Below are 72,089 nucleotides of genomic sequence, written 5' to 3' on the forward strand. Positions count from 1 at the left end.
TACTTTTCTAGCTTATTTTAACTAGTTTGCATATTGAGTTAACGTTCCATACAATGTTATCACATAACACATAAGTCTAACACATAATTATCACATAATTATTGTTTTGATATTTTTCTTTTATTCACCAATGGTTTGCGTCAATTCGTTTGCGTTTCGGTGCAATTCCCGAAAGACTACACATGTAGTAGTTGTCAAGCGTCATTTAAAACCTTAGTTTAAATGTAATGAGATGTGCGTTATAGATCCAGTGATCTTAAGTTTGAATTGACGGAGTTTGAGTTAACGGAGTTAACCTGAAATTGATGAGTGTCACATCATTCCCATGTTTAAGAATTTTCGTCCCGAAAATTTGAGTCAAGTCGTGATGAGTGTCTGAAAAAGTAAGAAAAATTTTCAGTTTGTCATATCATCCCCTAGTAGAAAGAAATTTCGTCCCGAAATTTAATTCATACCTCCGGTGATTTCTGACGGTTTGTCGGGTTTCGCGGTTTTTCTGTGTTTGGTCAGCCCTTCAAAAAGGTGAGGATACTTTTTCATCATTTGATCCTCGCGTTCTCACGTGAACTCCGGTCCACGTATCGGGTTCCAACGAACCTTAACGATTGGAATCTTGCTGTGCTTGAGTGTTTTGGTTTCCCAATCCAAAACATCGACTGGTTCTTCAATGAAGCGTAACTGTTCATCAACTTGCAATTCGTCCAAAGGAACTGCTTGGGTTTCATCGGAAAGGCATTTCTTCAAATTTGATACGTGGAATACATTGTGTACACTGCTGAGTTCCGTTGGTAAGTCCAGTCGGTACGCCACCGGACCAATGCGCTCAGTAATTCGGTAAGGACCAACGTATCGTGGATTGAGTTTGTTTCGCTTCCCAAAGCGAACCACACCTTTCCAAGGTGAGACTTTGAGTAATACTTCGTCGTTCACTTGAAATTCGAGAGGCTTTCGGCGCTTGTCGGCGTAACTCTTTTGGCGATCTCGTGCTGCTGCCATGCGGTTTCGGATTTGAACAATATTTTCAGAGGTTTCAAGTACCAATTCTGGACCAGTGATTTGGCTGTCACCCACCTCTGCCCAGCAGAGAGGTGATCGACACTTCCATCCGTACAACGCTTCAAACGGCGCTGCTTTAATGCTTGCGTGGTAGCTGTTATTATACGAAAACTCTATCAAAGGCAGATGAGGTTCCCAACTTTTTCCGAAATCCAACACGCATGCACGCAACATGTCCTCCAAGGTCTGAATAGTGCGCTCACTTTGTCCATCCGTCTGAGGATGGTATGCTGTGCTCATATCCAGACGGGTGCCTAGTGCGCTCTGTAGTGAATTCCAAAAGTGCGAAGTGAAACGGGAATCTCGATCAGAAATGATTGAGGCAGGCACTCCGTGTCTACACACTACTTCCTTCATGTAGACGCGAGTCAGTCTTTCCATTTTGTCGGATTCCTTAATCGCTAAGAAGTGTGCAGACTTAGTCAATCGGTCAACGATCACCCAGATGGTATCGCATCCCGTCGGTGTTTTTGATAGTCCCGTGATGAAATCCATTGAAATGTGTTCCCATTTCCACATTGGAAGTTCTGGTTGCTGTAGCAGGCCAGATGGTTTCTGATATTCTATTTTGACTCTTGCACAAGTCAAGCATTTGCTCACGTAGGTGGCAATGTCGGCTTTCATGTTTGGCCACCAGTAAAGTGCCTTTAAGTCATGGTACATTTTATCTGAACTAGGGTGGATAGAATATCGGGACTTGTGTGCTTCGTCCATCACTAGAGTTCTCAACTCTCCGTATCGTGGAACCCAAATCCGGTTCTCAAAATATCGGACCCCGTCCGATTTGGTTTCGAGTTGCTTGTTCATGCCCCGCATGAGTTCTGATGGAAGATTATCATCTTTCAAGGCTTCGAGTTGCGCATCGCGAATCTGATTGGGTAAGTTGGCATGAATCGTAGGTTGCAATGCTTGCACTCGCCTGGCTTTATCGTTTTCTTTTCTGCTGAGAGCGTCGGCCACTACATTGCCTTTTCCAGGGTGGTACTTGATGGCACAATCATAATCCTTAAGCAGCTCGACCCAACGACGCTGTCGCATGTTCAGCTCCTTCTGATCGTAGATATGTTGGAGACTCTTCTGGTCGGTGTAAATGGTAAACTTGGTACCGTACAACTAATGCCTCCATATCTTAAGGGCAAACACCACAGCTCTGAGTTCCAAGTCATGGGTCGTGTAGTTCTTCTCGTGAATCCATAGTTGTCGAGAGGCATAGGCTATAACCTTCTCGAGTTGCATCAATACGCAACCGAGACCTTGTATCGATGCGTCACAATGTACCTCAAAATTTTCTGTTCCCTCGGGGAGGGCTAGAATAGGGGCGCTACAGAGTTTGGTTTTCAACAGTTGAAAAGCGGATTCTTGCACGTCACCCCAATTGTACTTAGTACCCTTGTGAGTCAAAGCGGTGAGGGGTTGAGCAATCTTTGAAAATCCCTCAATAAAACTCCGGTAGTAGCCAGCCAGTCCTAGGAATTACGGCACCTCAGTCGGAGTCTTAGGTGCTTCCCAGTTTTTGATAGCCTCTACCTTACCGGGATCGACATGGATACCGTTCTCGTTGATCACATGTCCTAAAAAGTGAACCTCGCGAAGCCAAAATTCGCATTTCGAGAGTTTAGCGTATAGTTGTTCCTTCTTCAGCAAATCCAGAATTAACCTCAAATGTTCTTCGTGGTCAGCCTTGTCCTTGGATTAGACGAGAATATCATCAATAAAAACAATCACAAACTTGTCGAGGTACGCCTTGCATACTCGATTCATGAGATCCATAAATACGGCTGGTGCGTTGGTCAAGCCAAAAGGCATAACTGAAAACTCGAAGTGACCATACCGAGTTCTGAAAGCCTTCTTTGAAATATCTTCTTCGCGCACTCTTAATTGATGGTAACCAGATCTCAGATCGATCTTCGAGTAATAACTCGATCCTTGAAGTTGGTCAAACAGATCATCAATTCGGGGTAACGGATAACGGTTCTTGATCGTCACCTTGTTCAGTTCTCTGTAGTCGATGCACATGCGGAAAGTCCCGTCCTTCTTTAGAACAAATAAGACAGGGGCTCCCCATGGTGATGAGCTAGGTCGGATAAAACCTTTATCCAACAAATCTTGCAGTTGAGTGGACAACTCTTGAAGCTCTGCCGGTGCGAGTCGATACGGGGCTCGGGCTATGGGTGCTGCACTGGGGGTCAACTCGATTTGGAACTCGACTTGTCGAATAGGAGGGAGTCCAGGCAAATCCTCCGGGAAGACTTCCGGAAAATCTCGCACAATCGGTATATCCTCGATTCGCTTCTTCTCTGCGGGTTTCTCGACAATATGCACTAAAATTGCCGGATGACTCTTTCGTAGATACTTCTGCGCCTTCATGAGGGTGATGACGTTGGTGGTCATGCCGCGCTTCTCGCCCTGAACCGAATTGTTCTCGCCGGAAGGGGTAGTGATGTGAACTATCTTGTCGTGACATATAATCTCCCCTCGGTTCTCGGATAACCAGTCCATGCCGACAACGATATCGAAACTACCAAGCGTAAAAGGTATAAGGTCGATATCAAAAATGTGACCTGACAGTTTCAACTTACATCCCGCAAGAACATGAGTTGTTTCTATAGACTTACCATCAGCTAATTCAACAGGAAACTTAGCATCTAACGGGGTTGGAGTTAATTCTAAGAGTTTACTAAAGGCTTTCGACACAAAACTCCTATCAGCTCCAGTGTCAAACAAAACAGAAGCAAAACAGTCGTTCACAGGAAACTTACCGGTCACCATATACGGATCGTTGCGGGCTTGACCCGACCCAATGACGAAAGCTCTTCCTTTACCATTGCTTCCGCCACCGCTGCTGCCTCCATTACTCTCGTTCTGCTTTAGTTTGGGGCAATCCTTCCTGAAATGACCCTCTTGACCGCACTCGAAACACCCTTTAGTCGTCATAGGTGGTTTAGGAGCACCCTTTGCCACTAGGTCTCCCCTACATTCCTTGGCCTGATGACCCATTTTTCCGCATCTCAAACACTTGACGCGATCACACGGGCCATCATGATGATAGTTGCACCTGTTGCATTTCGGGTGTTTCCCAGCATAGCCGCTTGAACCCTGCCCGCTACTGTTGTTATTGTTGTGACCCTGATTATTGAAGCTCCGAGTGAGTTCGGGCTTACGGTAGTGTTGTTGCTGTGGGGGGTTCAAGGATGAGGACCTGACGTTGTCTAACTTTCTCTTTCCATTACTCGGGTTGTTGTTCCTGTTGTTGTCAGTGCGCGGGTTGTCACGGGCTTTAGTGGTTGAACCTCTAGGTGGTAACGCACCTTGGGTCACTGCTTGATCCGTCAGTTTGTGAGCTAACCGGATCGCTTGTTGAATCGTAGTCGGTCTGGATGACGTCACCATGCCCTGAATTTGCGGTGCTAACCCATCAATAAACATCTCGATCCTCTTACTCGACGGGTCTACCATCCGTGGACACATCACAGCTAACTCGTGAGAACGGGTGGTGTAGGCTTCAATTTCGGAACCCACCATCTTCAACGACCAAAACTCGAATTCCAACTTTGCAATCTCCTATCGAGGACAATACTCTTCACGCATCATATTCTTGAACTCCTCCCAGTTCATAGCGTTAGCCAGTTCCAACCCAAGAATCTGCACATTTGAATTCCACCAAGTGAGAGCAGAATCTTCAAGTGTCCCAGCAGCAAATTTGAGCCTACTGGCAGGTGGACAGTTACACATCTCAAACGCTGATTCGGCCTTCTTAGCCCAACGCAGGAAGCCTATAGCTCCCTCAGTGCCCTTAAACGAACTGGGCTTGCAATCCAGGTAGTTCTTGAAAGTACACGTTCCAGTTGGACCTCCAGCTTGATTCTGAACATGTGCGGCTAGAGCGGCCGCCGCGTGGTCGTTCAGCAGAGTTTGGACTTCTGCTGCAGTCAAGTTGATGTTACCACGACCGTGTCCAGCGTTTCTTCCTGCCATTTCCTAGAATCACAGCATAAGATGTCAGACATGAATTCTCGGTTTCATATGCAACACACCATACATGTAATAAAAAGATAGGTAAGAAAGAAATAAAAGGAACAAACATCACATCACAACTATATATTAATCCAAATAATAATTCATGATTAAAACCATTGTATTCGCTACAAAGTATTTAAAACCAATCCTTAAAATCATAGAAAATAATAGTTTGGATGGAGACAACCCCTCCATCTAGGTGTTATCATCCTTAGATGTCATCGTCTGAGGACACCTCTGAGTGTCCCTCTAGCTCAGCCGGTTCTTCCTCCGGTTCCTCTTCGGGTTCCTCCTCGGGATCTTCCTCGGGTTCCTCCTCAGGTTCCTCTTCAGGTTCCTCTTCGGGATCTTCCTCAGGTTCTGCCTCAGGTTCCGCTGCGTTCTGAGCAATTTGCATTTGTAAGACATCGCAACGCTCTAGGGCTATCTCTGTCCGGGTCCTTGCCACTTGGAGTTGCTCTTGCAAGTCTATCATCTCGGCTTGCATTTTTCTCATAATCTTCATCTGTTGATCACTAGCCTCTTGCATTTCCTTCATAGCCGCTGTCAGGCGGGAAACTTCCTCCTTAGTTTCGGTTCCATCTTTTAACAGTCCTGAAACGTTCGATCTCGTATAGCGCATAAAACCAACGTCACGCTCCAAACTAGAAACAAAAGCTGCGAGAACACGCTCTACAGGTTTGGTTATGGGTGGTAGAGTGTTGGGGTAAGCAGGACGACTCGGGTGAGGTAGTAATGGAACTTGTTCGCGATAAACCATACGGCTGATCATATTCGGGTACCAATCCCAGCTAACTTCGTCTTCGTACATACCTTCGGATAAGCGATACCTCTTCGGTGCGGGGGCTTCTAGCTCCGGGACTACTCGGGGGTGGCGATGAGGTAGGTAACTGCAGTTCCATCCCATGAGCATGAGTCATCTGTTCGGATGATGATGATGGCAGCGTCGACATCCCTACAGGTAAGCCGTGTATGCGTGCGTATGAGTGAATGAGATAAAGAGATAAGGTAGCGAGAGACTAAACGAAATACATATGCAGTGCGTATAATTATAACTAATGGGTCGTTGCGGTTATAGTCTAGTATGCATGCAATTTCTAGTTCGCTATAACCAATGGATTTGATACCAATCTGTCACACCCTCAAAATCCACTAACGGAGTTTTACCGTCAGAGGGTGTGAACTAACAGGATCGGAAACATTAGTTATAGTCAAACCGTAAATAAAGCTTTCAAACCACGAAAACAGTTAAGTGTAAATAAGTGCGGAAGCGTAAAAACCATAAGACAAAAGTTGCGTCACGCAGGACGACTTAAAACTCAGTTGATAACATTTTAAGACAAGTTTGCATGATCAATAACGATCAAAACAATGCATGATCCAATACCGCGCGCCCGCCTCGGCTACCTGAGAATAACATACTAAAAGTGTCAACACGAGGTTGGTGAGTTCACAAGTTTATATAAAATAAAGCGTTTAGCGTTTTGCGTTCAGCGTTTTGCGTTTAGCGTTTTGCATTACCAGATAGTGTTAAATCAATTATATATCGATAGGTAGCTAGCCTATACAACAAGTATTACTAAGTGTTCGACACGAAGCTGACTGTTTATCATGTGCCTTGCCACCAGGTCTATCCCGACCATGGTAATGTGTTTAGCCAAGATTACACCCACTCGACCTCCAGTCGAGCTTAGCGTTGGGTGGGGTTTGTCAAACCCAGTAGTACTACTCAACAATGACTCGCTATTTTACAATACTAAACGGTTCGAGGTGTGAAGGACTTCAATTATTTCGTTTGCCACTTAGCCTTTACAAGTGATATATAATCTACTAACAAAATCTAAAAGCGTTTTCGGAGTATGTTATCTCCCCCTAGTGAAAAGCGTTTAAAGAGTTTAAAAGGGGAAAGTGAAACTCACTGTTTGCGAAGAATTCCCAAAAACAAGTCACCCAAGTGATGCGCGTCGCAGAAAACTCTCACTAGCGTTCTATAACAACAAGGAGATTTTCTAAGAGTCGGAACTATTATCGAGTTTCTAGACCCGCCACATAATTCCTATGCACAAGATACGTTTCGTGTTTCGTTTGTGACTCGTGTGACTTAACAAGCACATTAGTGATACGTTACGTGTGTGAACATCTATTTACGTGTCAACTTTTAATGGTGTACACTACTAGCAATTACTCCCCGCAGGGGCAAATTGGTCGAAACATAACAATTACCTAGCAATTAGCACGTTTCATGTATTTTCACAAAGTTCAGCAGCTAGTTTCATCAAAACAGAATTCTACTTGAGAGATTACTCTATTCAACAGATCATAGCATCTCAATTAATTCACCAAATCGTCACAAAAGCATACATGAATTAGGTTTCTAGAACATATTTTATTGTATTTTTATTCTACATATATTTCTCACAATGATCAAAACATTACAGCAAGCTCACAGCAATCAAAATCATGCGCAACAGAATGTTATTTGTTATTCCCGTTAAATGAAAAATCCAACTAATGCAAGACCAATTGGGTTAGGTTCTTAACTCAACATGTTAACTTCCAGAAGTGGAACCAACCCATTTGGTCTTGTAGTTCATGAGATATGCTAATTACAAAACAACTTAACAGCTGGTCTCACAACTCAGATTTGCACTTCAGTTTTGTAAAATCATAAAGATTAACTATTACTAGTACAAAAATTACAAACTTGAAATTTATAGAAACTAGACTCAACATAGCACCCTGTAGTGTTAACAACCTCAACCAATTTCCATATTAACAATTAGTTACAGTTGTCTAAACATAACTTACAATCTGTCCAGTACCAGTTTTGACCTTTAATCACATTTAAATCATTTGACCAACCAAAACACCTCCAAATTAGGCGTGGTTGGACTTTCTGAAAACTAGACTCAGAGTACTACCTTGTAGACTCATAATTAGCTCAGTTTGCTTTTATATTCAACAAGTTGCATATCGTTCAAGTTTAACAATCACTGCTGTCAAAACTCAGCAAGCACAAACAATCGTCTAACATGCATCCTAAGCATACGACATATCTCAAAATATGTAACGAGCATGATTAATCACAAAAATCAGTAATAACCCTCTAGGGTTTACAAACAATCAATGATTCAATAATCTTTCACCGTTCAAAATCACATACGATCATCAACATCAATAGCTAACACATAATCAATCATCCTTTAGCAACAATCAATCATAAGAACACTTATTCATAATTTTCGTGACCTAGGGTTTTAGATTAACCCATTCAAAATCAAAATTAAACATAAAGGATGCATAGAATAGTTGTTTATACCTACCTAGCACCTTAATCTTCAACAAACTTGAACAATTCTTGTATGTATGTGTGTGTGTGACTGACGGCAGCCAAGAGCAAGGGGAGGGGGGGGGGGGGGCGATCGGGTAGAGAGAGAGAGAGGGAGTGTTAGGGTTTAGATTAATATTGTTATTAATAATAACATGTTACATCTAGGTCCCTCAACTTCTAATTTGTACTTTTCTAGCTTATTTTAACTAGTTTGCATATTGAGTTAACGTTCCATACAATGTTATCACATAACACATAAGTCTAACACATAATTATCACATAATTATTGTTTTTGATGTTTTTCGTTTATTCACCAATGGTTTGCGTCAATTCGTTTGCGTTTCGGTGCAATTCCCGAAAGACTACACATGTAGTAGTTGTCAAGCGTCATTTAAAACCTTAGTTTAAATGTAATGAGATGTGCGTTATAGATCCAGTGATCTTAAGTTTGAATTGACAGAGTTTGAGTTAACGGAGGTTAACCTGAAATTGACGAGTGTCACAACATCGCATAACTTCGCCTTTGAACTTCACCTGATACTTCACCCATCTTTAACTTCACCAGCTGATAACTTCACCCTTCATTAACTTCGCCTGGCATTAACTTCACCCTCTTTAACTTCGCATGGCTATAACTTCGTCTGGCTTTAACTTCACCACCCACTAACTTCGCCAAAACCCTAAAATTCGATCGACAACTTCGTCAAAACCCTGTAACTTCGCCGTTTCCTTCTTCCCCAACTAAAATCAGACCTGAAACAAACGAATAAACACAAACATACACACGAATGAAATAAACGAATCTACAGATCCTTTATATAATTCTCAAAACGCATTACATACCTAACGAGAAAACAAAACACGGCCAACCCGAGGTGAGCTCTACCTCGGGTCTGCCCACACGACTCTCTCTTTCTGTTTCTCTCTATGCAACTAAACAATTGAACAATTGAACTACTAACTTTTTCTGGATGCCAAACCCTAAACATGACACACGTATATATAGATACACAAACTCGCGGGCTTGTGCTTGGGCCTATGGTGAAGTTGTCCTAACTTCACCAACAGGTGAAGTTGTTCCTAACTTCACCAACACGTGAAGTTGTATTAACTTCACCAACACGTGAAGTTGTTCTAACTTTACCAACACGTGAAGTTGGCTCCCTCCACAACTTCACCCAACTAGTCGGAATTGCATAGCGATGGTCATAAAATTCACCAATAGTTACAATTACTTAGAAGTATGATATTGTTAGAAATAGTGAATTCATACTTGAAATTGTTATACAGTTAGCCGTGCGCAGCTAAAAAGGGATATTACTATAAACTCAAAAAAAAAAAGGATCCAGGTGAGTTTCTAGCCCCACTTCGTTGTTATGTTTTCGAGGCTGTGTGCATACTCAATTAATACACTTAACTTAAATACTAAGTGTATGCTATGATGATTGATGTGATAGTATGTATGAATTTTATGAATGAATGCCTGTCGGTGCGTGAACGATCTTCGGATATTGCACGTATCGTCAGGGAGGGTATTATGTAGTATGATTAGTATGAAATATGTATGTATGAAAGTACATAATGAAATGAGTATGCAAGAAAGTATGTTTATGTAAAGAAATTTATGCATGGTTTTAGGATGGATGGAATGTATGGTTAAAAAAGGAACAAACCCTAATAATATTTGCGAATGAAGGGAACATACCCTAATAATATATGCGAATGTAGGGAATAGACTCTAATAATATCTGCGAATGTAGGGAACATACCTTAATAATATTTGCGAATGTAGGGAACATACCCTAATTATATCTCCGAATGTAGGGAATAGACCCTAATAATACCTGCGATGATTATAGGGCGGAACGCTCTTTAAAACGTATATGTATGAATGAAAGTATGTATGTATGTATGTAATAATGTAAAGAAAGATGAAAATATGTATCTTCGGATACGTATTTATGTAAGTATGTGAATGCAATATATGTTTCCTGATTAACTAGAACTAACTCAGCGTAGCTGACTTTTAGTATGCACGCAGGTGAATAGGTTGAGCCAGCTCGCTTGAATAAGGACACTTGGCATTAGAATGAAGATACTGGCATCTCAAGGATAATGTTATGATGTTATTATGTTTTATGTTTATTTTGAATGAGGAAGGATGTTTAATTTGGAAAGATTTGAATTATTTTGTAATATATGTTTGAAGTTTATAATTCCACGAAAAGTTTTAATTAACTGTGATCTTTAGAACTGTGTTAATGAGTAAATCCACCGTCCAATGTAAGGAACTGGGGACGGATTCTTAAAATAATCATGATTCAATTCCATGTTAAACGCGAGGATTTAGATTCAATAAATCAAAATGGGTTTACAGGGCCGAATAAAGGTCAACGGGTATGGGTTTGGTAAACGGGTCATGATATTATAATATCCAGGTGCTGCACTTTTGGTCCTTGAAGATTAGGGGATGGGTTCATTTATGGGTAATAGTTTAATTTAGGGTAAAATTTGAAATATCTTGAAAGTTGTTTATATAAATTAAATAAATAATTTAAAAAATATTAATAAAATTATAATAATCTGATAAACACGATATTTTCGTGGTAAAATTTTCAAAACATAAAAAACGGGTTGGTTAATGGTTAATAAAATAATAATTTAAAATCCGAGTTGTTATAGTCTCCCCTACTTTAGGGATTTTCGTCCAGAAATTAAAGGAAACTATAACAAAACCATTAAATTTGAGGAAACGAAAATATTAAAATACAATTTGAAAAATTATCATAACACAAAACTTTGAATAGCTAAAACAACGCTCCAAATGAAAATCCGATAAGGGCACTTATATATAGGATGTACCAACGGCGTATCCGCCATGTCCTTATCATCTTTACATTTCACCATTAACCCAACTACTTTCGATTCTATATTATGACACACACTCGTACGCATTATGATTTCCATGCGAGGACTTTGATAATTATGTTCCAGACCATAATTATTTTCATCATCTGATGGTCCATCTAATTAGTCCAATCATGTGGGTTACAAAACATTTGAAAGACATGATTTTTAGAAAAACAAGAATCTTAATACGTTTTGATTATAAATAGAAGATAGTTATTGTGTAAAATATTGCTAAAAATGAATTGAATTTTTGAGATGTTTTAATAAAATATTAAAATTTCTAAAACATCTTTTTGATATAAGCGTATATGTAACATCCCGAAATTTCAAAGGTAATATTAATTATATTACTTATTAATAGATGGGAAGTTTACTCGGGTTATCAGGAAATAAATAAAAGAATAGGAGTTGGTATGGGTCGGGCTAGTGTCGGGTAATGGAAGTGGGTTATGGACTTGGGTTAATTGAGATAGGTTAAATGAGAATGGGATTTCAGGGATATAAATACCCCCAAAATCCCAAAATATCTCATTTCTCACCAAACTCCCTAACACACACTCCTTACACCCTCAAAACACACACATTCTAACCGATCTAGATTCGAAGCCGAGACCCGAGATTTGTTGATAGATCTGAGTTGGTAAGGTAAGAACTAATCTAACAAAGCTATTATTACTGAAAATGGTTAGGATTGGATGGGTTAACCGGACCCGAAACCCAACTGCCCAAATCGGACCCCTAAAACGTCGATTTTAGGCCGATTTGATGGTTGGGGTTTGTAGGCGCCGATCATACGGTTCCGTGGGTACCAAAATCGAGTTATTTGGCTAAGAAACGAAGGAGTTATGGGCAAACAGATCTGCAGCGCGACAACTTCGCCTGCAAGATTAAGTTCGCCTGATGAACTTCGCCTTCAAGCGTAACTTCGCCTTTAAGCGTAACTTCGCCTTCAAGCGTAACTTCGCCTAAGGATAACTTCGCCTGAAGCCAAGTTCGCCTAAGGATAACTTCGCCTGAAGCCAAGTTCGCCTAAGGTTTAACTTCGCCTGAAGCCAAGTTCGCCTAAGGTTTAACTTCGCCTGAAGCCAAGTTCGCCTAAGGTTTAACTTCGCCTGAAGCCAAGTTCGCCTAAGGTTTAACTTCGCCTGAAGCCAAGTTCGCCTAAGGTTTAACTTCGCCTGAAGCCAAGTTCGCCTAAGGTTTAACTTCGCCTGAAGCCAAGTTCGCCTAAGGTATAACTTCGCCTGAAGCCAAGTTCGCCTAAGGTTTAACTTCGCCTGAAGCGAAGTTCGTTTATAAAATAAATTAAAAACCTAATGGAAAATGTGTTAAGGCAGTTATCGAAAATAAAATTTTTCCAAGCTGACCTGGCAGCTTAACCCCAGCCAGGGGCTCTGCCCCTTGGACCCTGCTAGGGGCTGCCGCCCCTAGAACCCCGCTGCCAGGGGCGCTGCCCCCGGACCCCCGTTCGTTGTGGGTCATATAAAGATAGAAACGCAACATAAGTAGTAGTAGCTAATTGATGCGTGTAAATATTATACAGTTAGCCGTGCACAGCTCAAGAGGGGAATAACTATTAACGGAGAGCGTAACAGTATTCAGGTGAGTTTCTAGCCCCATTCCTTGTTATGTTTTCGGGGCTGTGTGCATACTTGATGTGTTGTTAATACATTTATCCTAAGTGATAAGTGTATGCCATATGTGATATATGTGATATGTATGAAGGATTGCTTGATGGTACGTGAACGATCTTCGGATATTGCACGTACTGTCAGGTTGTAACGTTATAATTATGGTAAGTATGATATGTATGAATGATTGCTTGATGGCACGTGAACGATCTTCGGATATTGCACGTACTGTCAGGTTGTAACGTTATAAATATGGTAAGTATGATATGTATGTTTACGTGTATGAACGTAATAAAGTTGATAAAAGAAGGAAGCGATGGTTGTATGGTTGTATGGTTACGAAAAGGGTATCGAGCCCTAATAATACTCGAGGTATGATGTATGGTTGTATGGTAACGAAGAGGGAATCGAACCCTACTAATATTCGAAAACAAGGGACCAGACCCTTATAATATCTGTGATGTTGGGGACCAGACCCTTATAATATCTGTGATGTTGGGGACCAGACCCTTATAATATCTGTGATGTTAGGGACCAGACCCTTATAATATCTGTGATGTTAGGGACCAGACCCTTATAATATCTGTGATGTTGGGGACCAGACCCTTATAATATCTGTGATGTTGGGGACCAGACCCTTATAATATCTGTGATGTTTGGGACCAGACCCTTATAATATCTGTGATGTTAGGGACCAGACCCTTATAATATCTGTGATGTTGGGGACCAGACCCTTATAATATCTGTGATGTTGGGGACCAGACCCTTATAATATCTGTGATGTTAGGGACCAGACCCTTATAATATCTGTGAGGTTATAGGGCGAAAGGCTCTTTAAAACGTATGATTATGAATGTAAAGAAAGTATGTAAGTAAGAAAGAAAGTATGTAAGTAAGAATGAAGGTATGAGTACTTATGTGTGTATGAAAGAAAGTTATGAGGTTAAGTACGTATGTATGTAATAAGGTATTGTATGGTATTGTATGATTAACTAGAACTCACTCAGCGTAGCTGACTTTTAGTATGCACGCAGGTGAGTAGATTGAGACAGCTGGCTTGAGTGGAGGACACATGGCAGAAGACTAAAGCCTGGCATCTGAAGTTCTGATATGTTTATTAAGTTATGTTTTGATTTTGAAAGACAAGAGGAACGTTTTAAGACATGTTTATGAATCGATATGTAATGTTTTATGAAAGTTTTATATTCCGCAGAAAGTTTTTAATCAACTCTGATATTTAGAACTGTGTTTATGAGTAAATCCGACGCTAAAGTAGGGTTACCGGGTTCGGGGCCTTACAGTATAGATCTTAAGAGTTAGAAAAGAAAGGATTCCTTAAAGTGGATATTGAGATGGGTTAAGATTGAACGAGGATAAATAACTTTAACAAGAATTACGGTATCGTAAGCGATTGTCTTTGGGAAGTAGGATTAATTTTATTGTCTGAGATAAAACACTTAAAATTGATGGGTTATCCAAATTGTATTGTTTCAAAACCAAAATTAAAAAAAAAGTTGCTATAGTGTATGATTTATTAGACAAAAGTATGTTTAGATAAAAATGATGAAAACAATAAAAGTCTTCCTTGAGAAAACTTATTATGATTGATTTGGATTTATCTTGATTTAAAACACGTTGATTAATTTAATTTATAAAAATTTGAATAATTGGGGTTAATTTGTTTGAGATTTTTTTATCAGGTTGAACTTGTATGTGTTGCAAAAGCGGTGTTTGGTTTGAGTTGGTTTGATAAACTTGAGCTCGATGAATATGAATAAGTCAAAGACACACGTGGCGTAGATGATTAGGGTTTCCATAATTGTAGCAAGCATGTGTAGCAGGTGTGTAGAGTTAAGTAGACGGCATAGACCGTTGTGGGACTTCTTGTGTAGTAGGCGATGTAGGGCAAGTATTTGCAAAGATGATCGAAGCGATTACATTGCGTGCAAAAACGACATGAGGATTAAATCGAATTATGAAAGTTACTAGGGGTGCATAACAAGTGAATACAGATGTAGAGTTTCTGGCTCGTGATACTTTGATTATTTTTTAGGTTGATGATTGATTTGATTAACTGTATATTTTTTATGATTAGACTTGCGCTTGTTGTTGTTGTTATGTGGATGAGTAGAGGTAAATGAATTTAAATTATCGGAAAAGAATTTGATGAACATGATTGAATTAGTTTTATTAATGTTTTGAAATTGAGTTAACATTATAGAGATTAAAGGAGTTAACTCTTTGGCTATACAAGCAGCCATATGGTGGTCATGAGAACCAGGCGATTGATGTCGATGACGATGATGGTTTGTTAGGTTAGACAATCCACGAGAACCAAAAATAAAGATTTATGATACAGCGATATAACGGAAACGAAGATCAAATCACGTTGATTCAATGGATACCCGTGATGAACTTCCAAAACCTCCAAATCCCACCCAAAGGTTAAGGGAAAATGAAGAGAATAATGATTATTAATAAAATTCAAGTCTTTCTCTCCAAATTACATAACCAGCATATAAATAAAGTATCTAATATGAAATGGGCCTAAAAAGGGCGATGGGACCAGCAAAAACCGAAAAACAAAAACATAAAAAGTGTTGAAAAAACATAAAAAGGCCCATAACTTTATTTAGAAGGCATTTTTTTGGCTTCAGACTTGGGCCAAAACGCCATAGGCTGTTTGCCGTAACGTGCTCCTCGTCTCAAGATTCGATTTGACTAGTAATGGGCCTGAAACGGAGCTTCGTGGGCCAAGTTATGCCCGTTTTCGTGGGCCACCTTTTGTAGCGCGATCTTGGGCCTCCAGAAACATAATAGCCCGGTCTTCAACACTTGGGCCCACATCAATTTATAAGATGAAGGATAAGCTGAGGAAAACAATTAAATAATAAAATGTTTAATTGCTTAGATAACTTATAATTACTTTGCTTATAGAAGTCAGGGGATTTGCGTCATATCATGAGGAATAAAGGTAAAAGATTGTAAGATGAGGGGTACATTGCGTAAATACTTTTGAGTTGATGTAGTCAAAATGATTAATGCGTGATAACTAGATGAGGAGATAAGGTCAGTTAAAAAGTTAATCTTTATTTTATTAAGTCAACTTATCAAACGACTAACAAAACAAATTTTGTGTGTTGGCCTCCAATCAGCTTTATATGGCACTTTAAATGGCCCAACGAAACTAACGAATAAAATTACTGAGTTGGACGGCCCATGAGCGTTACATGACATTTTAACTGTCCCAACTAATTAACGAATTAACAATACAATAGAGTTTGTCGGCTCATTAGTGTTACATGGCATTATAACCGACCAAACTAAATAACGAATAAACAAGAGAAAAATATGAGTAGTTGGAGCACCCCGTGAACCACCACGTATGATGAACTCCAACAAAAATAACATTCAAAACAACTTGAAGAATGGATAGTAGGAGTGCCCATGGATACCATTGATTTTTCACCCAACCAACCATATAGATAACAAAACACAATAATCGGAATTTACCGAATTTAGCCACGAAATACCGTGAATTCGGTTTAGAATCAACCTAAGGTGTCGGTCATATCACAGTTGTGTTCCACTTTGGCCTAGAGGAACTTGTCATACTACCAAGCAATAAGATGAAAGAGTAAAAATTAAACTAGGGAATTCTTAATGAATTTTGCAAATATAAAAACAATCTACTTGATTTAAAATATTTAAGAAAAAATTTCTTTGAAGGTTGAGGCATAGCCTTAGAGTTGTGTGTGTGTGTGCATGACAATATAATAATAAGTAATAAATAATTAATTATCTAAGAAAGCTGTAAACATTTAATTTGAACACATAAGGCAAACAGATTAGCACGTATGGGCTCCTACGCATGTTACTAAGGCACCATTAACGACCAATCTTAAACCTTCGGCTCTGATACCAATCTGTCACACCCAACCTAAGGCGGAAATGCCGGGGCGTGAGCTGATTGCTCACAGCTCTCAAGGTACTATCATGCAATAATTTAAAATGACAATATCTACTTATTTGAATTAAAAATTCAAAAAAATCCAAGTAAACAAAGTACGTAATTTAGAATTTAAGCAAACAAATAATTTAAATTAAACTAGTCTTTTTATTCTTGATGATTTATTCTAACTTAAATTCTTCACTAAGTCTTCACCAAATCTTGCAACTAGTTCAAACAATAACCAGGATATGCGTATAAAATAGAAAAGTTTGTCAACAACACATGTTGAGTGAGTAAAACACCAGTGTAAGACACTACAATAATAATATATAATAAATAAAGAAAAACTGTTCCTGTGAGAAAAACAATTTAACCATAACATATAAACAAATCACACAAATATAAAGATAGGGCTAAACTGTTGTCATGTGTCGGCCATTGGTTACCAGTGATGAGTTTTCGGTGAAACCATTGTCAATGCATCGGACGCCGGTCACTACGACGGTCGTATGATCATACTATAATGTGAATATGTTGGACCTCTTCGAAATGTAATCAAATAAAGCAAGTTAGGCATAAAATGATATACACAATGATAAACAATTGCAGTTTCGAATACTAGTTAATAGATAAATATTGTAATATGCATATGTCACCAAAAGATTTAAAATAAGTAAAAAGGTAGTGATTACTCACCTGATCAAATAAGCAAAGTGAGAATGAATACGACAAGAAAGTGACAAATCGCGCTCTTCGGGAATTACCAACGAGAATCCTAATTACAAAAATTACGGAAATTAAATATGAATTCAACAACGAATCCATGACTAGATAGAGGTTCGGGACTTGATGATTGGGTATGTTCTTACGAGTGTTAAATATTACTTAGATATATTATAAATTTTATTATCAAAGTTTTATCGTAATAAAAATGATTTAATTATATAAAATACATAAAAATACTTGAACAAATATTTATAAAGATTTAATAGTTTACATAAAGAGATTTGCTTTAAATGTTTTTTTTAAACTAAAAATACGTTTAATGTATTTATATATAATTTTATTATTAATAAAATATTCTTTTTAAATCATTATTGTAAATAATAGATAATAATAAAACACGATCATTTATAAAATATTTGTAACTATATCTTATTATATTAATTAATAAGACTATATTAAATATATATATTTTTTAAATAAAAACTCTTTTTAAATATTTTTTTTAATATTAAAACCTTTATAAATTATTAATAATCTATTACATATATATATTTATATATGTATATATATATACCTATATATACGATGTTTAATCAAAGTTCGGGAACGTAACTAGCTAAATTGTCGGTTGTAGACAATATATAAATTTGTTGTTATATTTACAATATTTATAAATATAGTTTAAGTATTGTGTTAATACAATGATTTAAATAAATAACTAACAAAAATATAAAATAAAAACGGGCTGCCGAGACTTGAACCCGCGCGGCATGGCCGGCTCAAACTCAACACACGCACACCCAACCAACTGAGCTCGGTGTGTCAGTTGGTTAAGAACCAGAACGTAAAACTATAAACAACATATCAGAATACCCAAAACCCATGATGAACCCTAGAAATCAAAATCCATTAATCTCGAATATTTAATATGATGCTTGATGAAACTGACTGTGAAATCAATTACCTTTAACGACGATTCGATGATGGATTAATTGACCACAACAGCGTCGGCTATAACCATAACAAGAGCACGTACCAAATGACAATTCTAACTTAATTGAATATAGGGTATTAGTTGTAGATGGAATAAGGACTGTGTGGGTCGATTTAATTGAATCATTATCATTGTTATATGGTATAAAATTAAACGAGTGAAGGCGGTGGTCAAATAACCAATTTGTAATATAAACGATCATGTTTTACCAAACTGGTTACGTTGGTAGGACGAAATAGGTAAGGTGAATCATAATCATGATTCAATTCCAAGTTAAATTCGAGGATTTAGATTCAAGCAATCAAAATGGGTTTACGGGGCCAGATATAGGTAATCGGGAATGGGTTTGGTATACGGGTCATGATAATATTATATCTAGGTGTTGCACTTTTGGTCCGTGGTGATTAGGGGAAGGTTCAATTATGGGTAATAGTTTAATCTAGGGAAAAATTTGAAATATCTTGAAAGTTGTTTATATAAATTAAATAAATAATTAAACAAATATTAATAAAATAATACTAATTTGATAAACGCGATATTCTCGTGGTAAAATTTCCTGAACATAAAAAAACGGGTCAGGTAACAGTTAATAAAATAATAAATTAAAATCTGAGTTGTTACACAATTGAACATGTATGGCGTGTCTTGCTAATAAGTTTCACCATTCTTCAAGACTTCCAATATTGTGACAAGATCATCGTTGGCTATTTCGACTATGATAGATTTGTCTTCCTGAACTAAGGGCTCATTTAATAGACTACCAAATCATTTGTCTATAAAACTTTGGTTTGCACCCGTATCAAATAAAACCCTAGTATAGGCACTATTGACGAGAAACATATTGGTTATGACGTTTGGCACTTTTAGTGCCTTCTGAGTGTTAAGCACAAAGACTCATGCATTTATATTTTTGGCCTCAATCTTGGTGCTTCTTCCCTAGTACACATACTGATAAAATTAATGGCTTTTATCTCTTCCAGCCATCCTAGTGCAGCATTAGCACTATCACTTTAATAAGAGTCTTCAGCCTTAAATGTCTGGGACATCTTATAACTATAACCTTTCTTAGTCTTTTATTTCTTGGGCCTCTTTTCTTCATAGTCACTATTAGCGTTAGAGCTAAAATTTTCTTCCTATTTTGTTTTGGACTTGGTAGATTTCTACTTGGTCTATGATTCTTATTTCTTTATAGCCTCGAGCATTGCTGGGAAAACTTCGGATATTCCTTTTTTCAATTAGATGAAACATATCCTCCTTTCGCACGAATTGATTATTAGTAGGAGGGTTAGCATTCGTTTCTTGATTTTAAGTGGTTTTCTTTAGTCCCCACTGTATTTGTTGAGAGTTCATCATTGATGCCAACGTTTGAATTTCCCTTCTTCGACATACTATACACGAGAAATAAAATGTAGGTATCAATTATTGTACTTAAGAACTCACCAGACACATACCTATTTTATATGTACTTTTATAAACTTAAATTGGTTAAATCCTAAGTATTTTTGTCAAATACTTAATTTGCTAAAACTGATGGCTCTGATACCACCCTGTCACACCGGCCCCAAGGGCCTAGTCATGTGACCAATAGTTGATACCGATTCTGTTCATTTATCGTGGTTATGCAATGGAAATTGTTTAATAAAATATTTGCTTTCATAACATAGTGAATTAAATACCCTTTTTTGATTAGAGAATTACTTTTTTTAAAAACAAGTTTAGATATGTGTTTTACAATATTTGATGAGCCATCAGCAGTACTCTATGCCTAGGGATCTTCTATCTCTACCGGTGTACCTTACCTGGTTACCTAAAAACGCTTTTAAAAATACATCAGCTATATGTTGGTGAATAAGACTGACTACTTAAAAGGTTTTCATAATTCTTTATGACACAACACCAATAGTGTTCTACGACCCAGTGGGTCTCAATCTCATCTCATCAAAACTAAACATACGCACAAACCACTTAAAGGACGATTACGCGCCCATGGACAGTTACGTGCCCCAAGGTCAGCATGTCTGAAGTGGGCCCGCTACATATTATATATGTAAGGATTCAAACACATGTATATTTTGTAGCCTAAGTGTTTTTTTACTACATTAGATCAAAACGTATTAGAGGATTTGAACCAACGCTCATGTAACTTTCTTTCGAACCCTTTAAAGATGCATAATCATCCATAATTTTAAAAGAGTAAATAACTTTGTAAAATGCTGAACGTATTCCCGCCAAAAAAAATTGTACGTATTCACATCGTAAAGAAATATTCAAGGTATTCATGCTATAAAGAAGGTTGGGTGTATTCACTTTTGTAATTCTCTGATAATCACTTGTCGATAACCTTAATAATTGATTATTCACCATTTAATTCTCTATTAATTTATCAATTGTCACACTCATAAAAAGATTAGACGTATTCACCTTTTTAATTCTATGATATTCACTTGAATATAACCTTGGCACACGATTATGTTCCTTAACCTCTTATTGCTAACAACTTAATTCGGCTATTCAAGTCTAGGATGAATAAAAATGAACTATATATTCTTCTATTTATAGTGTAGGAAACATAATGAGTATGCGTGAGGTGTTACTAGAATTCGACATGTATCGTTCTTTGTGATAATTCGTTTATTATGTGCACTACGTGAAAATTGACCTTCGGCCACACGAAAAAAGTGTGGCCATAGGCCTTTAGCCACACACATTTGGTTCAGGTCATATGTGGCCAAAGGTCGCGACACCGTGGGTATGATATGCCCACACACAGTTTTTGGTGGCCTTATGTAGTAATAAGTGTGGCTAAAGGGTACAAGAATTAGTTGCTGGCCATCAAGAAGCCTCTCCAATAAGTGTGGCTAAACGGTAGAAAATGGTCACATGAGTATTTACTATGAGTGACCATTGCACGTATATAGCCACATGAATTAATGTTTTAGCCACATGAATTTTATAATAATGTGGCCAATAGGGTTATGTTAAGCGTGCATTGTGACCTATACCGTGTGGATATAGCAAAGCAATGGCCACTTAAATTTAATAATAGTGTGGCTAATTATATTATATAGACACTGGATATTACATTAAAAGTGGATAAATATATTTTCTTTTCACTCAAAAACTCCTTTGTAGATTATAGTGTGGCTATTGTCTTACCGTGTGTCACATAAAATGTTTTTCCTAATATAAAGTTTGGCTATTGTAAAACTTTTCGTCACACATACTGAAGTATTGTGTGGCTAATCGTAACTTATAGACACTGGAGGTTATTGTAAATGTGGCTAAAAGTTTGAACTTGCTAGTCAAAAACTCTTTTATAGTTTGTGGTGTGGCCATTGTCTTACCGTTTGTCACACATAATGCTTTTCCTAATTTAAAGTGTGGCTATTGTCAAACTTTTCGTCACACATAGTGAGGTACTGTGTGGCTAATAATATCATATAGACACCGGAGGTTGTTGTCAATGTGGCTAAAAATGTGAAGTTTCCACTCAAACACTCTTTTGTGGTGTGGCCATTGTCTTATCGTTTGTCACACATAATGCTTTTCCTAATTTAAAGTATGGCTATTATCAAACTTTTCGTCACACATAGTGAGGTACTGTGTGGCCAATAATATCATATAGACACCAGAGGTTGTTGTCAATGTGGCTAAAAATGTGAAGTTGCCACTCAAACACTCTTTTGTTGTTTGTGGTGTGGCCATTGTCTTTACCGTTTGTCACACGTAATGCTTTTCCTAATTTAGTGTGGCTATTGTCAAACTTTTCGTCACACATAGTGAGGTACCGTGTGGCTAATAATATCATATAGACAATGGAGGTTGTTGTCAATGTGGCTAAAAATGTGAAGTTGCCACTCAAACACTCTTTTGTTGTTTGTGGTGTGACCATTGTCTTTACCGTTTGTCACACATAATGCTTTTAATTTGTGGCTATTATCATAATATTTGGGTTGGAAATTGAATAAAAATACTTTCGTCACATAAAAATGTTTATGTTGTGGCTAAAGGTCATTTATAGACTCCAATTTTTGTAATTTCAGGTACTTTTGGCCACACCTATTTAATGTGTTCTATGTGGCCAAATTGTGTGTAATTAGGCAATATATAATTATTTTTATTTTTTGTGCAGTAATATAAAATAGCTATAAGCAAGCATGACTAAACAAAATTAGAAACAAATTATACTAAAAATAATATTCACTTAAGCAAATGTATACGCAAAATATCTTACAAAATACAAAAATACGACTACCTAAGGCGTCGGTTTTTTGGCACCGCTCCTTGTCTTCTGTTTGGTCACCCTGTCTATCGTTGTGTCCTTTGCCTTTGGCTTCTTTCCAGCTCTGTCTGGTTCTTTTGAGGATGGGAGTGGTGGTAGCTGGAACAACAAAATATGAAAAACAAATATGTATAATTAATGTAGTATTTTGTAATTGAATAGAACAAAATAGTAGGTCAGCAGACGAACCGAACGTTCGTTTAACTGTTCGTGAACCTTTCGGTTGGAAGTTCGTTTCTGTTCGTTTATATTTGTTCAATTACGTTAGTTTAGGTTATAAACAAACGAACATAAACGAACACAAGTGTTCATTTTTTAAACTAAATGAAAATGAACATAAATATTTGTTCGGTTAAGTTAAAAGGGAACAAAGCTCCTGGTCACATAAGATTAGGTGTTCTGGCCAAGCAACAAAAGAACCAAGTGCGTTGCCAACAGTCACAATTTCACCTGCCTCACAAGGAATAATTGCTTGTTCCTTTATGACTTAATCAATACCAACTTTATAGCAACCCTCCGGGATTGCTTTTCCATGCAACTGTTGTGGAACCAGTGACCAATAAACTTTACCATTTGCCACCTTGTTATGCTTGTCATGCACACACAAACGACACTCATACACCTATAAACCAGCATGTGAAATTAAGATGGCTTAGTTGAAGACAATATATAAGTACATACCCATGTTGGTGGGAAATTAACAATGTTTCGCGCAGTACATACCTTTATTTCAGCATGTGGGGAAGCTTCATTCGTAGATACATCAACTTTTATTTTATGGCTTCTCCGTTTTACCTAAAAACCATTCAATGAATCAATCAACAATTAAAGGAAAAACTGAAATTGCCAAATACATACTGATGGTTTTTTCGAGCCGTTACTATCCGGAGTGTGATGTAGTTGTGTTGATGCTTGGTCAACATTGTTCTCTACAGGCTTCATTGGTAATATAACAGAAATTGGAATTGTTAGGACTTATTTGGTTATAAAATATAAAAACTGAAACTGCCAAATACTTACTGATGTCGCACTATGAGGATCGACTACCGTTTGATCAACACTTTTTTCCACAGACTTGGCCTGCAATTCGGTAAATAGAAAATGAGCACACTCACATTGGAAATGAATTATAAAAAGTACTGAAATTGTCAAATTCTTACTGATGTCGCGATATTGGGAGCGGGTACCGTTTGGTCAACACTTTTTTCCACAGACTTGGCTTGCAATTCGGTAATAGAAAATGAGCACACACACATTGGAAACGAATTATAAAAAGTACTGAAATTGTCAAATAAGTACTGATGTCGCGATATGGGGAGCGGGTACCGTTTCGACAACTATTTTATCCGCAGAATTGGGCTACAATTAACTTTTGCAAAATCAGCACACTCACATGGAAAGTTAATTATTAAAACAAATCAATCAAACTGTCAAATGGTTACCTGAGAAGCAGATTCTTGTTGCACAGCCTCACCTGAGGTTAAGATGTTTCCCACAGAACTGGCCTACAAATCAATTTATTAGGTTATGGAAAATGAAAAATCACATGGAAATTTGTAATAAACAAAGAAACTGTCAGATACATACTGGTGCTGGCATTTTATTTTGCGCCACAACACTAGTACTTTGGTTAGAACCAACCTGGTTGGGAACATGATTTACCTACGAATTGTGACAAAAACAGTGCCAATTATGTATGTCGAATGCATTAATAATATGTAGCATACGTCACTTACTTGACTTGCAGTCATTTGCGGCAACAATCCTTCAAGATGTCTGACCCGGCCTCAAATGCAAACTGTTCCTTCTCACGGCTTGCTAGCATAGCACTCATGGATTCAAGTAGAGTCGTCAACCTGTTCACCACTTCATCTCTCTGCACCGCCTCATACTCAAGTTGGGCAATCCGTTGCTTAAACGAGCCTTTTACCCGACTCATACCCCAATATTTACCTGTTGTCAATCCGTACCCAATCCCTTTTAAAAACCCACATTTCTCTTTGCCAAGCACTAAGGTGACGGCATCTATGCACGGTTCAAGTGCCAGGGCTCCGGAGGCCATCTGCTCCTCATGTTGAGCCTGCAAAAAAACAAATATTATAATACACTTGTAACACGCTTATGTATCCACATAAAGTGTTGAGATAAGTTATACAGACTCAAGTTTTTTTGACACCAATATAAGGCAATGAATTGACTTTAACATGATTTAAAAAGTTTAATACTAAAACATACTAATTTGGTTGCCACGCCTTCGACAACAGCATTCTTGTATGCACCATCTTTGTCCTCCCTTCCTTTCATCCACATTAATGCACAGCCGGGGATCTCATCCGGTCCAATTTTCTTCTTTTTGACCTTTTAAAATATTCAAGAGAAAGCAGCTGACGGTCATGCGTTAGACACATAACCAACAAATAATTGAACTAGAGAGAAAGCAGCTGACGGTGATTACCAGTTTCTCTCGAAGGTAGGTATAACCCCCTCGTCCCATGTGATGATCAAAAACATTCTTTGCTCGAGCTCCCTTTGATGAAGCCGATTTTTTCTTCAACCACACATTATAATCATTTCATTATATTTAAATAAAAAACATAAACCATATATAGTCGATCAATCTACGTTTGCAGAGTAGAGGATTTATACCTGAAACTGCTCTGATTGTGTGTACTCAATGAAGCGATCCCGGTCTTCTTGCCTGATAATCGTCCTGTGTCCCTTGGGTATCGCCTTCAGCTTCAGAGGTTTACCGATGTTCGGCATAATGTATTTGGCATACATTTTTCTTCTAAAATCCCAAAGAAGGTGTCCGAGCCGATTCATCACAGAAGGCCTGCGACAAGCCTCAATCTCAAAATATTTCTGCATAATATAATACAGTAAAGGTAAATTACATCTCAAAATATAAAATGCAAAATAGAAATAAATAATAACCGTTATTTGTTCCCGCAGTTTATCTCTAAGCTCCTTTCTGACCTCCCTCCAACTTAAATGTCTCAAGCCAACTATTTCCCTTACAACATCCCCTAAAAAACATGCAAACTTTGATCTGTTTTGGCCAGTGAACCTACCCAGATTATCAAACTCCACTGCCAGTTTGACACCATCAGAGTTTTCATATTGGGTACGCAGCTTAGGTAACCTCTTCAACCCCCTTGTAGGTTTTTTCATCGTAGCAAAACTGTTGAGGAGTTCAATAGCCTCCACACTGTTGAGGGATTCGATAACCATCGTCCCTATAACCTCGTCTGCTTGACCGTCGTCGTCGTTGGCTTCCTCGCTGGAGTAGCCTTTAGTGTCGTCTGATTGAGCGTCGTCGTCGTAGTTAGCTTCCTCATTGGAGTATAAAACATGTTCTTCTTCGATTCTTTCATCTATAAGCTTCATCTTCGGTTGTTTTTTAATAATTTGGAGTATAAATCACTGTCGGCTGATTTGTGGAGTGGAAAATTTTTAATAATTTGGAGTGTAATTTGATTTTTGGAGTGTTAAATTTAATTTGGAGTTTTTGAATATTTGGAGCCAATATTTTGGAGCTTTTTGAGTTTTGCCTCCCTTTTAATTAAGAACCAATAGATTATTGACATAGTTTTTACGGCAGAGAACCTGTGGCTGAAAATAGGCACTTTGACAGAAGATGGTTGGATAAGCGTGTATTGCGTATTAGGATATTTATATATGTTTATGTATATTAGCGTGTTACAAGCGTAATAGTGTTTTTTAACAAAGTGTTTTTTGTTTTATTTTTAGATTTAACCATAATTGCCATTCATTAAAAGTTTTCATACAAAAGGCACCATTACAATACATTCCATGAAACAAAATAAGAGTGAATAACAAAATAGATGATACAAGAAACTATAAAATTAAAGCATTTAAAAGCTATTCAACCAACATTCAACACAATAAACTAAAAAGTGTATCAATACAACCATACATATATAAATAACCAATCAAATCACAAATGTTCCAAAATTCACCAAACACGTCACCAAATATTTCCCAAATGTTCCAAACATCACCAAATCACTAATCAACTTTTGAAACTAACAACGTAGCTTCATTGAAGTCATATTCAAATATGCACTTATCACCAATCTTTATTTCATTTTCCATCTTGAATTTTTTCCATTTTGGTAATCGATATCTGAATTTCAGGTCCGACAGTTCACCATGAAGTCTCATTTTTTTTACGACCTACGGGATTGACCAAAGTGATTGGCATTCCATCATAGGCATCAATCTTGGTGGCAATGTGACGCGGAAGACGCTGTGAAAGCAAATTTCAAATATACTTGTAAATAAAAAGGAAATTTAAAAATTCAATTTACCAATTTCTTGGTGACGTTCATGTGGAAGACGATTTTAGAGTCATCATCTTGCTCATCAAGATGAATTGGAGGAACTACCTTGATTGCTTAATTGATAGTTGAGAAACAACTGATTTGGACCAGGAAGGATAAATTCTATGCCATCTTCATGAAAGACATTAATATGAAATGTCTTATCTGATATGATTTCAAACACAACAAACGAACCACCTTTCAAGTTGGTTTGTTTAAAAACCTCAATCCATCCATCCTCTAGCCTACAACCCATTCCATCCCAAAGACATGAAACTTTAAACATATATCCATCTGTAGCAATAAGCTCGAAAGCAAATTCATGTAATTGTCACCAAATTCTTGAATCACATACCACTCAGGGAAATCCTATTAAACATGTTAATTAAAAGACATTTGAATTTGGAAACAATCATTAAAAACATAAATTAAAACTTACCAAGTAATGGACATGTCGGTTTCTGACTGGAATACATATCATAGTACCCGATTGATCATTTACGTTTCTTTTGAAAGTAAACATATTCAACATAAATCTTGATTTAAGCTAAAAAACAATATATGTTCCAGCTTGTATACAACATTCTCTGATTAATTCAGTCCAACCGGTTCCAAAATAAAAGTCATCAAGTACTTTGATTATAACAACAGAAAACGTTCTACCACTTTGATCATAAATCAAACAACAGCCGGTATTCGATTTCATGTCAGCAAACATTGGTTGAACAGCTTTAGGAATGAGCTATAAGTAACAAAAAAAATGTTCTTAGAATGTATATGTTGCAAAACTGTAAAATGTTTCATAAAGAAATTTAATCAGTTAACATTAACATACCATCCTACTCATGGAATCGCTGTCGATATCGACCAGGAACTTAACTCCATTATTGAGACGTGGCATTTTTATGTTCTTACCAGGATAAGCGATGTCTACGAATTACAGTAAAGCGAAGTAGAAGTCGATTTAGGGTTTTGAAGTTAAAAGGGTTTTGAATTTTGGTTTTATTTATTTCAACACATTTAATTATTTATATATTTTGGTTTTTTGTTTTATAACTTTTTAAAAAAATAGTATAAAAACATACTCTTACTTTTAGTTTTTTTTACTAACATTATGGTATTAAATTTCGTTAAAAGTCGAGTTCGTTTAATAAATCCTATTTTTGAAATAAATTTGAAATTTTATCCATTATTGAAGTATTTTTTTTAACCGTTAGTAAGATTTTCTGGATAAGATTTATAACTTCGTAATAGAGAGGCTCATAACATTCTTGTGTTATCATTATCATATGTAGTTTTGTATCATTATCATCTTCTAGGTTATCATCATCACCATATGTGTTATGATGATGATCAACATCATAAATTTATCATCATTATCATGTATTATAGTGGTTATCATCATCATAATCATCGATCACCATCACCATGAAACGGCATCATCATCAGACGTGCGGGTAATCAACGTGGTCATTGTATAGGCTATCGTAGTCGGCATTGATCATACGGGTAACATATATCTCGCTATCAGTGTCGTCATCATCGTCACACATCTCCATCATCATCATCAGCATCATCATCATCTGATTGCCATGTACGGGATTTAGTCAGCATCGTATGGGTTATCGTAAACAAAACGCCCAATATTAGCGATCACTATCGGCACCATCTTATGAATTGTTGTCGTCATCAAATGACATCATCCACGTACATGCTACCGTCAGTATGACCATCGTATACGTTATCATGGTCTTCGTCAATCATACAGGTTACATGTCATTAAACATCGGTGTCACCATCATCATCAACATATATATATATATATATATATATATATATATATTATATATCTGTGTGTGTGTGTGCGCGCGCGCCTGTGTGGCGTATTGTCATATAGGTACGTATAATTGGTCCTCATCATATATTTATGTGATCATCATCATAGACGTCACGCTCGTCGTACGAGCTACAATCGCCATCGTATGGGTTGGCGTAAGAAAACCGTATATATAGGTTAGCAGCATCAATATGATAACCACCAAAAACCCAGGTAGTTATATTAGCATCGTCTCGTCATAATTGGGCCAATCATCATGGTTATCATACGGGATAGCACCGTCATTGTCTCATGTATTACATATCCGCAATCATACTACACACCACCGCCCACATTCGCCACAACGACCCCCAGCACCAACCACTAACCACACTCCACTACCACCCACCACAACCACCCACCACACCTCCGCACCCACTGCCCACCACCACCACCCACCACCACACATCCACCACCACGAACCACCACACCTCCGCCACCGTCCACCACTATCATGACCACCTGAACCCACCACCACCCACTAATATTATATATATTTTTTTTTTCTACTATAAAATACTAACCGTACGATTAAAATTTAAAAGCACGCGCCTTCTTTTAAAAGGGTCAAATAACTACCCTCATAAGTCACTCATCTACTTCTGGAACGTGAATAAGTAAGTCAAAATTCCTAAAAACCATCGACGATTCGTTTCTACTGTGAAGCACAAGCAAAGCACAAGCTCGATTGGTTTAATTATTCTGGAACGAAACCAAAATGAAGAACACTAACTCATCTACTTCTGGAACAGAACCAAGGATGAAGAAAAAGCACGATCGGTCTCAGAATGATGATAGAACAGGAGTTACTTTATGATTTTTTTAGCGTTTTTGGTTTACTTAATCTTAAAATGTAAGCATTTGTTTGAATCTTCTTATGTATTAATGCGTTTGATAAGCGTGTTGTTATTGTAATATTAAAGCATGTTATATGCCTATGATTATGGTGTTATGGCTTTGGTATGAGAATTATCAATGTGATGTTTGATAAGAGTTTTCTGTTTCCTTGTGATTCGTGTTGTTATCCCATACACCTGTGTTTTATTGTATGTATTTGATTCAGTTGTCGAAAAAAACAAGACTGATAAAAGGAAGACTAAAAAAGTTGCTCCGGTGGGGAAAACAAAACATGTTGTGGAAGCAGACTCTGATTCAGACCTTGACACAAAAATCGACAGGTTATTGTCAAAGCAGAAACAGGTGGAACACAGCACCTCTGACCCGGACTTTCAGCCTCCGAAAAAGAAAGCCATTAAAGAAAAGAAGCCAGCCGAGAGGGAAAAACCTTTTGTTGAATTTGTATACAAAAAATTGAAGAATAGGTGTGCACCCTGTAATATTGTTGATGCAGTGAAGGCAATGACCACTGCCCAAAAAACTTGTGTGGAAGAAATGGGTTTCAGGTCAATGTTAAGACTTCAAGTAAACCAAACTCCAACAATTTTGGGATATTGGTTGCTCATGAACTATAATAACCGTTTAAATGAATTGAACATTGGGAACGGTGTTATTAAGATAACACCAAAAAAAGTACATGAAGTGTTGGGGATACCAATGGGTAAGATTCCTGTTTTAGACAAGAGTAGACCAAGATTGGGGGAAGATGTTACTACAGATTTGTTCAAAAATCAATTCCCGACAAATTCAAGAATAAGTATAAAGCATGTGAAACCCGCGGATCAAGGAGTTGGTGAACTGTTTAAGATTAATTTCCTTGTGTTGTTCAACACCTGTATAGGATTTGTGACAAAATCAACAACAGTCAATCAACGATTCATCTCCACAATTGATAAAACCTCGGATATTCCAAATATGGACTGCTGCAGCTATGTTATTGAATACTTGAAAATGATAAAGGAAGAATGGAGAGGTATCAACGATCAATACAACGGTCCGATGAGCTTCCTTGTGATGGTTTACACGCATGAATACCAGAAAAAATATGGTCCATTTGGGACTCCCGTCACAACGCCTGCAGTCAACTACATAACAACAACTACTCTTAATAAGATGGAAAAATACTTGGAGAATAATGGTCCTCCCTTAGAAGAAGATGCTACTGAGGTTGCTGCTGCTGCTGTGACGTTTAGTGTTGATGGGAAAGGGATTGATGCGGCTGCTGCTGCTGTGACCGTTAGTGCTGCCGGGAAGGGACTTGATAAGACTGCTGATGCTGCTGTTGCTGATACTGTTGTTGTGATAGTTAGTGCTGCCGGGAAGAGACTTGATGAGACTGCTGTTGTGGCTGCTGCTGCTACCCGCTGCTGTGACGGTTAGTGCTGCCGGTAAGCCTGGAGTTGAAGAAAACATGCAGCTTAGGAGAAACAAGAACATGGTATTAAACTTATTATTTTCTTCTAAAAAACTCTCATATCTCTTATCTCTACATGCATTTTATGTAATACAACATTATATGTAATTAAAAAACAGATGGTCAAAGTGCATCTGAAACAGATAATGCTGATCAAACAGCTGAACAAAATTTGGATGATTATGTAAGCGATTATTCACCTTTAAGTTTGCAAATGCCTATCGTGCTTGTTGACTATTATTTAACTCCATTACAACTGGCTGGGATAAATTGAAAATGTTTTTGAATTAACAATAACTATATTTTCTTTTTACAGTCTTGGAATAAGGAAATGGATAACAAGTTGTAGAAATTTGTTAAAATTTGCTCCTAGATCAACGAGTTGGTCCGTCAAGGAAAGGATAGACGTCCATCAAATGAGAATATCTTTGCTAGATGTTGTGAATGGGAAAACAGATTCACTAATAATGTGGTCCCTAAAACACAAGATTCAGATGATGGTGTTGGTGGTCCAGTGGCTGCTCAGAAAGGTATTTGGCCTAAATTAATTATTAGTATAATTAAAACGCTCTTAAAACACTTATGTTGTTATTTTAAACTTATTACATCTGTGTGATGCAGTTGATTCAGATGTTGGTGTTGGTGGTCCAGTGGCTGCTCAGAAAGGTATTTGGGCTAAATTAATTATTAGTATAATTAAAACGCTCTTAAAACACTTATGCTGTTATTTTAACTTATTACATTTGTGTGATGCAGTTGATTAAGATGTTGATGAAGTTGTTAATACAGTTCTTGCGACATTAAAAGAGGGTATTTAATTATAAATAAAAACCAAAAGGGGTTGAAGGTATTTAATTATAGTTACAATTATTTTCAGTCAAATTTAATGTGAGTTGTTTTATATTTAACAGTTGACACCGGATTGTCAACAAGTGATAGCCCAGATGCACTGAACCCTCCATATCTTCTGAGAGAGGTTGACGTATCCGCTGGTGTCACGGAAGATGAAGAAATAATTTCATAGTATATATATTTTTGTCTTGGAGACATTTGGGAGGAGGTCTACAAGTCCACTCACATAGAATCGTTCAAGGTGGTCTGTGAAAGCTTCTGTCCTGGCATTTATATAGCCGCCAATGCAATGGATGCATTCAGCTATATAATGAACTATGAAGAAAAGAAAAAATCTGCAGCATCGCCGTTCAGATTCTTTGCTTCAAGCAATGTGCTGGTACAAATTAATCTATTTTGTTTGCACTATTAGAAAACGCACAATAAACGCTTTAATCATCTGCATTTTAATTATTATACTGACAAGTGACCATTATTCTGAGTCAAGGGGTTTCACAGACAAAGAAAGACTGGATGTGTTTTCAGACAACATCGAAAGAGAAATGGCAAGGAATGGAATTCTATCACTCAAGGAGGTTGCTATAGTGCTCGTGCCAATAATACAACGCGATCATTTCTTTATGATTACCTTCAATCTTCAAACATGAGTGATAGAATTCCTTGACAACAGTGCAAATCAAGAAATATCAGCTAATGCAAAGTTTAAAAGCTTAGAAGACAAATCAAAAGCAATTAGAGAGAATTTTGAAGAAAGATACGGAAAGACTCCTGATATACTGGTAAACATATATACCTTTACCCAAAAACATACATCCCTGTTATAAAAATTGTCAAAATACTTAAATTGTTTTCTATTTTGTGTAGAGAAACGTTTTTTGCATGTATCTTAAAATAATCAAACACCCCATTACTCAGCAAATCCAAGTAGCAACAATCAATAGATTGAAGATGAGATGGAGAACAAAAAGTAATGGAATAGATTGTGGTATTTTTGCTATGAGAACATGGAGAAATATGATGGGAAGAGACCATGGGGGTGTAATCTCCAAAAGGAAGGCCCTGAACAAAAAAGACAGCTAAAAGGTTGAGGTTAAAGTATCTGTGCAAAATCCTCCTCTCGGATACAAACCAACACAGAAATACTCTTATCCAGAATGCACTGCTATTTCATGAAAATGACGACACTCGTTTAACCGGAGAAGAGTTGATTGCTGAACTTAAGATAAGGCAACAAAAAATTTGAATGATTTCAAAACTGACTGCTATATACTTTAAGATACTTGTTATGGAGATCTCTAGTCTTCTGTTAACAGTTTGTAATGCACTTTAAGATAATAGTTACATGTTGAATCAATGTTTTAACACAAACATAAATATTTTATTATTACCAAAACACACCATCACAAACATACAAATTTTATTACTATTAATCTCTGTGTGACACACATAAAAACACACCATGAATCACCATCACATACTAATCTCTGAGTGACATAAGAAACTTCAACTTCAATTCCATTGAGCAATTCAGTTCAAGAATTTCCTTGCCAAAAGTTTTAACTCTTCAAGATCTCTCTGTCCTACATCAACCATAAAGAAAACAGCAAGATCTCCGATAGTACTAGCGGGCATTCGAGTAAGAACTTTTGCAATGACATCCCTGGCATCCAAGCTGTTGCTAGTCTTTAAAAATTCTTCAGTAAGAGTTTCCCGACAAGCTTTATCTATCTCGATTTTAGCCTCAATATGCCTTCTAAGGGCAGCCTTGTAGGATCTGGATGATGATGATGATGATGATGATGATGACGAGCAATCCATTATTAACTAAAAATAATAATTTAAAATTATGTAGGTATATGAGTTACACAAATGTGGTGTAGGTATATATAACTAAAAGGCTCACAGACAAAACAAAAGGGTGTCCCACGCATGAAAAACGCACACGGACGAATAGTAACCCTGTAATAAAAAAACAAAAGGGTGTCCCAAGCTTGGGAAACGCGCCGGACGAATAGTAACTGTATTAAAAAAACAAAAGGGTGTCCCACGCTTGGGAAACGCAACAACTTTTCTCATGTGCTTTTGTTTAATCTATAGATTACTTGCATTTATATCACCTGTCAAAAATGCCGGGAAAATATTATAGTAATGATAGCCTACATTAAAGTTAAGCTAAATCTTATTAGATCTTACTATATCTTCCTACAAATCAAACTGCACTACATTAAGTTTGGTTATTCAATCACACTAACAGTTTTAGAAAGATAATAAAAAAGAATTCTTTCAAGAAAACCGTGAAGGCCATAGTGAAAAAAACGATGGATTTTCATAATGAGAAAGACGACTCTTTGTTGAAGAAAGTCGAAGCGATTAGGGCTACACTCGCTTGGAAAAAACAAACACCTTCCAATCCTGTAACCTCATGTTGTGGGAAGACGACATTGAGTTTCGAGCAATGGTTGCTGATTATCAGCAACAACAGTCTGAATGCTACGACTCAGTGTGTGAGACCCTGGTTGACACCATAACTACGGTGTCAACCAACATGAGTGTTAAGGAGATGGGGGCGGAGATTGTGGACAAGGCGGAGTGATGGTGATGTTAGCTTCTCTCTTTTTGGTTTTTTTGTGATGCATTGTAATTAATGGTACTTTTTGTAAGGCATCTTTTGATGAATGGTAAATATATGGATTATCTTAAAATGCTTTTTTTATTGTAATTAATGGTACTTTTTGTGATGCATCTTTTGATGAATGGTAATTATGGATTAATGGTTCTCATCTTTCTTTGTTAAAAATGCGTGTAATCAATTAGCTTAAAATATGTTATATATTTGTTCAAAAAAGTCTATTACGCTTGCAACACGCTACTGTACAAAGACATATATAAATATCCTAAAACGCTAGTAACACGCATGTGTACAACAACTCCTTTCTAAACCCTCCTATATATATATATACTTATATATCTAGTTTTGTTTTCAATAAAAACTCCTTTTACACCATGGAAGAAACCTCATTGCGGACCACAACATCCAGTAACAATCGATCTCAGGTTTATTGTTTTTGTGGTCAAGAAGCCATTCTAAGAACATCAAGGACCACCAAAAATCCAGGTCGGAGGTTCTACAATTGTGCATCTCAGGTTAGTGAAATTGCAAATAAAGTTGTAATTCATCTACAATTGTTGACCCTAAACTCAATATTTTTTAACTTAGGGCAAAAAATGTGATTTCTTTACATGGTCTGATTGTGTTTCGTCCACAAGATCTGATGTGTGCACAAGACGTACAGACATAATTCCTATTTTGATAAGGGCAAATAAGTCATTAGAGGATCAACTTGCAAGGAGTGTAGCTTCACTGATTGAATCAGAAAAAAAGTGAAGATATTGTATTTTATTTGATTCTTGTTGTTTTTAGGGCTTTTAATTAGTTTTGTAATTAAAAGATAAGAAACTTTGTTATGATTTTAGACCAGCTATTATGATGTATTTTTATGTTTCTGAACGGATTTAAAGGCCTTTTAATGAGTAGTTTAGTTTGAGTGTTTTCAAAATCACAGTGTATTTATTTCATTGAAAAGAGGTTATTATAAAAAATTAATAAAAATATGTTCCCTCAAGAGTTTCGAACCCGCGGTATTTGGAATATATGTTTAATCACAAGCGCCTCAACCGTTTGAGCTACACCCTGAGAACGTAATAAAACCTCTTCTAATATTTATATAACGAAATTTAGAAGTTTAAAATTTTCATTTTTACCCGCCAATAAATCGAGTTATCTCCTGGAAAACTCCCAAATCAATTAGTATTTATTGAACCAAATAAAATCTCACCAAACCGTAATAAATGATCTGCTAATGTATTTATTGAACTCTCATCAATATAAATCCTACCAAACAGCTTCATTAATCTCAGGTGAGTACCAAATATTTTTGCTTTAAATTAGTCGGTTACATTTATTGGCGTTAATTAGTGTGTGTGTGTGTGTGTATATATATCGTTGATGACACAGTTAATAAAAAATTTCTTGGAAGATGGATAAGTCTTGGATGTCAGTAGGCGATAGGTGCACTAATGCATATAAAGATGGTGTTAAGGCATTTCTACATTTTGCAGTTCATAATTGCAAGGAGACTTCACCACCAATTTCTATTTCATGTCCATGTGTTCGGTGTGTGAACCACGTATCTCTTAGTGTAGACGATGTAGAAAATGACTTGTACAGGTTTGGAATTGATAAGAGTTATACTACTTGGATAAAACATGGAGAAACCGACACCAACATTCCAACTAATGTTAATAATACTGGGTTTGCCTACACCTGCATTCCAACTAATTATGATAATAATACTGGGTTTGTTGACACCAACATTCCAACAGATGCCTGTGAAACTGTAGAAATGGTAAATGCTACAAAAGACAATTTCAAAGGCGACAAGAAGTATCAACAGTTTCTACAACTACTTGTTGACGCTGAGAAGCCCCTATATAAAGGATGTCTTGACTTCACCAAGTTGTCTGCATTAGTACAACTACTCAACTTGAAGAGCAAGGACGGGGTATCTCATAAGTTCGTTGATGAACTTCTGAAATTGTTGAAAAAGATGCTACCTGCAGATAACAAAATGGTAAATAATATGTATGAGGGAAAAAGGATGATGAAGGCAATGGGCTCAGGATACGAAAAGATACATGTGTGTATCAATGAATGCATTATTTGCTATAAGGATTACAAGGATTTGGAAGTATGTCCAGTTTGTAACAAGTCAAGGTGGAAGGTGGATGAGAAGACTAACAAAACTTACATAAACACACCCGCTAAGGTATTGTGGTACTTTCCCATTATTCCACGATTCAAGCGCCTCTTTCAATAAAAGACCACAGCAGAGAATTTAACATGGCACGCCACGAGCACCAATAAACCCGGTGTTTTACGCCACCCATCAGATTCACCAGCATGGAAAGCTATAAATGACAGGTACTCCGATACCATCGGAAGTGATCCAAGAAATCTTCGTCTAGGGATTTGCACTGATGGGGTCGACGTACATAGAGGCAACAAAAACCACAGTGTCTGGCCTGTTTTAGCAGTCATTTACAACCTTCCACCTTGGATGTGTATGAAAAGAAAATTCATCATGCTTTCCTTATTAATATCCGAAGTGCCAGGAAACAATATTGATGTGTTTTTACAGCCTTTAATTGACGATCTAGCATCATTATTTGAGGTCGGGGAGACAACATATGATGCATATAAACAAGAAATGTTTACACTACGTGCAGTTGTGTTATGGACGATTAATGATTACCCTGCTCTTGGTACACTATGTGGTTGCCCTTACAGTGGATTCAAAGGTTGTGTGGTGTGTCGGGGCGACACTCAGTGTGTTCAACTTTATCACACAAAGAAGCAAAGTTATGCTGCCCACAGAAGGTATTTATCACATGACCACCCTTTCAGAAAACAAACAAAGACGTTCAACGTAAAAGAGGAGATGAGAACCACTAAAGAGCCTATGACAGGGGAAGAGATATACGACGAGGTCAAAAACATTAACAATGAATGGGGAAAGGGATCTGAATCCCTAAGTGAGAGTAAGAGGAAAAGGGATAACACAACGCCACACCAATATTGGAAGAAGTTCAACATATGGTACCAACGGCTCAGCTATTGGAAGTATTTACCTGTCCAACTTTGTATTGATTTGATGCATGTTGAAAAGAATGTGGCAGAAAGTATTGTCGGGATGTTGCTGAACATTCCCGGTAGGACAAAAGACGGATTGGCAGCTAGAAAGGATTGGAGTTTTTAGGGATTAAAAAGGAGTTCCAACCGAAAGCAAAAGGCAACAATACATAACTGCATGCAGCATGCTTCACATTATCAGCGTAAGAAAAAGACATGTTTCTTGAAACACTGTATAAACTGAAGGCTCCACTAGGGTATTGTTCTAACTTCTCTAGTTTGGTGAATCTTAAAGAAAGGAAGCTACAAGGCCTTAAATCACATGATTATCACATGCTTATGCAACAGTTTCTGCCCCTTGCAATACGGTCCATCATGCCAGAACCAAAGAGAAATGCTATAATCAGGCTTTGTTTTTTATTCAAGTCAATTTGTAGCAAAGAAATCATTGTAGAAGAGCTTGATAAGATGCAGGAAGAGCAAATAGTTACACTGTGCCTGCTGGAGAAGTACTTTCCGCCATCATTTTTTGATGTCATGGTTCACTTAACCGTGCACCTTGTAAGAGAGATAAATATATGTGGGCCACTATGCTTTCATTGGATGTATCCCTTTGAAAGGTGCATGAAGGTTATCAAAGGGCATGTGCGAAACAAAACTTATCCAGAAGAGTGCATTGCTGAGGAGAACATTGCGGAAGAAACAATCGAGTTTCTGAGCGAATACCAAAAAAACATCAAGAGTACTGTTGGTATTCCACATGATAAGCATGATGATAATGGGGAGACAATTCCTGTCACAGGCGTTAAATCAGTTGAAGTTTCTCCTGATCTTTTCAAGAGAGAAAATTTCTATGTGCTGCAAAATACGCCTGAAATAGCACCGTATATCGAGTAAGTATTACTAACATATATACTCTAAATTATATATATATATATATATATATATATATAGGTTGCAGTTAATGTATATAGAAACTTAAACGCTCAGCAAACGCACCCATATATTCAATTTGTACGTTAAAGTATTAGCGTACAGTAACTGCACCCATATATATATATATATATATATATATATATATATATATATATATATATATATATATATATTAGTTCATAATATATTGTACTCCTACTTGCAGAAAACACAAGACCCCTTTGAAAAAACAAATGCCTGGTAAACGACAAGCATTGCTGGAGAAGAAGCATACTTTAAAGTTTGGTGACTGGTTACGTGACAAAGTAGATCAATTTATTAAGTCTTCTATAATTTTTAAAATTCTTTTATAGTTTCTGCAATATAGGTGAAGAATCTGTTGGTGCATGTTTTGTAACAGATGATCTTTTGTGTTTGTTAGAATTGAGAGCAACGGTCAAAGGGGAGTCTGTTGGTGCATTTTGTGACCGTCGCTATGCAATTCTGATCAGCGGAAACGAAGGACGAAGTTAGAACAACTTCGCCATAGGCGAAGTTGTTACTAGGCGAAGTTAGAATAACTTCGCCATAGGCGAAGTTATAACAACTTCGCCTACAGGCCCAAGCCCGCGAAGTTTATATATATATGTGTGTGTCTTGTTTAGGTTTGGTAATCCAGAAATTAAGAGTGTTTTTGTGTTCAGTTTATTTGTCTTGAGAGAAACCGAGAGGGAGAGTCGTGTGGGACGACTCGAGGTAGAGCTCACATCGGGTCGGCCGTCGTTTGTTTTCGTATTTGGTTTGTAACGTGTTCGGTTATTATATAAAAGATCTGCATATGTGTTTATCCCATTCGTGTGTTTGTTCGTGTGTTTGTATGTGTGTAATCGTGTTCTTCGTCTTCTACACCATTAACGAGTCTAGGAGGATTCCAGGCGAAGTTATGACCAGGCGAAGTTATGGGGTTCAGGCGAAGTTATGACCAGGCGAAGTTATGGGGTTCAGGCGAAGTTGTCGCTTAAATTTTAGGGTTTAGGCGAAGTTAGCAGCCAGGCGAAGTTATGACCAGGCGAAGTTATGGCCAGGCGAAGTTAATGAGGGGCGAAGCTGACTTTAGGCGAAGTTATAAAAAAAAAAGAGTGTTTGGAGTTTTCGTCTGTATGGCCAGGTGTACACGATTATTGTGAGACTGAAGACGTTGTTCCGTCAACGAGTGAAACTTGTTATCTCTTGATCTTACGTGTGAACAAATACGTATCAACTCTGGATATGGAGTTGAGGTTGTGAATGGGATATTGATTGAAACTGGATATTGACACATAGTTGGTTGTTTATGGGCAATGAAACTGTTGTTGTTCGAGGTTGACCAACTGAAGAAAGTCAAATTGAAATGAAGGTTTTCGTCATTACTGTATTGCGGTCAGAGCATATTATTTATGTTATTTTCAAGGCGTTCGAGAATTGGATCCTGAAACGTGATGCTTATTTATTAAAGTGAAAATTCTGGAACAAGTTGGATTTAATTGGGAATTAAAGTGTTTATGTTCTTGATCGTTATCACTGGTGATTGAAGATGCTTCGGATTAATTAATGGTCATGTGTGTTAGATTCTGTCAAGGTGGTTTTGTGATGAAATTGATCACTTGATGTTGAGTAGTTGAATATTAAACCTTATCGTATGCCGACGTGTTGGTGAAGTTGTGGAGGGAGCCCAACTTCACGTGTTGGTGAAGTTAGAAGAACTTCACGTGTTGTGAAGTCAGAAGGACTCACGTGATTGGTTGAGATGATTAATTAGGCACGGGGATGCACGCATTTCAAAGACCTCAATCTATTTAGTCGGAGAAGCTTACACTGAAGGGGAGATCTGATATGGAAGACGCTGGGTGATTGGTAGATTTGTGAAGCTACACGACAGTTTCAGACACGGCTGGTTGAAGAGCAAACAGAAGATCATCAGTTAAGAGGGAATCTGTTGGTGCATGTTTTGTAACATATGATCTTTTGTGTTTGTTAGAATTGAGAGCAACGGTCAAAAGGGAGTCTGTTGGTGCATTTTGTGACCGTCGCTATGCAATTCTGATCAACGGAAACGAAGGACGAAGTTAGAACAACTTCGCCATAGGCGAAGTTGTAACAACTTCTGCCATAGGAGAAGTTAGAATAACTTCGCCATAGGCGAAGTTATAACAACTTCGCCTACAGGCCCAAGCCCGTGAAGTTTATATATATATGTGTGTCTTGTTTAGGTTTGGTAATCAAGAAATTAAGAGTGTTTTTGTGTTCAGTTTATTTGTCTAGAGAGAAACCGAGAGGGAGAGTCGTGTGGGACGACTCGAGGTAGAGCTCACCTTGGGTCGGCTGTCGTTTGTTTTCGTATTTGGTTTGTAACGTGTTCGGTTATTATATAAAAGATCTGCAGATGTGTTTATCCCATTCGTGTGTTTGTTCGTGTCTTTGTATGTGTGTAATCGTGTTCTTCGTCTTCTACACCATTAACGAGTCTAGGAGGATTCCGCACTCCTAGACCTCGTACGGATCTCGTATCGATCGGCGACGCCCCGGGGGGACTTAAAGAATCTAATCCTTGTAATGAAATTCAGGTTTAAAGAGAGCTAGCGGGCTCCCCAGGTTCTGTATCGGAAACCGTAAAGTGGATTGCACACGGAGAACACCGCAACGTTTACAAATACGACTCGTACGACATCAGCAGTTTTGAATTTCGTAAAAAATCTCATGATGGTATAGTTTACCAGAACAGCGGGGTTGGTGTAGAGGCGGATGACATGCACATCAAAAAAGACGTGGTGACGTATGGACAAAACTTTTATTTTGGGGTTTTGCAAGAGATATGGGTCCTAGATTATCATACTAAAAGAATTCCGGTCTTCATGTGCCAATGTGTAACACCCCGTAACCGCAGCGGAAACGTAAACGGGATGCAACAGACGCATCTGATATCAACAGCATTGCTTATAAAGAAAACACCACTACATTAATTTACAACGTATTACATTGTTCCGAGTTCCGTTACCGACTAGGCGTTAACACATAAGTTTTACCGATAGTACATTAGTATATTTAATACAAAATAAAGATCCTTAAGCTTCCACAAAATAGCACACATCATCAAGCACGTATCACTCATTCCAATTTGGGTGTACCTAGAAAGCATGTAAAGAAAACGGGTCAACTACGAATAGTTGGTGAGTTTCACTAATTTAAATAAACCATGACAAATCATTATAGTAATCATATATTAGCGATGAAATTATGCTGAGCCCACAAGTGAAACCTCTGTTAACCCAGAGACACATCCAATAACCTCTGGGGACACTGTTAACCCAGAAACACATTTAATAACCTTTGGGGATACTGTTAACCCAGAAACACATTTAATAACCTCTGGGGACACTGTTAACCCAGAAACACATTTAATAACCTCTGGGGACACTGTTAACCCAGAAACACATTTAATAACCTCTGGGGACACTGTTAACCCAGAACACTGTTTCGGGCCTTACAATGTTAGCAACTCAGACAATTACCATCTTAATACATTACCGTACGATTCCCGTACAATAAACATTATATAAATTCATTCATTTCCATGCGATCAGCATGTACTTAAACATTTTGATGGAAACATGCTTTCCGCCCCGGGAAAATATTTAAAGCAGTTCAGTAAAAAGGGGCTCGTGAAACTCACCTTTTCGTGAGCAAATATGTAACACTGTGCACGGCTACCGGTCCGGATCTGTAATACGATCCCTAATTCGTTACTATACAATTTCTATTAATATAACTTAAATTCGTGTTAACCGGTACGTCTGGGGACACTGTTAACCCAGTACCGTACACGATCCGGGGACAACGTTAACCCCGTAACACTTCTCAGGACTTAGATTGTGATATCGTTAGAGTTTGACCGTCAAAATTATTATTATTTTGTTTTCCTCGTTTTGCGTGCCTAGCATGGTTATCCGTTTTTATGTTTCAAAAATGAGTTTGGTCACACACGACCCGAAAATAGTGTTTGACTGATATTTTAGTTAAAGCCGTGAATTTAGAGCTCGGTTTAGACGCCCCGTTTGGCCGCGGGACCCGTTTCCGTCGTTAATACACCGGAAACTACTAAATCGGGTAAAATTACCCAAGTCATCCGAATCAATTTCGGATGATTTATTTTTACTTGATTAACTTAGTTTCATGAAAATAGTCCATTTTTAGGGTTTTTATACACCAGTCAGCTCGCTTAGGCGAACTTTGCCGGTTTACGCGTTTTAAGCTTTAAAAGTTTGTTTTTATTTTCTTTTTAGCACAAATAATTATCCGTTTAGTCTCGGATCTTGAAATTTTGCACAAAACACTTTTTGAGAGTAAGGAATTTTATAAAAATATTTCCAGAATTAATTTTTATATTTAACATTTATTTATCTATTTTTAAACGTCATTTAAACACCAAATATGTCGAAAATACCAAACGACCTTAGAAAAATCCCAAATTTTTCTGGGATGACCCCTGACATCCACATAGTTCTCTGTAATTTTTCCAGAACCAAAATCTCATTTTTCATGCCTTTTTCACCAAAACCGAGCTAGAAAACCCTAGAAATCGTTTTACCGAAAAGCCTACTTAGACTTCTCCAACGGATCTGAAATTTTGTGTGTGACTTTTATATATTATGAAAAGCTTATCTGGATTTTTCCAGAATTTTTCATGATGTTCACATATTTTTCACCATTTTTAGCCAAAACCGAGAATTAAATTCACCAAATATTCATCCTTTATCCAAAAATTACCAAATTTTCACAGATCTCGTATTTTCATGTGTAGATCATCTCTGTGAAATTTCATGATCCAACTCTAAGTCTATCACAATCTGTCCAAATCATATAAATCATACGAAAAACCGAACTAACTTGTGTTTCTAGCTTTAGATCGCCAAGATCTTGCTTTCTAGCCTTTGCTAGCAACTAGATATAACACCTACAAGCACAATAACACCACACCAAGCAAGTTACACCCACAATCAAGCCATTTCTTTCTTGGTTTCGGTTATGATATAAAAACAAAGATTTTAACCGTAAAAATTCGTTTTTGACTCTTTTAACTCCTTTCTTGGACCAAGATCCCTTGTATAACTAGTATACATCACTTGATCATGCAAGAATCGGTTTCCTCTCGGTTTTCCACCCATTTTTCAATTGAAACTTCATTCTCTTACAAACAACTCAAGATCATGGAATTAAAACTATGAATTAACCATTATAACCATGTTTTTACCTTGTGATTCTTGTTAAAAATCAAGGATTTGGATGAGATTTGAAGAGAGGGAAAGGTTTTGGAGTTGGATTGTATGTAAAAAAAAAGAAAATGAAAGGCTAAGGGGCCTCCCTTTGGCCGATCGGTCTACATAGGGGGTGGGGGGGCCCACTCCTTCATTCTTGGCCACACATTCGGATTGTGTAATTCGGATAATGTTGTGGATAATCTGGTTCAGTTCGTTTTTCGGTTAAATGTTTAATTTCGCTTAAAACGAGGCTAAAACGGTCGTTTTTGGCCTAAAAAAATGAAATTTATATAAAACCGATTTAAAAACTTTAAAGACTTAAACCATGACATTTATTGACTTAACACATCATATTGTCGGTAATTGTGCATCTTTTTCGACTTGATCGATCGCCTCTTGCTTGGTTTGGTATTAAAGGTTTCGTTTAACGTACCGACGTACTATTAAATCGAAAACTCTTTTCTGTGCTTTAATTCACTTATCCCGAAGCTTTAATACTTCGTAAACATCACTAAACATTATATATTTTGTCTATAATGTAATCCCCGATTCATTCGGGTTTCAATAACCGTCAATCGGTTAACCGTACTTTCAATACGATTAACTGTATAATCGAGTATAATTCGTACCGTGAATCACACATACTCGTATATACACATTATAATTCATATATTCAGTATTAAATAACACGTAAATAGTATATACCGGCTGGGGTATACCTGAATTTGTCGGAATCGTTACATTCTCCCCCAGTTACAAAAATTTCGTCCTCGAAATTTTACGCGTCAACTACTTCCTTTTGTGGAAATAGGTGGGGGTATTTCTTCCGAAATTCGTCCTTTCGTTCCCATGTATATTCTGGGCCTCGTTGCGAATTCCATCTAACTTTGACCAACGAAATATTATTGTGTCTAAGTTGCTTGATTTTCCCGTCTATTATTTCTATGGGCTCCTCTACGATGTTGAGCTTATCATTTATTTGGACACCCTCTAAAGGTAACACCGATGTCTCATCCGCCAGACATCTTTTCAAATTCGATACGTGAAACACGTTGTGAACTACACTTAATTCACCGGGTAGTTCTAATCGGTATGCTACGGGGCCGATTTTTGCAGTAATGTCGAATGGTCCAATGTATCTAGGGGCTAACTTCCCCGCCTTTCCAAATCTGACTACTCCTTTCCAAGGTGATACTTTCAAATACACTTTATCACCTTTCTCAAATGATAACGGTTTCCTACGGGTATCGGCATAACTCTTCTGCCGATCCCGTGCGGCCTTTAGATTGTTCTTAATTTCAAGGATTTTGCTGGTCGTTTCCTGGACCAGATCTGATCTAATTACCTGTGTGTCGCCCACTTCAGTCCAGCAGAGTGGTGATCGGCACTTCCGTCCATACAATGCTTCGTAAGGTGCTTCCTTTATACTGCTATGGTAACTGTTATTATAGGAAAATTCAACGAGTGGGAGATGTTGATCCCAATTTCCCTTAAAATTCAGTACGCACGCACGAAGCAAGTCCTCCAGGGTTTGAATGGTCCTCTCGGACTGACCATTGGTCTGAGGGTGGTAAGCTGTGCTTAGATCAATAAGCGTTCCCAGCGCTTCTTGGACAGCTTGCCAAAGATTGGAGGTGAAATGGCTATCCCGATCGGAGATGATCGAGATGGGTATACCATGACGAGACACAATTTCATTTATATAAATCTGCGCAAGTCTCTCAGTGTTATAATTATTCCTAATCGGAATAAAATGTGCCGATTTGGTTAATCGATCCACGATTACCCAAATTGCATCATGTCCTCGGGACGTCTTGGGGAGATGTGTCACAAAATCCATCGTAATCTGCTCCCACTTCCATTCAGGAATTTCTGGTTGTTGTAACATTCCCGAGGGCTTCTGGTGCTCCGCCTTAACCCTCTCACAAGTCATACACTTACCGACGTACGTGGCTATATCCTTTTTCATACCCGGCCACCAGTAGTATTCCTTCATATCCTTGTACATCTTATCCGATCCCGGATGTATGGAATATTTCGATCTATGCGCTTCGTCCATGATTAATTCACGAAGGTCATGGAGGGTCGGGACCCAAACCCGGTTTTTGAAATAGAGAATTTCGTCCTTGCGCTGTTCGAAATTCTTCTCATTGCCGTAAAATCCCTCTTTTTCCATTTGTTCCTCTTTCAACGCCTCACGTTGAGCGACTCGAATTAGATCCGAAAGGTTCGACTGGACTATCATCCCCAGCGCTCGCACACGCAATGGCTTAACTCGATCCTTCCTACTCAAGGCATCGGCTACGACGTTAGCCTTGCCGGGGTGATAACGGATGTCACAGTCATAGTCGCTTAACAACTCGACCCATCTTCGTTGCCTCATATTCAGTTCTTTGTGATCGAATATGTGTTGCAAACTTTTATGATCGGTGAAGATGGTGCACTTTGTACCGTAGAGATAATGTCTCCAGATTTTAAGTGCGAAGATAACTGCTCCCAGTTCTAAGTCATGAGTAGTGTAGTTTTTCTCATGTATTTTTAACTGTCGAGAAGCATAGGCTATAACCTTATTATTTTGCATCAACACGCATCCTAACCCTCTCCGGGATGCGTCACAATACACGACAAAACCATCGTCTCCGTCGGGGAGACTTAAGATTGGCGCTTGGCACAATCTTTGTTTTAGCGTTTGAAACGCCGTCTCCTGTTATTCTTCCCATTCATACTTTCGATCCTTTTGAGTCAGGAGGGTTAAAGGTTGGGCGATGCTGGAAAAGTTCTCTATAAATCGACGATAATATCCAGCTAAGCCTAAGAATTGGCGGATTTCCTTTGGAGATTTAGGCGCTTGCCAATTCTTAATTGCTTCAACCTTACTCGTATCAACGTGTATTCCTTGATGGTTTATAACGTGACCGAGGAATTGCACCTCTTGTAACCAGAAGTTACACTTGGAGAATTTTGCATACAACTTCTCTTGATTTAGAAGCTCTAAGATTAATCTTAAGTGTTGCTCGTGCTCTTCTTTACTCTTCGAGTATATCAAAATATCGTCAATAAACACGATGAGGAATTTATTGAGGTAGGGTTTACTGACTCGATTCATGAGATCCATGAACACTGCTGGCGCATTTGTTAGCCCAAAAGGCATAACTAAGAACTCGTAATGGCCGTAGCGAGTCCGGAATGCGGTTTTTGGGATATCCTCCTCCTGAATTCTAACCTGATGGTATCCCGATCTAAGATCAATTTTTGATAAGTAGCTCGCACCTTGTAGTTGGTCAAACAGGTCATCAATTCGGGGAAGAGGGTACCTATTTTTGATTGTTAACTTGTTCAATTCCCTGTAATCAATGCACATCCTAAGGCTCCCGTTCTTCTTTTTCACGAATAGTACAGGTGCACCCCACGGGGAATAACTGGGACGTATAAATCCTTTATCCAACAATTCTTGCAACTGGTTGGATAATTCTTGCATCTCGGATAGTGCAAGTCGGTAGGGCGCCTTAGCAACAGGGCCAGCTTGAGGTAATAAGTCGATTCTGAATTCGACCTGTCGGGTTGGCGGTAATCCAGGAAGTTCTTCTGGGAAAACTTGTGGAAATTCGCGCACCACTGGAATATCATCCACTCGTTTCTCCTCAGAATCTGTGGCCGTCAAGCTTGCTAGATACGTCACACATCCCTGGCGTATATATTTTAACACCTTGAGGTGGGATATAAACGGTATCATATTGCCCGACTTCTCACCCTGCACTAATACCTCTTCGTCATCCGACACCCGGATCTTGACGATTTTCTTTTCACAGTTTATTTCTACCTTGTTACGTGCTAACCAATCCATTCCCACTATCACGTCAAAACTACCCAATTCTACCGGTAACAAGTCAATCAGGAAGGATTGTTCGTTCAGAATAAAAGGGCAATTCCGAACTATTTGTTTAACTATCATGGTTTTACCGTTAGCGACTTCTACGGTATAAGGTTCTATGGTTTCACCAATTGGAAGGTTTGCTATCGATAGAAACATAACGGAGACAAAACTTCTGTCGGCACCCGTATCAAATAACACAGAAGCGTAATGGTCAGAGACGAGGAATGTACCTGTCACTACGCTGGGGTCCTGGCGTGCTTCGCTCGTCCCCATCACGAATGCTCGGCCTCTCGCCGGATTGGACGACGATGCCTGACCCGTGGTTTGCCTCCCGTTTCCTCCCTGGTTCAGTTTCGGACAGTGTCTTTTGAAGTGATCCGTGCTGCCGCATTCATAGCAAGCACGGCTGGTGGTCACCATTTGGTTTCCTTGCGGGTTTTGCTGTCGGGCTGGTTGGGTCTTAAATGGCTGCGCACGGATAGGTTGCGGTTGTCGGTTCAGGTTGTTCAGGTTTGTCCTAAATCTCGGTGCGGAGTGCCCTTCCCTGCCACACCGATGGCACACTACTACCCGGCACTCGCCCCCTTGCTGATAACCGCATTTCCCACACCTGGGAAACGTCCTTGTCTGTGGTTCCTGCCTTCCGCCCGAACTAGTCATGGCGTAGTTCTGGGCAGTGGGCCTAGCACGTTTATTTTGCTGCTTTTCCTGGATCCTATGGTCATGTGTACCCCGCTTTCCCCCAGCGGATTCTCCTGTCACCTTCAGTGATCCGCTCCTTACGAAATCATACGTGACGATACCAGCTTGCGTCACCGCACCCTCATACGTCTGGTGTCCCCCAGAATTGACTATACTCCTTACAACTGGAGTTAGCCCCCAAATATAACGCTCAACCCTCTTCGACTCTGGGGTGACCCACCATGGTACCAATCGCGACAACTCATTAAACCGGTTCGTATAACCCAAGTGGTCTGCCCCCTGCATCTCCAGGTTCCACAATTCATTTTCTAATTTCTGCAATTCGTTTTTCGGGCAGAAATGTTCCAGTACAAGAGCCTTGAGCTCTGTCCAGGTCATGCGGTTTGTCGCCGCCTGACCGCGGGTCTGCACTATGGTGTTCCACCATGTCAAGGCATGGTCCGTGAATGTGCAGGTAGCATACTTAACAACACAATCCTCGGGGCAGTTGCTGATGTTGACAACGGATTCTATTTTCTCGATCCATTTAACTAACCCATTTGGTCCTTCAGACCCGCTAAAGTCTAGGGGCTTGCACAACATAAAGTCTTTGATTGAACATCCTCTGGATGCCGGAATTGGTTCAGTGCGGTTCGTTTCTACAGTTGGTATAGGGCCATTACTGTCCGTAACGACCACCCTAGGTAGTGCGTCATTACTCGGAATCGTGTTATCGTTCTGTGGAGGATTAGCATTTTGTTCCCCATCATTATTGGTGGTCGTTTGATTGCTCGGAGGGGTTGGATTGGTCGAATTGTTAATACTGGCGGCGATGCGCGATACTATATCCGGTATCGCCGCCTCTAACTGGCGAGCAATCAGACGGCTCACGTCCACTTCCAACAATTGGGCTGAACGTTTTGGTGCCATTCTACACAACATTAAGAAAAATACATATAATTAATACAAATTCCAATCATAAAACACAACACACATTCCATTCATTAATAAACATCAGTACATATTACATCAACGTCAGTTCACATACTTTCCTGTCATCATTACATAGGTTAAGTTTTCATACATAGGGCCTATGTCGGCATCATCTCGTCATAACCCGCAATGGGTCAGTGCTTGAATGATACCCAAAAGTATCTATAATGATATACCCCAAAAGAGACCCCCCTAAGGGCCAGTGGTTGTACTACACCTATCCCAGATTCACTCTGTGTTAGCATCACCACTAACTGCTTACACAGAGTATCAAAAAGCGGTCCATGACTTCTACCATCCTAACATCACTAAACACGGTGGTATACCCACCACACCATCACTGCCACCAACACCACCATCACTGCCAACACACCCCGGACCCGCGCCTCTAACCGATCAATCATCAATTGGGAGTATGAGCACTCCCTCCTTAGCTGCGCAATCGCATACTGGTGGTCCAGTATGCAGTCCCCCAGATACATCCGCCTCTGCACTCCCACTGTCAAGGCGGTGGGGTGCTCATTCACCTGCTCGGTGAGCACTCGAAGCCATGCTGCCGCGTCCCTTTCCTGCCTAGGGAGACCCCATACAGGTGGAGTCCCAGGCTCGGGCTGGGAGCGGGAGGACTCGCCCCGACGGGTAGCAGGTCTGGGTGGGGGAGAGGTAGGTGGGACATGCGGGACACTGATCCGCGCCGTGAGGCGGGGTCCGAATCCGGGAGGGATAGGGGTGGCCTGTGGTGCGGGTGGGGTGGGGGATCTGACAATCTTGACTGGGGAGGACTGGCTAGAGCTCCTACGACTAGCCTCGCTAGGCTCAGAGCTGGATGATATGCGTAGACTCCCAGAGTTCCCGGAGCTGACTTCCTCCGGGTCCTCCTCCACCGATAAACTATGAGTTCTCGACATTCTACCTGCACACAAGTTAATCAAACATATAGTTCTTTCCATAGTGTAAATCATAATCAAATTAATATACACTTACTTATACAACTTTACCACATAACAATATTATCATATATTTACACATATGTTGCCAATTTTACCTATTAAAGTCCCCCGTGACTTCCCCTGAATTCCCTCGTGCAGACAAGTCTATTATTATGTTCCGGACCATAATAACTCACTTGTCCATCCAAGTTCATCCAGATCTCGTCACTATAAATTATTAGTTGATATTCAGATCCTATAATACTTGAGCTACTGGTTATATTTTAGGTATCTTTTTAAAGACATCCTAATTCTTTATAACCAATGGCTCTGATACCAAGTTCTGTAACACCCCGTAACCGCAGCGGAAACGTAAACGGGATGCAACAGACGCATCTGATATCAACAACATTGCTTATAAAGAAAACACCACTACATTAATTTACAACGTATTACATTGTTCCGAGTTTCGTTACCGACTAGGCGTTAACACATAAGTTTTACCGATAGTACATTAGTATATTTAATACAAAATAAAGATCCTTAAGCTTCCACAAAATAGCACACATCATCAAGCACGTATCACTCATTCCAATTTGGGTGTACCTAGAAAGCATGTAAAGAAAACGGGTCAACTACGAGTAGTTGGTGAGTTTCACTAATTTAAATAAACCATGACAAATCATTATAGTAATCATATATTAGCGATGAAATTATGCTGAGCCCACAAGTGAAACCTCTGTTAACCCAGAGACACATCCAATAACCTCTGGGGACACTGTTAACCCAGAAACACATTTAATAACCTCTGGGGACACTGTTAACCCAGAAACACATTTAATAACATCTGGGGACACTGTTAACCCAGAAACACATTTAATAACCTCTGGGGACACTGTTAACCCAGAACACTGTTTCGGGCCTTACAATGTTAGCAACTCAGACAATTACCATCTTAATAAATTACCGTACGATTCCCGTACAATAAACATTATACAAATTCATTCATTTCCATGCGATCAGCATGTACTTAAACATTTTGATGGAAACATGCTTTCCGCCCCGGGAAAATATTTAAAGCAGTTCAGTAAAAAGGGGCTCGTGAAACTCACCTTTTCGTGAGCAAATATGTAACACTGTGCACGGCTACCGGTCCGGATCTGTAATACGATCCCTAATTCATTACTATACAATTTCTATTAATATAACTTAAATTCGTGTTAACCGGTACGTCTGGGGACACTGTTAACCCAGTACCGTACACGATCCGAGGACAACGTTAACCCCGGAACACTTCTCAGGACTTAGATTGTGATATCGTTAGAGTTTGACCATCAAAATTATTATTATTTTGTTTTCCTCGTTTTGCGTGCCTAGCACGGTTATCCGTTTTTATGTTTCAAAAAAAAGTTTGGTCACACACGACCCGAAAATAGTGTTTGACTGATATTTTAGTTAAAGCCGTGAATTTAGAGCTCGGTTTAGACGCCCCGTTTGGCCGCGGGACCCGTTTCCGTCGTTAATACACCGGAAACTGCTAAATCGGGTAAAATTACCCAAATCATCCGAATCATTTTCGGATAATTTATTTTTACTTGATTAACTTAGTTTCATGAAAATAGTCCATTTTTAGGGTTTTTATACACCAGTCAGCTCGCTTAGGCGAACTTTGCCGGTTTACGCGTTTTAAGCTTTAAAAGTTTGTTTTTATTTTCTTTTTAGCACAAATAATTATCCGTTTAGTCTCGGATCTTGAAATTTTGCACAAAACACTTTTTGACAGTAAGCAATTTTATAAAAATATTTCCAGAATTAATTTTTATATTTAACATTTATTTATCTATTTTTAAACGTCATTTAAACACCAAATATGTCGAAAATACCAAACGACCTTAGAAAAATCCCAAATTTTTCTGGGATGACCCCTGCCATCCACATAGTTCCCTGTTAATGTTCCAGAACCAAAATCTCATTTTTCATGCCATTTTCACCAAAACCGAGCTAGAAAACCCTAGAAAACGTTTTACCGAAAAGCCTACTTAGACTTCTCCAACGGATCTAAAATTTTGTGTGTGACTTTTACATGTTATGAAAAGCTTATATGGAATTTTACAGAATTTTTCATGATGTTTACCTATTTTTCACCATTTTTAGCCAAAACCGAGAATTAAATTCACCAAATATTCATCCTTTATCCAAAAATTACCAAATTTTCACAGATCTCGTATTTTCATGTGTAGATCATCTCTGTGAAATTTCATGATCCAACTCTAAGTCTATCACAATCTGTCCAAATCATATAAATCATACGAAAAACCGAACTACCTTGTGTTTCTAGCTTTAGATCGCCAAGATCTTGCTTTCTAGCCTTTGCTAGCAACTAGATATAACACCTACAAGCACAATAACACCACACCAAGCAAGTTACACCCACAATCAAGCCATTTCTTTCTTGGTTTCGGTTATGATATAAAAACAAAGATTTTAACCGGAAAAATTCGTTTTTGACTCTTTTAACTCCTTTCTTGGACCAAGATCCCTTGTATAACTAGTATACATCACTTGATCATGCAAGAATCGGTTTCCTCTCGGTTTTCCACCCATTTTTCAATTGAAACTTCATTCTCTTACAAACAACTCAAGATCATGGAATTAAAACTATGAATTAACCATTATAACCATGTTTTTACCTTGTGATTCTTGTTAAAAATCAAGGATTTGGATGAGATTTGAAGAGAGGGAAAGGTTTTGGAGTTGGATTGTATGTAAAAAAAAGAAAATGAAAGGCTAAGGGGCCTCCCCTTGGCCGATCGGTCTACATAAGGGGTGGGGGGCCCACTCCTTCATTCTTGGCCACACATTCGGATTGTGTAATTCGGATAATGTTGTGAATAATCTGGTTCAGTTCGTTTTTCGGTTAAATGTTTAATTTCGCTTAAAACGAGGCTAAAACGGTCGTTTTTGGCTTAAAAAAATGAAATTTATATAAAACCGATTTAAAAACTTTAAAGACTTAAACCATGACATTTATTGACTTAACACATCATATTGTCGGTAATTGTGCATCTTTTTCGACTTGATCGATCGCCTCTTGCTTGGTTTGGTATTAAAGGTTTCGTTTAACGTACCGACGTACTATTAAATCGAAAACTCTTTTCTGTGCTTTAATTCACTTATCCCGAAGCTTTAATACTTCGTAAACATCACTAAACATTATATATTTCGTCTATAATGTAATCCCCGATTCATTCGGGTTTCAATAACCGTCAATCGGTTAACCGTACTTTCAATACGATTAAATGTATAATCGAGTATAATTCGTACCGTGAATCACACATACTCGTATATACACATTATAATTCATATATTCAGTATTAAATAACACGTAAATAGTATATACCGGCTGGAGTATACCTGAATTTGTCGGAATCGTTACACAATGGCTTGACCGTAAACATGTCAAACATGATATTCTTGGTTACACGTCGGTCGACCTAAACAAATTTGGCCACAAGGATGATCCGTTCATATTGGCCTCGCAAGCACGCCAGGTGTATTATGTTCAAGATCAGATAGATAGAAAAAAGCATGTTGTCCTCATGACTCCACCCAAGAATTATAGGCATTCGTATGACGAGGTCAATGAAGAATTTAGTACGGTAACTTTCCCTCATGAGGGTAATACATTGCCACTTGTACAACCAATTCAACTGCTTCGTAATGAGTCCCCGGATGATTATTGGAGGCCCGGGAAAAAGCCTACAACTATTCGTAATGGAGATTAACACCGATGTCGGGGTTGTCGACCTAGCAGTTGTGTTCATTCGGTTAGTTAGATGTAAATAATGTTTAAATATAGTTGTGATACAAGATATCACCATTCTTTACTTTGTACTTATTAATTCAAACTAAAGAAATATTGGTTGTTTTTAATACTATTACTACTTATACGTACAGGCCGGTTTGTTGAATTCATTTCATCTTCTGGCTATTTTGGTCAATTGGTGTCAAGTTCAAACATACATCATGCTACATTGATAAAAGTCACAATTGACTTGTAGTGTACCATAGTAAGATCAATAAAGTCATTACACTCATAACTAACTCGTGCGATATCAAAGTTACATTAATAAAAAGAAAACCCAAAAATGCATCATGTTGTCTAGGGTGTTCGGTGACAGTCATCATTTCTCGTCTGATGGTTTTGTTTCTTGCACAACCTCTATTTGGTTATGTTTCAACATACTTTTCAACAGCTGGTTTCCTTCAAAATATTATCAACTCATTTTATAAAAAAAGACCATTATGCCCTTCTTTTCACTAACATGCATACCAAAATTGTACCCTCCAGACTTTGAAGAAGTCTTTGAACAAATAAAATTCAGTTCTGAAAAACCGCTTCCAAACTCAATGCCATCACCAGTAACCTTAGATTTAAGATTTGGTGATGGCATTGAGTTTTGGAAAGGATTTTATCAAAATCTAAGATCTTTGGGAAGTTTAAGATCTGTGGAAACCTTAGATTTTTTATGCTTGGCCATGTTTGAATTCACATAACATATATAGAAGTGTAATAAATTTCAGTCACCAGTTTTATTGCAGTCATTAAAGTCTATGTTGTTATATAGTTGGTTGTTGAGTGTATAACACACTATAACTGCATACTAACTGTCAAAATGGTTTCCACACGCTTTGGAAACACACAGAAGCTAATTATTTTTGGAAATTAATTACATTTATACCTACTATCTGTCCAAAATCTTGGAAATATATTTATGTAATGATAGCCTACATTCAAATTAATTAAAATAAAAAAAATAGTAAATCACACGCTTTGTACGCTTTTAATACCTGTCAAAAATCTTGGAAATATATTTATGTAATAATAGCCTAGATTCAAGTTAATTAAAATAAAAAAACTAGTATATCTTACTGGATACGCTAGAAATCAACTGAACTACAATAAATTACTGTCTCAATTACCAAAAATTAAATTTTAGGTCTATTTTGTTATTCAATCACACTAACATCTATTTTAAAGTTAATTAAAAAAACTACATCCAATACGTTTTACATACGCATAAACCAAAATATAATAATAACATTTACAGTTAATAATTAATAACATTTACAATAATAACTCCTAGTTAATAATATCACGCTTTGGAAACGCTCAAAGCTCTACAGTTAATAATAACATTTACAATAATAACATTCACATAATATAAGTGATTAGGTATTAAAAAAAACCAGTCATTAAATTTCAGCCACCAGTTATATATATCACGCTTTGGAAACGCTCCACGCTTTACAGTTAATAATAACATTTACAATAATAACATTCACATAATATAAGTGATTATGTATTAAAAAAAATTAATATGATTAATCAATTCACATAACATAAACATATTAATACCAAAATATAAAAATTACAATAGAAAACCAAAAATTACATAAAACTATAACTAGCTCCTAGCATCCGACTGCGTCTCAGAATCTACATCGACATCCATCGTAGACCTCCCTCTAGATTCCGTATCTGGATCTACATCCGGATTCTCCTCTGGAGTATGAGAGGGAATGATCCTCTCGTACATGCCATCGGAGGTGTAGGTGGAGTCCCTAAGCCTATGGAGGCGAAGGTTCACCTGAGAATGGAATTCCCCATATACGGACACCGCCTTGAAGTGTTCCAAGTCGCTCAACTTGATGTAAGCCACCTCAATTCCCGGCACTACCATTTCAGTGCTGAAATAATCAACAGTCGTGTACCCAAGCCACCTAACCATTCAGTTAAGTTGTTGGTACGTGAAGATTTGAGGGTTGACATTGTCAATATACCTCACCCTTTGATTCCTCCGGAAGGCGCCCGAAAAATAGTGGAATCGTATCGTGAAAAACGTGGGGTGGTAGTAGATGGGGGCTTGAGCACCCGGTGCACGTTCGAGCCAAGCTGCAGCCATTATCGGAAATTATAATCGGAAGAAAGATGGATTGTGAGTGTGATAGTGGATTCTGATTATGGATTGTGATTGTGATTGTGGATTGTGATTGTGATTGTGACTGGTATTTAAACACCATTGGAAACCGCCTGTACATCTCCCTGACAATTTGAATTTGGCGGCACAAGAAACTGTAAAGGCAATGATGACGTCGCCACTCGTCAAATCAACGTGTGGCCATTAATTACGTTTTTTACACGCTTAAACATATTTTAGTGTGACGATTTATAATTATAAACATTAATTACGATTTATAAACATATGTAAAGGCAATGATGACGTCGCCACTCGTCAAATCAACGTGTGGCCATTAATTACGTTTTTTACACGCTTAAACATATTTTAGTGTGACGATTTATAATTATAGCTACACATAATAAGTGTATATGTGACAATAAAAAACTTAGAAAAAATAAAACTACCATACTCTTTGGTCACACAACCTATTATTAGTGGTCATTAATTACATTTTGACACACTTAAAAATATCAAAGTGTGACCATTTCTCACTTATAGCCACACATAATAAGTGTATCTGTGACAATAAAAAACTTATAAAAAACAAAACTAAGATACTCTTAGGTCACACAACCTCGTATAAGTGGCTATTAATTACATTTGGACACACTTAAAAATATTTAAGTGTGACAACTTATCACTTATAGCCACACATAGTAAGTGTATCCGTGACAATAAAAAACTTAGGAAAATTAAAAGTAAACTACTCTTTGCTCACACAACCTCCTATAAGTGGTCATTAATTACATTTGGACACACTTAAAAATATTAAGTGTGACAATTTATCACCTATAGCCACACATAATAAGTGTATCAGTGACAATAAAAAACTTAGGAAAAATAAAAGTAACTACTCTTTGGTCACACAACCTCGTATAAGTGGCCATATATTTTAAGCGTTTTAGCCACATTACTAATAAATACAATGGTTGTTCATCATATTTCGCCACTTTATTAAAAATGTGGCTAGAAAATGTGACATTAGGTCACACAACGTAATTTAAGTGGCTATATCTTTTACCTTTTAGACACATCTCTTATCAATACAGTAGCCGTTTGTCACATTTGGCCACACTATTAAAACATGTGGCTAGTTAAATGTCACAGTTTGTGGCTAATGCATGTGTTTTTGGTCACATGTATCAAAGATCAAACAAACTATGACTGTAGGTCACATTTCGCCACACGTTTTTATAATGTGGCTAGTTTTTGTCACAGTTTTTTTCAAAGGTGTGGCGAAAAGTACCTGAGTAGGTATAGAATTGTCACATGAAGAATAATATGCGTGGCCAAAATATTCTGGAAGGTTTCAAACATGGTCAAAGACCTTTTAGCCACACATTTAAGCCGAAGTGTGGCAAATCGCCCAGACCACATGTGTGGCCAAAGGTCGATATTCACGTAGTGGTGCTGGCACGTGGTATTCCATGTTGATTAGTCATCATCCATATGTCATTCCATACCGATAGTTATCAGCCACATGTCTCTTCAAGAGTCTTTTATATTTTCATTTTAGCTTAGTGACCCACTGGTCCCTCAACTTCCTAAATTGATAAAATTGGAAATGGAAATTTTCAGAATGTTACAACTTTCAAATCAGATTCAAACTTCATTTAAAAACACTAAATGTCTTCTACAACATCAAAGCTCCCAACCCCAATAAAAATTTATTATTGTGTGTCTCTGTATGTGTGTGTGCGTGTGAGAGAGAGAGAGAGAGAGAGAGAGAGAGGAGGCAGGCACAATACCTTAGGTTCGTTGAATCCAAACTTAACATCTGGACGCACTCCACAAAAAGGGGCATATCTTCTAGGGCTTTAGGCTACCCGTCAACTTTGTCGGCGAAGTACAAAGATATTAGGTTTTTAGCATTAATTGTTATGAAAATAGAATGTATATTATTTAGCGGTTTTATAACATCAAGTGAATGTGCCAGAGTGCTTAGTAGTCCTGGCTAAGAATTATGCGGACATTGCCGGACGCAAGTTCGAATCATGCTTTGCTTGTATTTTCCTTCCAAACTACAATTTTCAATGCTGATACATTTGCTATAATTTGTTTTTCAAAAGTAGTAATCAACTATTATTTGCACTAATTTCCAACCTTCAAAAATCAGATTGATCCATTAACTATAAATTGTATGCAAAATTATAGTACTCTAATGTTAATTATAAAAATTATAATTTAGGATACCCATAAATGTTATTTCTGGATCTACCACCGTCCACAAACCTACTCTATTATGGCGTCTTGTCTGACACCATAGATTGCATAAATCTAGACCTTGATCCCATTGGAGATGCTATGAGGAGGGTAATGGGTTGATAGTAGTGATATTGACCACTATTTATTATTAAAGAAGTTATTAAATAAATAATATCAAACATCTATCACTACTATCAACCCAAGATGTTTAATAAAATATTATTATTATTTGATTTTTCTTACAAAAAAATTTAAAAAAAAAACAAAAAGTGTAAAAGTCACTGGGTGTCACGTGACGCATACTGCCCAGGTGTGGGGCTTTATGACTACACCTTGTTTTTGTAAAAAGGCATAACTCTGATTGGGCGTCACGTGACACATAATGCCGAAGGTAAGGCTTTATGACTACTTATGATCTTATTATTAAAAAGAATAAATATTTACAACATTATTGATCCTCGACTTTGCCTAAAGGCCTACACGAGGTGAATCATGCCTACATAGTTTAATTATTTTATTTAGTATTTAAAGCAAGAAAGCTTGGATTTTGTCTATAATCCATACTATACACCAAAAAGTATATCATCATGTCAATTGTACATACCAAATACATGTATGTATGAAGTTTTAGAAGATAATTATAGCATGATAATATTCATTATCTGTTGTTGAATTGGAACCTTGTAATTATGGATTCATTATATAATTCCTTTCTTTACTTCGGTTAGACTAACCATGACAATTGGGAGGTAAAATTACAAGAAAATAATGATGTTAGATATCACTATAAAAGGAAATTAGTTGGTCATAGGATAAACGGATGCTCTCAGCTGAGATTCAGATACAATCTTTCATAATCCACAAAAAAATCAAAATTTTCTCCTTCTAGCCTTTCAATCCTTTTAGTTTTGAGTTTAATAACTGTTCAACTTCATAGAATGAAGATGTTTATAACTCATTTATCAACAAAACCTCTAAAATATACAACACTTAATTCATAGATTCATAATCCATTAAAAATCTTTCTAACTTTTATTATTTACGATGTTGTTCATTTTTTTTTCTAAATGATGAAGGCAGTCTGTTCCGGTCTGATTTCGTAAACAGAAGAATTAAGAGAGAAGTTTGGTCATGAAAATGCAAACCTTTCATGGTCAAATAAAATTTTAAAAACTAGACATCTTATTAAAGGGGTTTTATATCCTATGCAGATGAGTAGAATTCCTGATCTCCACTTGTATATTTTATTACAAGGGTTGACCGTTGTATTAATGCATTATAGGATTGACCTTGTCGTGGTGGGCCTCAATAGGTGGAGATCCAAGTCATAGTCAATTTCCAGTTCCATCCTACAAGCTACAAGGAATGATAAAATAACATCTAAATTTGTAAGTATAGCACTATAAGGGCTAGGTAATATCCAAACACATGTCTACTTGATTCAATTATATATGCAAGGAACATACACGTGTGTTACATTTTTCATATTTTTTATTCGTTTAATTTGATTGTCCGATATAAAAAGTAAAAATGTTAGTAAAAATCTCATAGAATGCTATGTCGTCGTGGTAAGATTCTTTCCCAAATAAAATTTGTAAAGAACCATGCCGTCGCAAAACATAGTGTCTCAATTTTTAGGATACATATAGTCAGATCTACAAAAGGAACATGCGGTCGAATGTTAAATCTTCAATGTGTTTTAGTTTGAAAAATTGGGAGATATGATTTTCGCAATATTTTTCCCCATCTATGAACACAAATAATAATTATATTCATATACTAGGTTAGAGTCTGTGTTTCACACGAGTGGAAAATATAATAAAATAAAAAATCATTATATGTAATACTTAACTTCAGTTATTTCATATAATAATTTTTATTTATGACTTTTCTAATAAATTTTTGATATATTATGCACTATAATTTTAGGTTGAAAACTAAATGTAGGCCCCCCCGGGGCGTCGCCGATCGATACGAGATCCGCACGAGGTCTAGGAGTGCGGAATCCTCCTAGACTCGTTTATTGGTGTAAAGATGAAGAACACAAACACGTACACGAACAAATACACGAACAAATACAAGAACGGGATAATCAAATCTGCAGATTCTTATATAATAATCAAAACACGTTACATACCGTAACCAAACAGAAAACACGACTGACCCGAGGTGAGCTCTACCTCGGGTCGTCTCACACGACTCTCCTTGTCTCTTACTCTCTCCAAACAAACTGCTCAAAACACACACTAATTTCTGGATTCTTAACCTAAACAAGACACACGTATATATATATATAAACTTCAGTAGGCGTCAGTAGGCGAAGTTGTTCATAACTTCGCCTATGGCGAAGTTGTGATAACTTCGCCTAAGGTGAAGTTGTCCTAACTTCGCCGTTGGCGAAGTTGTTCTAACTTCGCCTAAGGCGAAGTTGTTCTAACTTCACCTATGGCGTCTCCGCTGGTCTGAATTGCATAGCGACGGTCACAAAATGCACCAACAGTCTACCCTTTTACCGTTGCTCTCAATTCTAACAAACACAAAAGATCATCTGTTACAAAACATGCACCAACAGACTCCCTCTTAACTGATGATCTTCTGTTTGCTCATCAACCAGCCGTGTCTGAAACTGTCCTGTAGCTTCACAAATCTACCAATCACTCAGCGTCTTCCATATCAGATCTCCCCTTCAGTGTAAGCTTCTCCGACTATAATGATTGAGGTCTTTGAAATGCATGTATCCTCGTGCCAATAGATCATCTCAACCAATCACGTGAGTCCATCTGACTTCACCAACACGTGAAGTTGGGCGTCCTCCACAACTTCACCAACTCGTCGGCATACGATAAGGTTTAATATTCAACTACTCAACATCAAGTGATCAATTTCATCACAAAACCACCTTGACAGAATCTAACACATGACCATTAATTAATCTGAAGCATCTTCAATCACCAGGGATAACGATCAAGAACATAAACACTTTAATTCCCGATTAAATCCAACTTGTTCCAGAATTTTCACTCTAATAAATGAGCATCACGTTTCAAGATCCAATTCTCGAGCGCCTTGAAAATAACATAAATAATATGCTCTGACCGCAATCCAGTAATGACGAAAACCTTCTGTTCAATTTGACTTTCTTCAGTTGGTCAACCTCGAACAACAACAATTTCATTGCCCACAAACACCCAAATATGTGTCAATATCCAGTTTCAATCAATATCCCATTCTCAAACTCAACTCCATATCCAGAGTTGACACGTATTTGTTCACACGTAAGACCCAGAGATAACAAGTTTCACTCGTTGACGGAACAACATCTCCGGTCTCACAATAATCGTGTACACCTGGCCATACAGACGAAAACTCCAAAACATTCTTTCTTTTTTTTTTTCTCGTTAACTTCGCCTAAAGTCAACTTCGCCTATTCCATAACATCGCCTGACTGATAAGCGAACTTGTGAGGTAGGCGAAGTTGTGGATAAATTCGCTTAACCTTATATCTTCGCCTAAACCCTAAAATTTAAGCGACAACTTCGCCTGAACCCCATAACTTCGCCTGCGGCGCTGTTCAGTCAAGAACACATCAGATTCGTGCCAGAAACACCAAAACGCAGATCTCGAACCATAGCATAAGAGCCTAAGGCTCTGATACCACATGTAGGTCCCCCCGGGGCGTCGCCGATCGATACGAGATCCGCACGAGGTCTAGGAGTGCAGAATCCTCCTAGACTCGTTTATTGGTGTAAAGATGAAGAACACACACGAACAAATACACGAACAAATACAAGAACGGGATAATCAAATCTGCAGATTCTTATATAATAATCAAAACACGTTACATACCGTAACCAAACAGAAAACACGACTGACCCGAGGTGAGCTCTACCTCGGGTCGTCTCACACGACTCTCCTTGTCTCTTACTCTCTACAAACAAACTGCTCAAAACACACACTAATTTCTGGATTCTTAACCTAAACAAGACACACGTATATATATATATATAAACTTCAGTAGGCGTCAGTAGGCGAAGTTGTTCATAACTTCGCCTATGGCGAAGTTGTGATAACTTTGCCTAAGGTGAAGTTGTCCTAACTTCGCCGTTGGCGAAGTTATTCTAACTTCGCCTAAGGCGAAGTTGTTCTAACTTCACCTATGGCGTCTCCGCTGGTCTGAATTGCATAGCGACGGTCACAAAATGCACCAACACTAAACGTTGGTGCTTAATTTATTAAAAAAATAAAACATTCAAACCGATATTGTTATATTACATATAGTGTGTATAAAAATGATATTTATAAAAAAATGTTGTAAAATATTTATAACCTAAATTTACAAAGACTATGGATTGGTTGTAAATTAAAATTAATAAAAAAAATATTATATTTTAAATTAAAAAGAGAAATGATGAACAATCTTAATGGTTGTATTAAAGTGATATTATAAGACAATGTGATATTGTGAATTATAGAATTGTTAACAATTAAATATAACTTTGGTTTTATACTTGAAGATAATTACATTTATATATGTTAAGTAAAAAAATCTTATATAATTATCACTTTAGTGGAGTTGATAAGCATCTTTGGTTTGAAACATGTGGTCTTGGGTTTGGAACCCGTATCACATAGTAATTCATTTTTCAAAATTTTATAAAGCCTGACGTGTCATGGGTTTTAATAGGAAAACGTGTCATGGGTCATGATATAATAGGAAATAGTAACATAGCATCGACTTGGCATCATATATAAGTGCTTAGTTAAATGACACATGAACAACTAGTATTGTTTTAATAGTATATTTAGATTAGTTAAATGAATGATGTCTTATGAATACTATGTGTCCAAGCCCAACTATCATTTGTAACACGACAATGACCCTATCAAGTAGCACATTAGAGGCCCAACAAGTTAAAAACAAGTTATAAGAAATTGAGAATGAAAGTGTAGGTTGTAAAGGATTTAGCTTGAATACTATGACAGACGGATTAATCATAACACAGGAAGAAAACAAAAGAATGATATAGCCCAGATAAATTACCTAATAATTTCGAAAGAAAGGAGTAGGTCAATCCTATTTTCAGCCTTTCTGTAAAATCTACAGAAAGAGGCACTCAGAAAGATGTTCTTTTAAGAAAACTAAGTATTGCAATGACTACCAAATGGCTGGTCATACGGATGCGGAGAACCTTGCCACATCCGTCCAGAATGTCCAACATTGAAAAAGGTGTCTGAAAACAAAGCAAATAACACACATGGACCTAAGAAGAATGCACGATCCTTTTAGCTTACCACATAAGAAGCAACAATAATTCCAAACGTCATTCCGGGTATGTTTCTTATTACTAACATTTATGCTAAAATACTTTTTGATTCCGGAGCAAATCAAAGTTTCATAAACACGAATTTTTTGTCAAGCTCTAAATCAACCTTTAACCAAACTTAATCAAGTCTGCACGTTAGAAACGACCTAAAGAATTTCACTCATATTCATGTAGTACTTCGAGGAGAAAGTATAGAATTTCTAGGTCATAAGTTTAAAACAAATTTACTTCAATTAATCTGGCTGTATTTGATGTCATATTAGGAATGGACTGGTTAGCAGCCAATCATGCTTGAATCTTATGTAATAAGACTTCTGTTGGGATTCTTACGCCAACAGGAGAGATTATTACAATTCTAGAAGACAAAGTTTATATGCCTACAAAGTTTATATTAGTAATGAAAGCAACAAACTACATAGGAAACAAGGCATAGTATATATGAATTCTGTAATCATTAGCGTAAAAGAAAAGGAACTAAAGGAAATTCCGGTAGTATCGGAATATTTTGACATGTTTCCATAAGATTTATCTAGACAACCACCTAATCGTGAAGTCGAATTTAGAATTCACGTGATACAAGAAATAACTCCATTTGCTAAAGCACCGTATAGATTAACGCCAACAGAGATGTTAGAATTAGGGAAGCAATTAGATGAATTGCTAGAAAAGGGTTTCATATGACCAAGCTCATCACCTTGGGGAGCACCAATATTGTTTGTAAAAAAGAAAGATGGGTCGATGCGTATGTGTATTGATTATTGAGAATTAAATAAGGTCGCAATTAAGAATCAATATCCACTACTGTAACATCCCGAAATTTAACCCGGTGACCAAAAATCTATCTTTTGTAAATAAATGATATTTTCATTATTTTAAAAGATTTCAGATATTTTATTCAAAGTTATTTCATAAAAGTTTATAGAAAAATGTTTCGTTTTACAAAATTTATGGACTCGGCTAATCTCGACCCGTAGGTAGCCAACCCGCGCCTAACCAAACCCGTAGTATATAAACGAAAGTTCTTGACACTTCCACCATTTTCACCCAACTCTTTCACTTGCACCCACCCAAACTCTCTCATTTCTAGAGAGAGAAGCTAGAGAGAGAAAGTCCTCAAATCACAAATCCGAGCCCGGAATCTTGTTCCTAATCGATTTTGGTAAGTCCCTTTCGAAAATCATCCGTTTTCATAACCATTTTCGGCCTCAAATCGAGCAAAAACTCCCATTTTCGTAACTTGAGTTTTCGGGTCAAAAACCGACTTGTTTTGGTGTCAAAATGCAAGCTTTTGTGTTTAAAAGTACTAGGAATCGATACCCCTTTCAATCCCGAGCATTTCCATGTCAAAAACTTCGATTTTGGGTCAAAAATCTGGAAAATCTGGAAAACCCGTAGGTTTCTCCGTCGCCCAGCTTGAAGGAGTCGAATCAGACTCATTCGATCGAACCAGTCGATCGAACCAGTTCATTCGATCGAAGGAGTCGATCGAACCAGTCCAGTCAACCGAATAGGAAAGCAACCGAATGGTCTCCAACTCATTCGATCGAATGAGCTTCGTATTCGATCGAACGAGTGTCTATTCGATCGAACAAGTTCCATGTCCGACCGAACGAGTTTTCCCAAACTGGTTCGACCGAATGTGTTTCTGGTTCGATCGAGTGTGCCTCAGATTCGATCGAATGTGTGTCTATTCGATCGAATGTGTGCCTATTCGACCGAACGTGTTCCTATTCGATCGAATGTATTCTTATTCGATCGAATGTATTCTTATTCGATCGAATCAAGCCAGAACCAAGCTGTTTTCATCTTTAAAAACCCAGTTTTTGCTCGAGGTCGCGTAAACTCGTTTTCTTAGACTTATAGCACGTTGTTAACCTTATACATATGTCCAACTCTAGGCTAAGGAGATCTTCTGTAGCACCATCCTAACCCGAGATCAAGGTGAGTTCATAAACCCCTTTTCAACTGTTTTTACTTTATCAAACCACGGGGTGGAAATATGCAAAACACTTTACTTCAAACCTTTATACACTGTTTTACTCTGCTTTTACTCGCTTTCACTTATAACTTAACGTAATGTAAACACCATCACAATTACTTTACTTACTCTATAAATTTGTATCACTTTATGAACTGTTACACTATGAACCATTGTACTATGAACCATTGTACTATGAACCGTTGCACTATGAACTATATGCTCTATGAACTGTTGCTCTATGAACCACGGTCACTATCTCGACTGCTTTGGGTACTGCGGCACCCATGTAAGTCTCGCACACTCGACTGCTTTGGATACTGCGGCATCCATGTAAGTCTCGCATACTCGACGGCCTTGGATTCTGTGTGAATCCATGTAAGTCTCGCCTCACACTCGCGTGACCTCTATGTGTACTATGTGTTATTACTTGCTCTTTGGTCTATCTGTTATGTGCATTTATCTCAAGAATTGTGAACTATTGTATTGCCTTATACACGTTGTAACTCAATGATCCACGTACACGCTTTTCACACACTATTATGAACTATACCGAACCATGTATTATACACTACGCTTTTACTTATGAACTGTCTTCTCACTTTGAAACTCATAAAACAATAAGCACAGCAAAATATGTTGTAGGAGTGGTGGGTTAGCCGCTGGTACACCCTATATATAAACCCCAACAACCTATTTTGGTGCGCTTGTTCTCTTTCAAACTATTTTTCTAATAGCCGGGATCATACCCAAACATGGTAGAACAAGTTGTAGGAGTGGTGGGTTAGCCGCTGGTACACCCTATATATAAACCCCTACAACTTGGTCTAACATGCTTGTGTATGAAGCCTTTTCCTTTTACAACAAACTTATGTTCTCACTCAACTATTTTTGTAGTTGACGCTTTCTTGCATATTTTTCAGGTAATGCTAATAGATGAAGAACAGGGATTTCTAGATGGCCTTAGGAGATGACTGAAGGCGTAGTACTAGACTTAGTATCTGTTGGACTATTGTGGTTTTATTTGTATCTTTTGAACAATGTAACTTGATTATCTATGTATGCATTTCATTTAGACTCTTAACCTGTGTTATGGCTTATTCAATCTGAGACTTCGTCCACGCCCTTGGCATTCCGCCTCTGGCCGGGGTGTGACAGATTGGTATCAGAGCCCAAGGTTATAGAGAATTAGGTATGACCTAGACTATAACTTAGGGACCATACTCTGGATAGTATCATGCATCACTTGCACATATCACACTCGCATACTTGTTAACTGTTTACGTACTACTTGCTTACTTACCAAATATTTACGTGTTACTTGCTTACCTGTTTATCTGTTTAATTAACGCTTGTCTCTCCACCCTGATCTATGTTCGAGCATGATGCCACATATCACTATATCGCCTCTTGTATCACACCTACACATTGTTCGCTTATCTTGTGATCGCTTTACTCTATTGCTATATCCTCGATGTATCTCCTTTGCACTTGTCTCTCATTTTGTCTATTCCCAGAATGCCTCCCCGACGCGCTGATAACTCTGACTCTGCCGAGCTAGCCAACATTATCGCACAACAGATAGCTGCTGTTCTTCCTGGAATGGTGACTCAAATCGCTCAGACCATGCGAGAGGGAGTTCAACCCGCTGCAAACCAAGACCTGAACCCGAACGTTAATGCAACCGATCGACACTACAAGGCCTTCCAAAGTGCCCGACCGACGAACTTCGAAGGATTCGAAGGCGCTGCTGGTCTTCTTCAATGGTTCGAAAAGATGGAAGTTACGTTCGATATCGTTGCTTGCCCGGAAAATCTGCAAGTCCGTTTTGCTGCAAGTATGTTTCTCAAGCGCGCCCTGAACTGGTGGAACAACGAAGTCAGAACTCGTGGCCGTGAAGCTGCCAACGCTTTGTCCTGGACCGAATTCAGGGAAGTCGTCACTCGAGAGTTCGTACCCCGTAGCGAGCAGCAGAAGCTTGAAGCCGAGTTTTGGGAACATAAGATGGAAGGAGCTGATTACCAAGAATACACTGAGCGTTACCACGAGCTCGCCCTTTTGGTACCACATATGGTTACTCCCGCAGAACGTGCTGTTGAAGCTTACCTCCGTGGCCTTCCCGATTGCATGCGCGCTATCCTCATCGCAGCTGATCCCCAGACGGTCCAAGCCGCTGTTCACCTCACCGCTCTTGTGGCCCAAAGCCTAATCAAAGCCGGTCAACTATCTGACGAGCCGAATCGCAAGAAGCAGAAGGTCCTTGCCGCCACCACTACTGCCACTCAAGCTGTTCCCTTGAACGCAGTTGTTCCTGATGCCTCCAACAGACCCCGAGCGGGATACGCCGGTGCCCATCCCAAATGCCACGCGTGCCAACGACATCACCCCCAGGGAGTCCAATGCTACAGATGCACCAATTGTGGACGACTCGGCCACCTAGCTAATACCTGCAGATCTGCACCTGCCGTCGCCAACAACGCCGCCCCCAACGCGAGAGCATGTTACGAGTGTGGAGCCACCGATCACCTCAGAAATCGCTGCCCCCGCATCACCGTCGAGATTCCTCCTGCAACAGGACGCGTTTACAGGATCGGAGCCGCCGCAGCCCAGCTAGATCAAGACGCCGCTCCAGGTATGTTCTTTTCCTTTCCTTTCGTCACGATTCTAACCCTTTTCTCCTTACTCTCTTCTTACGACTTTAACCCTCGCCGGAACTGCTCGCCTTTAACCTCTACACGCCCGCACGACTAGTTCAACTCGAATTCTTGACAACACCACTTATGATCAACACACTTTCCACTATTATTATCACTATTACACTTTGTACACTAAGCACTATTACACGAACCACGCACAAACGCAATGCTCTTGTATCCCTTACGCAACGACCAACGAACAAATGTGTTTCACGACCGATTGAACTATTTACGCATTTATACATTTGCTACTTATGTGATTGCCTGATTATGTGATTATGTGTAGAGTTTTCCCTTAAGCACTTACGCGATGGGGTGACAATTGCAAGGACGACGCAAGGTGAAATAACAATTATAGTCCGGAATATAATTGTTAAGTCACAGGTGCGTACGTATGCAAATGTTCCATCATGGTACTATGAGTCCTGAGCCCAATATTCGTGGAGTAAGGGCTACTCAAAGAATGTCGGAGGGGTGGTGGGTTAGCCGCTGGTACACCCTATATATAAACCTCTTCGGCAGGGCGTGTGTAGTTCTGAAGCGGGTATTGGAGGTAGGGACTTGTGGTAGTAAAGTGTGTCGCAAGTCTTGAACCCAATGGCAGTTGAGAGAGTATTCAAGGAAAGTTGTAGGAGTGGTGGGTTAGCCGATGGTACACCCTATATATAAACTCCTACAACTGGAATTGAATATGATCGAATACGAAAAATTGGAATTTAGGGCTTGTGAGGGGATAGGAGTGTCACTGTGAGCCCTAGTCCAAGATCAGCGGAAAGGAGCATTCGGGTAAAGTTGAAGGGGTGGTGGGTTAGCCGCTGGTACACCCTATATATAAACCCCTTCAGCAGTACATGAATGCGCCCGAAGCAAGTCTTGGGTGAATGCTCATAGCTTTGTGTTTGAATGAACTAAGTTGCTCTAATCACTAGAATCGCGAATGAACTATTTGTGCTCATGAACTCACTATTAGAACCACTATGCGCAATTTGTTTTCTCTCTTGGATTGATTACTCTATCTCGAACTAAGTTATCTCATGCTCAAAATTTCATAATATTTAAAAGTTAATATAGGCCATTTGGACGTTATGCATGGAAAGGGAAATTCTCAAATTACGATGAGGGAGTGGTGGGTTAGCCGATGGTACACCCTATATATAAGCCCCCTCCTCGTTAATTTGCGAATCCCTGGAAGTGCACATCAAACGAATAACCTGTATTGATTTGGTAGAATCTATTTCATAAGTTGGACCGTGTGCTTGAATTTCGGGACGAAATTCCCTAAAGTAGGGGAGACTGTAACATCCCGAAATTTAACCCGGTGACCAAAAATCTATCTTTTGTAAATAAATGATATTTTCATTATTTTAAAAGATTTCAGATATTTTATTCAAAGTTATTTCATAAAAGTTTATAGAAAAATGTTTCGTTTTACAAAATTTATGGACTCGGCTAATCTCGACCCGTAGGTAGCCAACCCGCGCCTAACCAAACCCGTAGTATATAAACGAAAGTTCTTGACACTTCCACCATTTTCACCCTAACTCTTTCACTTGCACCCACCCAAACTCTCTCATTTCTAGAGAGAGAAGCTAGAGAGAGAAAGTCCTCAAATCACAAATCCGAGCCCGGAATCTTGTTCCTAATCGTTTTTGGTAAGTCCCTTTCGAAAATCATCCGTTTTCATAACCATTTTCGGCCTCAAATCGAGCAAAAACTCCCATTTTCGTAACTTGAGTTTTCGGGTCAAAAACCGACTTGTTTTGGTGTCAAAATGCAAGCTTTTGTGTTTAAAAGTACTAGGAATCGATACCCCTTTCAATCCCGAGCATTTCCATGTCAAAAACTTCGATTTTGGGTCAAAAATCTGGAAAATCTGGAAAACCCGTAGGTTTCTCCGTCGCCCAGCTTGAAGGAGTCGAATCAGACTCATTCGATCGAACCAGTCGATCGAACCAGTTCATTCGATCGAAGGAGTCGATCGAACCAGTCCAGTCAACCGAATAGGAAAGCAACCGAATGGTCTCCAACTCATTCGATCGAATGAGCTTCGTATTCGATCGAACGAGTGTCTATTCGATCGAACAAGTTCCATGTCCGACCGAACGAGTTTTCCCAAACTGGTTCGACCGAATGTGTTTCTGGTTCGATCGAGTGTGCCTCAGATTCGATCGAATGTGTGTCTATTCGATCGAATGTGTGCCTATTCGACCGAACGTGTTCCTATTCGATCGAATGTATTCTTATTCGATCGAATGTATTCTTATTCGATCGAATCAAGCCAGAACCAAGCTGTTTTCATCTTTAAAAACCCAGTTTTTGCTCGAGGTCGCGTAAACTCGTTTTCTTAGACTTATAGCACGTTGTTAACCTTATACATATGTCCAACTCTAGGCTAAGGAGATCTTCTGTAGCACCATCCTAACCCGAGATCAAGGTGAGTTCATAAACCCCTTTTCAACTGTTTTTACTTTATCAAACCACGGGGTGGAAATATGCAAAACACTTTACTTCAAACCTTTATACACTGTTTTACTCTGCTTTTACTCGCTTTCACTTATAACTTAACGTAATGTAAACACCATCACAATTACTTTACTTACTCTATAAATTTGTATCACTTTATGAACTGTTACACTATGAACCATTGTACTATGAACCATTGTACTATGAACCGTTGCACTATGAACTATATGCTCTATGAACTGTTGCTCTATGAACCACGGTCACTATCTCGACTGCTTTGGGTACTGCGGCACCCATGTAAGTCTCGCACACTCGACTGCTTTGGATACTGCGGCATCCATGTAAGTCTCGCATACTCGACGGCCTTGGATTCTGTGTGAATCCATGTAAGTCTCGCCTCACACTCGCGTGACCTCTATGTGTACTATGTGTTATTACTTGCTCTTTGGTCTATCTGTTATGTGCATTTATCTCAAGAATTGTGAACTATTGTATTGCCTTATACACGTTGTAACTCAATGATCCACGTACACGCTTTTCACACACTATTATGAACTGTACCGAACCATGTATTATACACTACGCTTTTACTTATGAACTGTCTTCTCACTTTGAAACTCATAAAACAATAAGCACAGCAAAATATGTTGTAGGAGTGGTGGGTTAGCCGCTGGTACACCCTATATATAAACCCCAACAACCTATTTTGGTGCGCTTGTTCTCTTTCAAACTATTTTTCTAATA

The sequence above is a fragment of the Bidens hawaiensis genome, unplaced genomic scaffold, assembly GCF_021521415.1.
Source record: "Bidens hawaiensis isolate Kalapana, Puna unplaced genomic scaffold, B.hawaiensis_p1.1 tig00021172_1, whole genome shotgun sequence".
NCBI lineage: Eukaryota > Viridiplantae > Streptophyta > Magnoliopsida > Asterales > Asteraceae > Bidens > Bidens hawaiensis.